The sequence below is a fragment of the Oenanthe melanoleuca genome, chromosome 4 (genome assembly GCF_029582105.1).
Source record: "Oenanthe melanoleuca isolate GR-GAL-2019-014 chromosome 4, OMel1.0, whole genome shotgun sequence".
NCBI classification, from domain to species: Eukaryota; Metazoa; Chordata; class Aves; order Passeriformes; family Muscicapidae; genus Oenanthe; species Oenanthe melanoleuca.
Window position 1 is genome coordinate 46,605,687 of NC_079337.1, and position 72,089 is coordinate 46,677,775.

The 72,089-nt window shown below is 38.1% G+C and overlaps 1 protein-coding gene across 1 annotated transcript; it reads right to left on the reverse strand.

Moving 5' to 3' along the window:
- Positions 1-13,852: 13,852 nt before the first annotated feature.
- Positions 13,853-52,193, reverse strand: GRXCR1 (glutaredoxin and cysteine rich domain containing 1). The gene is made up of 4 exons (XM_056489808.1): positions 51,662-52,193; positions 23,903-24,142; positions 16,446-16,511; positions 13,853-14,146 (listed from the first exon to the last, which is right to left on the reverse strand). Exons 1-4 carry the CDS (start codon positions 52,130-52,132, stop codon positions 13,967-13,969), a joined length of 957 nt encoding a protein of 318 aa, XP_056345783.1. The 5' UTR covers positions 52,133-52,193; the 3' UTR covers positions 13,853-13,966.
- Positions 52,194-72,089: the final 19,896 nt, after the last annotated feature.

The window sequence follows — 72,089 nt, forward strand, 5'->3', positions numbered from 1 at the left end:
TCTTTCCCTGTTACATCATGGTACACAGATTTAGCCCTCAAGAAGCAAGAGCAGCTTTGGGAAAAGCAATGACAATTTTGCCACCACAATAAAAGAGAGCTGGAAGATAAGCTTACAGAGCTGAATTGCCTGGGACAGAAACAACTGGGACTGCAGAAAACACTCTTGAACAACCAGGAAACCATTTCTTGCAGATTTTTTTCTCTTGTGCATTTTTTATTGTCAGAAAAGACAAAACTATGACAAAAGTGTACTGTAACACTGTGTAAGAACACGGCCATTGTATCACTAGATGTCTCAATGTGACCACAAATTTTGCCCAACATGTGAACAATAAAGTAATTAAGGAGCTTTCTAACCATTTTGAATTGCTTCTGGTATCTGTAAAACTCCTGACAACAAAATGCTTTCAGGAAAGAAGTTCACTGATAATATACAACATTTCCCATGTGGACATCTACCTACTCTGCTGGGTTCTCATTTACAGCAATATTAGGAAGAACATTTCCCTCTGCTGTCCTCCAGGTGCTGTTTCCATCAAAGTTGTGGTATCATTGTTTTCTTGTATATTGTTGGCAATATTTCTTCTAGTCCCTGCAGTTCATTGCTAGCACTACAAGCCCTGTATTTCATACTTCCAGAAAAAGCTGTTGTGATGTGAAAGTTCCTAGCACAAACCATACAAAGGAGTTTTTGTCTGTATCTCCACCTACACACAAATTTGTGTTTTCCAAGTGAGGAAAATCAAACATGAAGCACTCACAAGAAATGGTGCAGATTTAAAAGAGGCATTAATCTCCATCCTGTCAAAGTTCTTTCCTAACTTTTGTCCACCTTAAGAATTCACGAACAGTGATGACAAAGCGAAGGGGAGCAATTCAGATCTCTTACATCTTCACGTTGGACCTCTCTGAAAATCAAGACATCTGTCAAGCTAAAGGCATTCAACAGCTCTGTTAATAGGCCTGGATTTGCCAAAAGGAGTAGGGAAGGGCAGCCTCAGCTTTGAGCTTTTAGAATTCATTTGATGGAGGGGGGGTATTATTTTTCACTTTCTTCAAGCCTCTAAACTTATGTGATACATTCCAAATAATCACTTTAGTTCTAAAATGAAATCTCTTTTTTTGGAATTGGGATATGATCTCCTTTTTACTGTGAAAAATCAATCTCTTGTATTGCCCTGTTAGTAAAAATCCTGTCTGATTGTTATTCTTTTTTAGCTCAAGATGAGAAAAAGCAGACTTTGCTTGTAATACCTAATTCACAATGTTCCAAGGACTTAGCAATAAACAAATTATTAATTTAAAAGTTATTTATTTTCATTCCCTGATTCTTACTATGTTATCTCTGCAGATGGAAAACCAGCCAAATCCCCAATAAACTATGAAACATTATTTTTGATTTCTAGGTCTGTAAAAAATGTGTGCCAAAGCTGACAAGGTACCTTGAAAATCGAGACCAGCATTAGTTTTGGAGTTTTTTGACAGTCAATATTTTATTTGCCTTCCAGAGACATCATGACTTGCTGACATGATGGCTCCAACTTGTGTCATATTGCAGAGGCTACATAGTTCCTCTGTGTCACATTTCAGATTGACATATTGGGTAATGTAATAGGCCAGGGCCTGCTGTAAATTCAGGTGCTATGGCCTTGGAAGAGGTGTGAAGATTTCAGCAGAAAGTATTTTCTTCCAAGAAAATACATATAAATATTTAGGGACAAGTGATGCTATTATTATTTGCATGGTTTTGGCATCTTAGCTATGGCACTGGATCACCAGGAACCCTCTCAAAGGGGATTTCTTCTACCTCATTAAAATTCAGCCAGTTCACTCAACTTGTGATCTCTTGTGATATATAATATGCACTTAAATCATGAGATTAGAGCAGCTGAAATTAGAGAGCAACCCCCTAAATTAAGAGAGGTGGAACCAGTATCTACTTTTCATCAGAAACTTAAAATCCAAAGGAAATCATCATTATAAAGCAGGAATGGTTTCACTGCCTGTTCGGTCCTGCTCATGATACTTCTCATTTGCAGCAATCTCCATCTTACTTACATTATGGATATGATTTAGCATGATTAGAGACATGCAGAGACAACTTTTGGCTAATCATTCTTCCTCAAAGATATCTCTACTTTCCCTAGAATTAAATATTAAATAACACTTCAACCTTTGGTTGTAATGCCAGTTACTTCAGGATTGCTTTAGAAGTCTTTCAACATCACTTGTGCTGTGCCAGAATTCCTATTGCATTCACTCCAGGAGACATGTGATCTTTGCATGATTACTGTGTGCAGGCTGTCCCTTTCCAGCAATATTTTTCAGGATTCCATGACCTTTCCCCATGAAGTAAAAATAGACCAACAAATGACTACCTCCAGATCAAATAACTTTAAAGGCATCTGGGCAACATTTCTGCCCAATCTGTTTCACCTACAGCTATTACTGTGCACAGTCTCAAATCCTTTCTCTTGTTAAAGAACTCAGTGCCACCGAAAATCTATTCTAGGACTGCATTTCCAAGTTCAGCTGCTGTAAATCTCCTACAGTTATACAAAGTTTGCAGCAGAAGGTACATTGCTAAAAATTCTAAGCTTGCTAGAAACTCAATAAAAGGCTGCATGGCATATCTTAAAGGTGTATCATATTTTTTTCCTCATTACAAATCTCACAGTCTCTGTCTATTCTAGTTTGCCTAACAGACTACTTCTAGTTTAGGGCTACTCTACTCAGTGCTTTTCCTCTCCAGAAAAAAAAAAAAAATGCATAAAGTTATATTGAGGAGAGAGGACATGGTTTCTTGTGTACCTATTATGAATTTCTTTGTACTGGATGGTGATTTGTTCCAATATCACAGGACAGAAATAAAAAACTAACCAAACAGTAACATTATAATTTCACAGCAGGAACATTTGCAGTTTATATTATAATGCAACTCAACTTCATTGTTTTTAGTATAGGCAACAGGAGACCGTTGTGTCACCAGAGATGTGACACATTTTTTAGTGCAATTGCACATCAAAGCTACTTAAATGCCAATTTGGAGAATGCTCTTAGTTTCAATGAGCATTTATCATGATCACTGATACTGGACTGAGGCAGCAATTTCCATGTGTTATAAGGCTGTGATAAATTTAATCAGGTTAATTTTCCCTGTTGTTAAAAAAATTAATTCTTTCTAATGGAAAGAAAAAAACTGTCCTCATTTACACAAGGAGAGAGTGATGCCAGCAATGCATTGCACTAAAGGAACTTTTTCACAATTCAAATTATTAGGAATTTAAATGTTACATAATATAACTTTGATACAGGACACAAAAGTTTTGGTTATTTAATTACATTAGGTGGATTACTGACACCATAGAAATTAGAAATCAGTGTTACTTAAAGGAAACTGGCCAAGAAGCCAATGCCAAAGCCAACTTTCACCATGTACTTCAGAGGGACATTATTTAGAGTAACAAGATGAACTTGGATTGTCTCATAGCTGCCTTCCAGAAGAAAAAAATAGTCCAGCAAACAACCAATTAGCAAGACTCATAATTTCATACAATTCCCTACCCAAGGAGTAATGAGTCTGATGCCATCCTGCCCTAGCACAGACCAGAAACGTTACCACTTCTTTGCATTTTTTTCTCAAAAAGGGCAAACCCAGGTCCCTGTGAAAAACTCAAAGTTCTTTGTCTTAAAAGAAAGAAAATTACTGAAGAATATCCATAATAGGAAGAAAACTTAAGAAGTTAGCAGGCACAGTAAAATGTAGTAAGGAGCCTCCCAGAGCTTTAGTGAGGTCTGTGTAAGACACTGTTAGGTTGTGCCACTGGGAATATAGTGAAAGACAAAGCACTCTGTTTGTCACTGAGATGAAATACACAGGGGCAAGAGGAAGGAAAGGTTGGGAAGAGCCTGTCCTTTGTGAAGTGACTGAAAAGCTGGAAAACTACCAGACAAAAATATGGAAAATGTTTGAAATGGCATGATTTTTTTATTACTCTTAAATGACTGATGTGAACTTATGCATTTGTAGGGGGACTTTTGTTTGTGGTTATTTTAAAGATATATGAGAAAAAATAATTGAATACGCAGCTTATGTTTGTTCTGAGAAAGCATTTTTTTTTTTAAATTTTACTTAACAGGATAAATTTCACTAATTTAAGAGCTTAGTTGGTATAATCTCTTTCATCTGTAAAAACTGGCATTTAAACATTTCATGGAGAGCATTAGAGTTATATTGCTGAACATGGGACTTTGTGGGAAGGATTGTCCTACAGTGTCCATGCATGCATGTGGTCCAGGATAAATCACTCTGACAGTTCTTGCAGCATATAAAGTAATTAGTACATATTTTACTTAATAAGTATAAACACTGCTATTGACTAAATATATCTTTTGTATAGATAAAAATGTTCCTCTGAACATTTCTTTCTGAAATTTTACTGAGAAAAGGGAACTGAAGATATGAAAACTTTCATTCTAAACAGAATACTTCAGATTGTATTTTATTTTCTTTTTATTTTCAGGTGTGAATGGAAGTGTTTGTTTCTTATTTGAAGTTCTTTTATGACCTTTTATCTTTAAGGTCTATACACACTTACTAGTAGAATTTCTAAGCTTAAATAGTAAAATGCTAAAAGAAGGTACTTCAAAACTGGAGCAAAAAATCAGGGAGATCATGTTTGGGCTGGATAACACAACAGGTAGTTTAGTTTATTTTGTGAAACACAGAAACCTTACCTAAGATCTATCATGTGTTCCTAGTTATGGCACAGATTTTGGCCAATTCACGGAGCCATATTAGGAGAGATGCCAGTATGGCTCCAGCATCCAGAACTCAGAGTGGGATGCAGAAGGTGTGGTTGCACACAGGGCATGACACAACACCCAAAATCTCTGCTGAAGTGCTGCAGCCTCACACAGGACTAAAAGTGCTAATGGAGAATGGGAATTAGTCTGCTCCAGTAGAGTCTAGAGCAACTCATTGTGCCAGAAAAAGGTTCTTCCACTTTGGGCCCACTTCTGAGAATTTTGCAATAAAAATGAGAATGGGATGTTGCATTGTAAGAGCAGCAAAACAAATTGTTGAGTACAATGACACAAAGGTTCAAGTTATTTTCCTCAGAAACAAAGGAATTAAAATGAGGCTTTACTTTTCTGAGTTTTGGTTTTGACTATGTGAGGGCTTAGGCCATAGCTGAAGTCACCTGTGGTAAGTATAATGCTTACAGTTTTTCATAATCTTCCTTTAAATGAAAGCAAACATTAAGAGCAGATTGCACATATAACAAGTTCTAGAACAAAAGTGCATTGGAGTAGGAAGCTAAAATGTAGTTAGGTAATAAATCTTCATTTGGTTTATTTCATTTAATAGCAAAACACATAAACCATTTCATCCCTGAAGTGTGGTAGATATTTTTCTTTCCAGTTAATATGTGTGTCATCATTCAGTTCTTTCCCTTGCAATCAAGGTAATAGCTTCATCGATAAGATGCATTTATTAGTATTTGGTCAACACAAAAAGCAGTGAAAAATTCTCACAGTTCTGTGTGGAATGATAAAATATTGGCAGTCAGCTTCAATTGCAACTTACAGGAGAAGAAAATCTATCACAAGAGCAGTGCTCAAAATTGAAAAAAAATTCCAAAAAATTGTGATAGTCTCTATTTTTTTTGAAATGTAAATCTGAGTAAGTCTGATCCTTTTGTACTGTCTCAGAAAAACACTCAGGATATAATGGCTGCTGAAGATATTAATAGTTATTTCATGTCATATAATCAATTACTGATAAATATAAACATTTACCAGAACTTCCTACTAGCATGTCACTGTTGACATCTATCCCTAATAATCAAAGATGACATGGAGAACCTGCTACTTCGTGTTAGGAATAAATTTGCAACAAAAAGATAATTTTTTATGCACTTTGCAACACATTTGAATTTTATACACGATCAGATTTTAAGTGTTAAAGCAGAAGTTATATCTATGTTTAACATTTAATTATTTGTAGGTATCTAATAACATCAATAAAGGAAGGAAAGAAGGAAAGTTAGAGACTTAGCTTTACAGGTATAAAGCTTTTGGAAAACCTTTATACTGAAGAAAGAGAAATACTTCAAAGAACCTTTTTTTAGGGATAGAAGACTTAGTGTATTCCAATTTCTGCCATCTACATGAATCTGGGCATCAATAAAAATTGTTTTGGTCTGGAGATTTAGATTCTATGCCTCTGAGGCAAGCTGGGATGTTAAAACAGGGATGTTAAATCTGATTTACCATTCAGAATTGTTGTGCTGATCTTCTCTGCTCATGAAATACTTTCAGATTCACAACCAACTAGTCCTTTATCAGTTTGTAATTATTACTGTCATTATCAATATGAAATGTTGTGTTAAGAAAAAAGTGCTTCAGGGATATAGTAAAACTTGAAAAAAACAAAGCTCACTCTGAATTTAAGCTGAAAAGATGCTGCCTGCTTTGGCTTTGTGCTGTTTGTAGGTGTGTTGGATGAAGACAATTGGTTATAGCAGGTTAATAGTGCCCCTGGGGTGGCTGCCAGGAGATCTGAAGGACAAAGGTGACACCAGCTGAGGATTTAGGAGAGAAGGGAGGGGAAAACTACCTCTACTAAGCAGGATAGATAAACAGTTTGAAGGAGAGGAGATGCAGCAAGTGATCTGGGATCAAATTCTAAAACCAAGCAAGATCTTGTGGAAAATAATTCACAGTACAGCAAAGACAGAAGATAGGAAATGTCCAAGAGAAGACAACAGGATTTTTGAGTAGGCCCTAAGGCTATAAGTCATACAGTAAGCAGATATTCCAAGTTGTCTGAAGGTAAGGATAAAGTGTGGCATGACAAATTGGGCATTATTGAACATTAGATGCCTTGCAAGAAGCATAAGCTGCAACAGGAAAGACTTATTGCCATCATAGACTTGATAAAGAAGTGCAGAATATAAGCAGAAAAATATTCCAAGGTTTTCAAAAAAAATATTCAAGGGTTTTCAAACCATATTGCTCATGAAGGGTGTCTTAGAAGATGAGATATGGTGGTTATAAAGAAAGGAGATGGTTTAATTGTTAACTTTTCTTTGATACAGGATGTGTACATTTAGTTCAGAACACAAGAAAATACTGGAAAACCTAGGATTATTATTTTCCAAACTGGCAAAAGAACATGTGATGTGGAAAAAGGCAGCACAGCACTGCCTGTCTCAGAGCACTGTGTGCACTGTTGGGGATATCACAAGAGTACAACATCAAATAGCAAGGAGCTCCACTGGGAAACCCTGCATTCCCCAGAAAACACACTAATGCATCTCTCTAAAACACTGAGGAGGAGGATTGCAGACTAAACTTTCTGACAGGTTTGTCTGCTAATTTTGCTTTGGTTATTCTGGCTTTTTCTGAGAGAGGGCCTAAGTGATGGAGGGAATAATAATGATAATAATATTCTACTTATGTTTAAAAGGATGGTTCTGATGTTGATAATGTTCTAGTAAATTTTACTCTGTGATTATGCTGGAAAGGAAAACTTAGCATCAGCTATTACCATCAAGCTGTAATGAGAGGCAGCATGATTCTCTTATAATGTTAACAGCAATGATTGCAATATCTCAAATGTAAGAGTAATGATGATGACTGTTTATTATCTTTGTGCTTATACTTAAAAAAATAAAAGTTTTTACTGAGTCCTTTAATTTTGCAGGCTGCAGTATTGATCTGATGCTCTCTCTGTCTGGTTAGATCCCTGAGGCAGTATAAACCATTCACTGCCTGTGCAGCTCTATTGATGCACAAGGATTAGCTGCATCATCCCACAGGTCTGGAGGATTTCTGCTGGAGTACAACATCCCTGTCCTACTCTGCCCTATTCCCACATGTGGTATGATGGGGAAAATTATTTTGCAAATGAAATTTGGGGGAAAGACATTGTCTGGATGTTCTTCAAAGTCTCATATGTTGGCTCAAATCAGGGGCAGAGTCCCCAATAAATAGTATAATGTTGGTAATGGGAGTTAGCTCAGAGAGGATTAACATTTAGATGATGTTTTGTATATTTGTCATCCTCACTCATTTATAATTTACCTGACTTGAAATCAGAGTGAATTTTGCCCATATCTGACAGGCAAGAATGCATTCACTGGATTAAATATTCATAAAGCAAAATAGCCACTTTTAAGTGGTAAGCTGATGAGTGCTCACATTTATGTGGTGATGTTTGATTAATTTTTATTGATCATTATTTGCCTACTTTGAACAAACCACAATCAATAATGAAAATAGCAATTTGTAGTAAACTCCTCTGATTGGTCATGTAACTATTGCTTGTTTTATCTTGTCACAACAGGCTTTTTCTCCAAATCAAAATATAACTCTGTCAGCTGCCAAAGAGCATTACCCTGCAACATATTTCTTTTATATAAAAGTCCAAATTTCAGGCCACTAAAAGCAAATTATTTTTGTTGAAATAAATTTCTTATTATTCTGTCTTTTAAATAAACCTTTGTTTTCAATAGGGTGATTTTTCCATCAGCAGCAAAAATATAAGACCTCAAAGAGAGAATGGCAGTATATGTCTTATTGAATTTTGGTTTTTCTTGAATGGAAAACTTATTGGTTTTCATAAATCTTTTGACTCATTTGAAACCAATTTTTCAAAGTGGAGTTGATAAGCTAGAAGCTTAAACTGCAAGCGTTTTTTCACAGTCATTTCCTTCTATAGCAATTATTTCCTGATTCACTATTCCTAAAAAAATTAATGCTAGAAGAAAGAGAAATTGGATTAAACATAAAGATTTAGTTCTAATAACTTTTACTTTTCAAGTTATTGTTGGATTACAATGTCCTTTACTATCATCTCTAAATTATTTAAAGTAAGCTAAGCAACCTTAATTTTTCTCCTTTCTGAATTATTTAGGGCATAAACACTTCCTGTTGAATGCTTTTGTGGTAAAATAATGTATCTCAAGCTAAAAGAATAAAATTCATTTCAATGCAATTATACAATGGCAATAGCTAGGAACAGTACCTGAAGTGTCTTCCATCAGGTATTTCCTCATGAAAATTGTGAAACTCAAGTGAGATTCATTCCTTATTTTCATTAATGAAACTCCAAAATTCTCAAGAAATTCTTGTAACTTTTTTCACAGGACACTAAAGTCAAAAGCAGCAAGTTTTCTTAAAAAGCATGTTGACTTACAGCTGAATTAACTTGTCTTATTTCAAGACATATCAGATCCTTTTCATTCATTATTATGAGTTCACAGGTATAGGAGAAGTAAATCACAGAGTGAGTGAACAGCTTGGAGGGCTTTAGGACACACCACATTCTTACTTTTAAAGAGGTATTTTTACCATACACAGTGTAGAGTTGATTGCATAATTCTATATTTCACAGCACTTCACTTGTAAAAGGGAGATAAGCTAGATCCAGCTGACCAGGAAACTAAATCAGGAGGATGGTTCTCATTGATTGACAGGACCATGCCTGAGTTCAGAAAACTTCAGAATTAAGTATAGAGGTCAGTAAGATCTATGTCTGATGTAGTTTTTAGCTTTAAATAAAAAGCCAAGCTTTTTTTTGCAGCACTGCCTGCAGAAACTCTCACCATTACAAAGTTATATAAAATATTTTATTACAGTCGGACACATAAGACAGCCTATCTGTTTTCTTTAGAAAGAATATACCATAGAAACAAAGAGCTTGAATGGAAATCAAGTCCCAGATGCACCATTTCTTACTGAAAATATCCAGATTTTTCACCCAGAAAGTTAATGCTCATTGGTAGGTTAAAAGAGCAAACTACTCCCCAACAGAAAAAAACCAAGTATGTTTCTATATAGTGAAGCATTAAATAAAATTTACAATCCTTAGTCTTTTAGTGCAAGCAAGAAAACTGCTCTGAAATAAGCCATTACAAAGAAAAAAAGCAGGAACAGGATGAACACCTTGTTTGATATGGTCCTCACTAATTAGAGCAAGAAATTTCCTTACCCTCTGCTCCTGTGACAACAAAATTCTCTATGGGGTTAAAGAACAGTCTTATGCTCAGATATGTAGTCCACTGGAAAGAGTGCTGCAAGTTACTGTACTGAAGACTCCAAACCAATCTCTTTCTTAAGCTCATAAAGACTTTTGCAAAGAAACAGCCTAAGGATTAGGCTTTCTCTCTGATACTAGCTCTCATATATGTCAATATGCTGAGCTGTCAGGCAGAGAACATTTACTTGGATCCTTGTCATGAGGGCAGAAACAGCCTTGTCATGAGGGCAGAAACAAGAGAAGAAGGGTTTGATGCATTTAGAAATAGAAAATTTCCTGTAAAAAGATGCAGCTGGATGAGCCTTATTTGTCACAGCTGCTAACTCCTTGGAAATAAAGATGCACTACTAGTGTAAATCAGAACAGAGCTGCATACCTCATTTTATTTCAGACTGACTTAAAAGCTATATTGTTGTATTGCTGGCTGCCTGATGCATCTCTTATACTAGAAACTATCATATCCCTCAACTGGCTCCTGGGCTTGCCTTTGTAATGTTGTCATTCTGTCACACTTAGTATTTCTAGGATGGCTGGGGAGAACTGAGAAGCCAGACCCAAAACCATAGCAGAGAATGTAAACAATAGGGTAAAAATAGCTCAAAAAAAAAAAAACATTGTTTTTCACACAGGCTGTTACAAGAAAAATACAGCTGGAGAGAAAAAGCTAGTAATTCAGTTGATGAGAGAGGAAAGATCTTTTTCTAGTACACTGCAAATATGCAGTGCCTGAAGAATGCTGTGTTTGTCAGCATTAGGTGTCCTGTGGCTCCCATAAAGATCCTTGGGAGGGAAAAAAAAGATTCTGCTAAACTTGACCTTTGCTTTCATAATTTTTCCTTCTAAAAAGAAAACTAAGGAGGTTTTGCCTTATCTTTGCTCACTGGCATTAAGTGCCTCTGAAGGGTTAGAGCCTTGCCTAGGACAGTCTCTAGGTTTCATTCACAGCTCCTGGAGACAAATCAGGAAAGAAACAGGATTTAGTGCATTTGTTTCACCCTGGAGAGAAACCCTTTTCTGGTTGCCTGAATGGTAAGAAAACCAGCTTCAAACCCTTCTTCCAGGTCAATGAAGGGATTTTCAGTGAAACTGAAAATGTCTAACATAATTTGTCACAAACAGTAATTGGTGAAATGGTACTTCAGTGAGTGAATGGTGATATGAAACATCTCATCAAGCAGTATGTCTTCTCAGGGGTGAAGACTGTGGAACTACAGTGTAACAAAAACACTGGCATTTTCTTTACTAGTAATTTCCCTCAAGGATGAATTTGAGTATGCCTTCTTGAGTTCAGTATTCACTACTGTGAATGTTCTCACTCTCTAGATCCATAGCAAGTTAAAATCTAAAAAAGTTTGTTTTCGTGCTTTGGACATGATGACATTCTAATCATCAGTATTCTGATTTATGCTGCCTTTCATTCTGTATCATACCAGTCTGGGCTGCAATACTAACCAGAAATACAAGGCATAAAGCTATTAAATAAAATAAGAGTAATGTATTTTCTTTCTTTTCTTCTTACTCATGCAGTAAAAAAGCAAGCACATCTGCAATTCAGAGTTTTACAGCTGGGGTGCTGCTAAGCATTATGGATGGCCTTTATATAAATTTAATTTCTCTCATGTTATGCCAAAGATCCAGATGCTTCCTCTGAGCCCTAAGGTAGAATCTGCAGGAGCAGTAGGATTGTACAAGCACTTTCAAGCCTGCACATTCAATATGTAATAGAATATGCATCAGTCCCTTAGATTCAAATGTTGAAAGAATAACTAAGCTCAACTTGTCCAAATCTTCAGCACCAGCTACCACCCCTAGACACAGCAACTGGAAGAGAGGTGGAGGAAAGATGGTTGTCTGATTATTCAGGTGAGGAGAATAAGGCATCAGAAAAGCAAAGGTTTTCAGAGGGGGTATTTTTGCAAGCCATGTTTTGTGCAGCTGTGACAGTCATGCTTTATACCACAGCTGCGCTGTGCCCCAAAACACTGAAAGAATACCTGAGTTTTTCATCATAGAGAAATTAATGAAGGTTATATGGGAAAGAGGAAAGGGAAATGGGGTGCCCAACCAGAGTAAACAACATCTAGTAAAGCAAACCCCACTTACGTTAAACCCCATTCAGCACAACTTTACAAAGACTGAGGAAAGAAGCATAAATGGCAGGGTTCAACTCTTGTTAATGCTGTTTGGGCTGGGTGAAATGACTACCAGGGAAGACTTTTCTAGCCAACACCAATTTCAGCAAGGTGCTGAAATTTTCTGCTGCCTTTCTACTACTTGTGCCAGCACAGACTGTCAGCAGGAACACGAAGCAGATGTGCAATGTCAAACCAAGCAGTGGTAATGGCTCACTAAAGGTACCCTGTTAAAAAGTATTCTGTGGAAGTGCATGAATGGTAATGCACTTCCAAACTGGAATATATTCAGTGTGGAGAGCCCACTGTCCATTGAGACTAATCTCTGACTAATTCTCTTGTGCTTGTATTGGGAAGCCCACCAAAGTTCTCTGGCCATAGATCTGGGCCTTCCTGGGGAACAGATGCCCTGAAACAATCACATCAGGCTAGTCATCAAACCACAACTATTACTAAGCTAAAAAAGCTGAAATCTCATCCTCAATTACTCTGTATTCAATTTATAAAGCTGTCAGGTGTCCTCATTGAATTTTAAGATCTACTGTGACATATAGGATCATAAAGCTCTGAGATACTACCACAGTTATGAACATCTATTATATTAAATGTTTATGTAACTTTGCCTAACAACATCAATTTTGTAACAAAGATAAAGCAGTACTAAAAGACAAAACTGATCTTCTGTTGCCACATAGAATTCAGGACAGAATTCAGCCCTAGTGGCTTTTTAGGGAGGTGCTGTGTGGAACAGTCTTGGGCTAGTCCACATTACCAAATCTTTATTCTCACTGATTTTGAAAAGCGCTGCTCAATAATCTGAAGTTTAAGCTTAATTTTGCTGTAATTTTGAGTGCAGTACTCACAAACACATATGTTTGCTGATGATCCCATATAGGAAAAGAAAGAATTCATATAAGTTTTCCAGACTACAAATTGTTCTATAAGGAAACTAGAAAGACGTATTTTAGAGTTCACGATTGTCACATCCCGAGGTGTCTCCTTAGACCTGAGATCACCTCTGGAGGACATGCAGGTGGTCTGGAACCCAGCTCTTTCCAATGACTGCAGGTGAGAGACTGCAGGAGGCTGTTCTCAGAGGTTTTCATGGTTGTTTATTCTTCCTTATCTCAGGAATGCTTTGCCCAGCGAACAGCGGTCTGCTCGCCAGAAGTCCAAGGCAGAATCTGCCTGGCAGAGGCAGGACTTATCTTTTATAGTCTAAACTACGTACTAGGTATTTACAAATGACCCCCAATACAATACAATCTTGTTACATGGTCCAGATCTGTTCTCATCCAATCTAAAAGTGCCAGCATGTCACCAGCATGGATGACACGGAGAAGAAGGAAGAAGAGGTATCCACAGCCCCAAGTTCTCCATGTTGGCCACGTGTCCCTTATCACAAACATTCCCAAAAGTCTATTTATCTACGTTCTAACAACCTAATTTACACTCTATTTATTTTTGCAGCTTGCATTTCTTCTCTCAACGTTGGTAAATTGTTCCAAGGAGCTAAATCCAGCCCCTGAGACACCTGGGTCTCATTTGAGGGTCTTTGGGGACCCTGCCAGGGAGGTCTTAAACCAGGGAAGCCAGAGGAATACTCTGGGCTCCCACACACAATATGGTCGAAAATCGAAGATCAAAAAGCTCAAATGCTCAAGCCAGAAGTATACAACAAATGGATTTTATTGACTGTTTTGAACAAATGGAATAATTAAAAAAACCCTGTTACAAACCGGAGCAGTACCACAGAGCCGTTCCGAGCAGGCGGAGGGGCCGGCTCAGCCCGCGCAGCTCCGGCAGCGCTGCAGCCCGTTCTCGTTGCAGGCCGTGCACTTGAGCGCTTTGAAGGAGTCCGTAAAGCAGTTCCGGAACACGGACATCTTGCTCCCATGGCACGCTGAGCACGGCAGGAAACCAAAGCCCCCGCAAGAGAGGCACTCCTGGGGGTGCTGGACTCTCTGCTCAAAGAATGAAAGAGGGACAAAAATGTTACCTCGTCAACCACCACAAGGTCTAGGACAATGAGGACTCCAGGACAGGTAAAAATGCATATCCTGCTTCCCATTTGGGCAAGACCCACCACCCCAGCCCATGGCAAACCACCATGGAAGAGCAGCAAGTCTGCCTTTTCCTTTGGTCAGATCCATAAGCCATGTCATGCTGGAGTCAGTGAGTTGGGGGATTCTCTGAATCCTTCAGGGAGGAATCAAGGTGCAGGGATTGAATTAAAGCCTTTGGATGGATTGAAGTACATTAAGCCACTCACACATAAAGTGAATGTTTAAGTACAAGTAAGTTAGTAAGTTTTAGTAGTTTTTTTTTTTTTACTTTAGTAAGTAAAAGGTCTGGATTCCACAGTAGTAGCTCAAGTTCTAGTGAAGGTTGAAAACATACTGATATCTGGAATCCAGACCTTTTACCTACTAAAAGCAGTAGAGCTCCTACTAAAACTTACTAACTTGTACTTAAACATTCACTTTATGTGTGAGTGGCTTAATGTACTTCAATCCATCCAAAGGCTTTAATTCAATCCCTGCACCTTGATTCCTCCCTGAAGGATTCAGAGAATCCCCTGACTCACTGACTCCAGCATGGTCAGGGAGGCTCACTGCAGGGTCATTGGTGACCTTACACCTCAGCAGCCTGCATTTATACTTAGCTTGCATACACCACTTGGGTATTGTTTAGGTCTAGATTAAATCTAGGAGGTATTGCAATGATTGAATCCAAACTCTAGGCAGTTTATGCAGATGTTATTTTTTCTATGCTCTATATTAAGATATTATGACTTTCAACATTTGCATTCCCATACTGAACATACTATTACAGTTCAAGCTGATGATATCAAAAAGCAATTCATAGCTTCTGACAAGTAGCACTCAAGAAAGTGATGTATTCAAATGTGTGAGTGTAGAATGCTGAAGCTTTAAGCGTAAAGAAGACAGATCATCTATGTCCAACAGTTCTACCCAGAGAAAATTGCTGCAAGGAAGGCCAGAGGCCTGTCAATTGTCCCAAGTAAAACAATAAATTTATTCTATTTATTTATTGTATTAAAGACAGTAGAGCATAGAAGAAGAGACTTGAAAGATAATTCTAAGATTTACTTGCTGAAAATGTGGTTAGTTTATTTAATGATTTCCTTAAAGTTCAAATCAGAGAAAGGAAAGGTATGCCACTTCAGGTGCTTACCACCACATGTTTCAGCATTGCACTGCTAAGTAAGGACTTTGCAGGTTTATTCACAAAGAAAGAACAAAAATCCATGCAATTCCTGCAACTGTCAGTCTGAGGAATTATGTACCACTAAAAATTAGTGACATATTATTACCAGAGTAAAATACCCACAGAAAATGTAATACCTGGAGCACCATCAAGAAAAATGGAAAATATTTCTACAAACCCATTAATAATGGCATTCATCTATTGAAAACTCAGACAAACATGTAAACAAGGCATTTTTTTCTTTTTGTTCTGTAGCTCATAAACCTGCTGTTCTTCTTCACAAGGCAAACAGCTCCTATTACTATCAACTCATCCAGGGACAAACGTTGGAAATATTTTATGTAAAATTAACATTCTTTTTATCTCAGGTGTACTCCCATCTTTCATAATGTTGATTATTGTTTATTTCATTGAGCATTATTGCAAACAATCTCAAAATTTTAAGAGTATATTTTTAATCAGTACGTTCATTATTGCTTGTTAGGCTTGCAAATGTAGATACCTTCAGATGTAGTCAAGGGAACTAACAAGTTTCAAAAAAAAAGCAAAATTGTTTTAGTTCAGTTTCTTGAACAATGGCCATTTCCTCCTTGAAGAGATGGCAGTTTGTGGAACCACTTTCTACATCTCCAGCAATGAAGAAAACAGACTGCCCCTTGCAATTATAGTAAACCCATTTTTGAGGAAAAAAAACGAGGGAATGAAAAAACTAAACCAGCCAAACACATCAAAAAACATCAAAAGGTAAATAAGCAGTGGTTGTATTCAGAGAGCAATTATCAGTTTCCTGTAGTCTGACACTGTTTGTCTTATATATGCACTTTTTGTCTCAAGATTAGGACATATATTAGGCTAGGTAATAATATTTTAGGGCCTTCACCCCAAAAGAGGGTGTAAAAAAGTGTAAAACAAAAAAAGCATTTAGGATCATCAGTTTATAGCAGAAGGAAAGGAAATGGGAAAAAAGAAAATCTACTCCATTACAAGTAGTAAATATATATTCCCTATATTTATTTGCAGAAATACAATTACCTCAATTTTGGTTAAGAGATCCTGCAGTTCCCCAGATTCATTCATTAGTAAAATTTTTTCAGCACCCTATTAGGAAAAAGATGATGAAAAATGTCAGCCATGTTACCATAAACAAAAAACAAACCAAAACAAACCAAAACAAAAAACAAAAAACAAAAAACAAAAAAAAAAAAAAAAAAAAAAAAAAAAAAAAAAAAAAAAAACCACCAGAGATGATTAGAGGATTTGGTCTTGAAATTTTAAATAGTCTGAGGACAAATTTGCCTCACATTAATTATACTGCAATTAGGTCAACTTTAGTAAAGCTAGAAGGAGAGGAGAATCTAATCACAGGTCTGATAGTAATGCCTAAAGTTGGTTAGCAGGTGATGTCTCACATTGTTTTTTCTGTAAATGGTGACACAGCTTGAAAATTCTGATTGTTTTCCTTTTATTTTACAGAGTATGTTTCCTGACAGAATAAGAAATATTTCTAGTTATCAGGTCAAAAAAAATACCATTTCACAAATATACAACACATCAGAGAATGCAGCAAAATGAGGAGATTGAGTTTCAAATATTCTGGCAGCTGAGTATTGAATTAAGACATAATGTGCCTAATGTATAACACAAGGAGAAAAAGAGTAATGAAAATACTCTAAGAACAATAAAGTCAGACACAACAATAAGTAATAACTTAGTCTGACTACATTTGGCCTCTTAGGGTTGCTGTGTCCTGAACCAAAGCTCTTCTGAAGTGTTGGGAATTTTTTTTTTCCTGAAAGTAAATGCAGACAAAATTAAAGTGTCAGGGAACATATGGAACTTTTTGTTGCCTTCTCTTCTAATTAGAGCACCACATTCGAATGTCTATCCTTCACTTAGGGAACCAATTTCATTGAATACTAAGTATTGTGAAATACTTGCAGACACTTTTAACCAGGAAACTGAGGCACAGATCCACATGGCTTACTTGCTGCCAGGGGCAACTGGCCACATCTTCACCACATGGTGAGTTCATGACACTGTGCTGCCCCAGTTTGCTGGTCCCATATCCAGATTGTTCAATTCCCTCTTTGAGTTTGCTTCCAGCATTAACTAGAAGGTGTGGTGGGCCACTGGCACAGGGCTGAGGTGCAGTAGGATGCTGGCACACATCTCAGATGTGCCATTAGTTAAGCTGCCCATGGTCAGCCCCAGCTCCTCACCAGCACCTCTCCTGTTTCTGGAAAATACAGGAAAAGCTGCTGGTGAGCACAGGGAATGCATGTGTGCCTCTAAGTGTCCAACCACTCACAAAACCTTGCTGGGGACTACTGAGGCCACAAGTGTGTAGCTCAAAAGCCAATTAAGACAACCAAGTCTTTCTAAGTTCCTTTTATGACACACTTCTTGATGTTATTTTCCCTGTAGAAAGTTTTTGCTCTAGGTTTGTACAAAACAGAAGCACTTCTGACTCTGTGTTTGATGATTATCATTTTAGTTAAAAAGGAAAATGTTAATATTTTAGTGGATGTGGAAAGCCACTTTTCCAGTGGACACTACTCTTAGAGTGTTATCCTTTCAAAGAGACATTTAAAAGAAGTATGACACAAGGTAATTAGTTGTAGCTAATTAATCACAGGAGATGATAGGGGACTGATGAGCTAGCCTTACTGTGCTGACTCTTCTAGTGAAATCCATTACAGATTATGGGCAGCAGCTCCAGCACATGCATTAGGCTGCCTGTGTCCCCAGTAGAGCAGCTTTTGGCACTCTGCTGGCCCCTCTCATCTTTCCCTGCTTCCACACAGGGAGCAGGCAATGGGAGCTACTGGCACAACAGTGAGCACTGGCCAAGGCAGCCCCTGGAGTATTAGCTCAGGGTCTGAATACACTGCAGCAGCTTAAAGCAAAGCTTGTGCGCTCATCTGAAGTAGAAACATGAAGGATTTGCAACTTTATTGATGATGGATTGCAGCACTCCAAATTCCTTAAGCTAGACAAGCCCAAATTTGCCCCTTTTAGGAAAAGCTCTCTTCTCTGTTGCCATAGGGAAAAGCTTCTGTCACTTCTGCCCCATGTTACTGTGATGATGTATGATAATGCTAATTGGCTTTTACAGCACAGTAATTAAAATTTTGACAGGTTTCCTGTTATAGATTTATATTTTAAAGGATTTATATTTCTGATGGCATTCAGTCAGGAGCTATGATCCTCTCAAGTTAGAAATCTATGTTTTTTAAATTAAAACCCAAACATCAGAATGGCTATCAATGTTTTTAAGTGTTCCACTCTGTCTTCTCTGATTAATGGATGCCCCAGGTAAAATATAAATAAAAGCCTGTAGAGGTTAACCTTCATTCTGGATCTTTCAGCCTGAACACAGAGAGTCCATAATTAATAGAGTAATTAAAGCAGCTGTTAAGTAAGTCCAGTGGCTGCTTTCTGACCAGAAAGTGATACCTCTCTTTTTCTTCCTAGGTTGTGCTCAGTCCACAATTACTCAGAAAGGTATATGAAGCCTTAAACAGTCTGTCCTTCCAGAGAGTAACATCAGGAGTATGAGGGACAATGGGCATAACCTTCAGTGAGAAGTGAGTTTTCAGGGGTTTTACCCATTTTTTTTTTTAAATTTCAATTCAGAAGCCTGTGAATCATCTGTCTACTAATTTTTCTGAATCTCTATCATGCTGGAGGAGTCCAGGGGTTGTAGTCAGATGTGCCATTGGCAAGGAAATGCCACAGACTTGGCTAAATCACTCAACATTTTCTCCAGACCCTTTTAATTAATAAAATTATTTTCTCAATTATCCCTTGAGAATACCCAGAAATTAACATCATATTTCAAATATTAAATTCCTGTATATAATTCCTATTAACTATAGAACTAGGACAAGGTCCACTAAGTTTTCCACTGCCCCAAGTCTCTTGTCAATAAAGCTGTCTATTGTATCTATCTTGGATATAAACCATTACCATCTCCACAATGTAATTCTTCATCAAGGAATGAAGACAGATATATGGCTCTGCATTTGGCTTTACTAGAATACCTGCAGGTTTTGGAAAGCAGCTTCTCTTCCACATCATTCCTTATACACTGAGAAAAATCGTCCAGGTCCTGCAACATCCCTCTTGTGGACACATTTGCAGTGCAGATAAATTGCATGCCCTGTTTCCTATTTTGCTAAGCACATAAGGTCTCTTGTCAAGGCAGCACAAATGCACTCACACTTCACCATCAGAGACTCGTGTTCTCCAGGGTGAGTGCCCTGTGTGTGCCCTGTGTGTGCCCTGTGTGTGCCCTGCCTTTGCCCACAGCTCACACTCCCTCCTGCAGCACCACTCCTCTCACAGCCAGGGCCCCTGGGCACCACATACACAGAGGGTACAAATAACTGCCTGGAAATCTGCCCATAAACTGGGAACAGACTCTGCAGTGTAGTACCAGCACCAGCAATTCTGGATTTGCTATGCAAAGATGGGGAAAGTTGATGTGTAAAAAGCAATTGAACCCTGGGTTTCCTGACATGTTAAACTGCAAAATGGAGGAAGCAAGTGGGAAAAGGCTAAGTGACTGAATCCAATAATTAAATAATAGTTTTGCTGTCACAGAGCCATTCATATCCTCCTATCAAGTGAATACCAGAAGAATGTATTTAAAAAAACACAGTAAACAGCTAAATATATATGACCACTGAAAGAAAACTGTTAATTCCTGATTCACAAAAAAATATTTTACACATATATTTTCTAAAAGTCAGTTCCAAAAACACTCTCATTATTCTGTGGAAAGGATCATAACCAATGTGTCAAATAAAATAATTTTACTATAAATCTCATGCTGGTTTGGATTCATTATATCTGGGAAAACTAAACAGGAGATATTTTCTTCAGAAAAACCAGTCTTAAATTTACATATTTGAAAAAATCAAGGAGGTTTGTATGGCAAAAGAATGCTGGAATTCAATCATATATTTCAAGTAGAAAAAGAGAATACAGGTATTTTAAAAACATTATGCTGTGAGTTAACATATTTATAAAGAATGACTTATGTGCCTGTTTTATTTGCATCCCTTTTCCAGAAGAGTGGGTCTTTGCAGAACATAAACCTTTAGCAAATCTGAATGCATTTATAAGAGTAAATGAATGCTCCATATTTTTTTGTGTGTGTGGCTTTGTGTTTTTATTCTGCATTGGTATCCCAGCAGATGGCATAATTCCATCTCAGATGGAGACAACCTCAGGTGAAAAGAAAGGATTAGATCACCAGTAAAGAGCATGAAGCAGAAAGAAACAGCAATTTCCTGACAGACTGGTATTTAGACAGTATGTGTCAAGAAATACAATGGTTCAGTCCTGAAAAAAAATGAGAAGATTAAAAGCCCTGCTGTACTGCAGCATGCAATACTTTCCTTGACAGGGGCTAAATATGATTTTTTTTCTTTATTGCTTCTGCCCAAGTCATGGATTTGTTTCATTGTCCCTGTGCAGGCAATGAAAAATTCCACAGCACTGTGAATATTTATCCCCACAGCCTGCAGTGCTGAAACAACTTTGTCCATGCTTCTGAATAGCTTGGGAACAATATACTCTGTTAGATGCACTTGTGCTGGATTTTGGTGCTGTTGTTACTTTTATCTCATTAAGAATAATTTTTCACCTTTCAAAACTCAAAACTGTTTGTATTTTTTTTCAGGGTTGGGGTTTTTTTTTCCTTATGACTCATTGAAAGCTGCATAGCTCAATACAGATTCTCCTTTGTACTGCTACATGCAATGTCCTTCAGGGAGGGATTTTTTGGGAAATAAATATTCAAAGTGAAAAAAAAAAAAAGAAAAAAAGGAGAAAGAAAAGGAAATTTATTTACTGACACACCAGATTTTGGGATTTCTGTGTTTCATTTGCATATCAGAATTTAATTATTATAAAAAGCATTACAGAAATATCCACTGTTACCAATGAGACCAAATTCTTTAATTAGTTCTCAATAGCATTTTAATGAAACACAAGCCTAGCACAGGTTCCAGCCAACATACAGCCTTTGGGGTGACAATGCACTGTCTTCTGCAGGTGAATTGACAGAGCTGGGAGTGAGGGGAATCCTTCATTGCCAGACCTTCTCAACATGCGCCCCTCCTTATTTCTCTAAATAAATGAATTTCAAATTCTCTTGTGAGGATATAGTAAGACAGAGAAATAAATGCTATCAAATAGTGGGGCTTGCCACATTTCCCAAACAGAACCAGTGCACACAGGTCTCTTTCCAGGGCAAGTGAGAGGCTCATCTTGGGCTCTCCCTCCCCAGCATCCCACCAGCCACAGGTGCTCTGTTCACAGCCCAGTTAGCCCTGCTCACACTGAGCTTGGCTTCCCCATCACACTAAAGCACAGCTCACCTCAGCTGAAGCACACCTGAGTGGTGCTGCAGCAAGCAGCAGTGCCTCCCAAGATGATAACTAGTGGGGAGTGTGGAAGGCACAAACCTTGTGCAGGTGATGCACACGCTGCCATCAGCTCTCTGTGAGCACAGGAGCTGTCTCATGCACGGTTCTCTGCCTGCAAAGCTGCTTTTCCACAAATAATGGTACTCTTACATGGAATAACTTTAATTCTCTCATTAAACTAAAGTTTGTTCCAGCTAACTACAGTGTGTCTCTTCAAGTTAAGAAAAAAAAATTAAAAAGAGAAAGGAAATGAAGCAGGAAAACACAGTCCATATCTGGGGAACTTCCTGGGTTTTAGCAGTCCAAGGCTTTTATTTTTCTTGTGCTAAACCATGTAGGTGTAGTTACCTTGCTGCAATAAATGTCTCCAGATCAGAGCACTAAATCATTTCAGTTTTCTTTGCCTGTAGGAGGTAGATTTGTCTCTTCCATAGAAAGCTACCTTCCTAATTGCCTTCATATCTATATCTCTCCAAACAATCTCATACAGTACTTCGAGAGTTGTAATGAGATTTTATTAGTTTTTACTCTGTCACACCTCTTTTAGAAAACAAGTTTCTCACAATCTTCAAAAACAAACAAACAAGCAAAACAAAACAAAAAAAAACAACTGGCAGTGACTAAATGGGCCATCCATCATACCAAAATAATTGTATCCAGGCACCTCCTACAGTTAAGCAGATAATTTATTTAATCCACTTCAGTATCTTATCTGAATTCTTTTGACAAATTGGTCATATGTGGACTGAGATTTTCTTGGAGTCAAACATAACTCACTACTTACACTTTTAACATAATAATTAGATGAGCAGATCTTCATCTGAATCCTGTTGAAATTTAAACTGCTCTTGAATGCAGGACTTCTACTCCTGGCTGGCTGGAGAACTCTCCAAATCAGAGTTTTGATAAAAGCATATTCTACAATGAAGTAAAAATCACTGTTTGCTAATATTCTGCACACAGGTGGATTTACAGCTGCTCTAGGGTCTGGCAAGGCCTAGAACAGCAAATGCATTTGGTACAATGATCAGTGAAACCTAATTCGTGCAGAACACGTGGAAAGCCTGGAAGAGACGGGGGAAAAAAAGGATAAAGTGTTCATACAGGCCCAATATTTATTATCCCTGATTGTTGGTTACACTGTATTTTGTTACTTAAATGTTTTGTGAAAATGAAAGCTTTAAGTGATGCAAACACAGAAACCTCACTGTGTTTAAATACAGTTTGCCTTCACAAATCACAGTCTCACAGTTAGTTCTAATTGCTAGCTTTTCACCACTCAAGACAAATGCCTTCTCTGAGTTTTCAAACTGTTTTCCTTGTGCCACTTTCCAGATTTTATTTTTTTTTTTTGTCCATGAAAAATACATTTCAAAAGTACAGGTTCAATGAAAAGGTGATTTCAAATGTCATTAGGCTTCTAGACCTAGAATACTCCTGTACAAATTGGGATTTTAGTTTTCCATTTGTAGTTTATATCTTACTTTAGGGCAGAGTTGGGCTCTTCTCTTTTACATTTAGACTTTTTAAGAAGTAAATATTAACCAATTTTGTATATAAAATAAGTTCAGTTGATTACAGGTCCTGACACAGACTACATCATCTAAAGTTCAATGTATATTTGAAGTCTGACACAAGAGTTAGTCTCTTATTCAACACAGATATTACTAAATGACAGGTTTATGCTATGTGTGTTCATCTTCCTAGATCAATCATACATACAGGTTCTCATAAGGAAAAAAATCAATTTCTCTAGATTTTCACGGTTTCAACTACAAAGTAAGATATTTTTAAAGTAAAAGATGATATCTTAGATGTATTTTTGCCTCTTACTCCCCTCCTGGTAGTTTCTCCTTGGTTATCTTTTGCATCTTCAGATCAATCTTATCAGTGAGGATCTGTGCAGTGCATACTACAGAAAGATTTCTGTCAGCTTGTTAACATTACTGCAGCATTGCAGGCAATTTCCTAAAAATCCTGCTTCTCATTCATCAGGATTTTCATCTGCTCCTCCCAGCTGCAGAATAAAACAAAGGTTCAGGCTTTACTTACCCCAAGATAATGGCCATCAATAAACACAACAGGGAGTGAGGGAACTTCACAGACACTTCTGCACCTTTCATCTAGTTCTTTTCCATAATCACTGTTCAGAGCAATGTTTTTTTCTTCAAACTTAACTCTGTGATTTTGAAATATCTTTCTGACCAGTTCACATCTTTCAAAAGTGGTTCTCACCACACGAAGACTGGTAGTATAAATGATTATGCGGCCAAACTCTGGCACTGATGAGACCTGGAAAAAAAATAGTTCCCATTACTTGAAGCAAAGGTTTCATATTTTCCAAGTATTGAGCAATTTTATTTAAAATATTATTTAAGAAAAAAACCCCAGCATTTTAAAAACACAATCCAACATTCAACATTTTTTCAAATGTGAAGATGAAACAGGAGGAAGGAAGTTCTTGAAAACAGCAATTTAAGGCAAATCAAGTTGTTTAAGTAAGATACAACTTGGCTTTTTTGGAAAGTCTTAAATATGGTGAATCAACATATATTTTCAAGAAACTGATATATTTTAGATCCTGGTGGACTTCCAAATGTGAATAAATTGACACTGGTCCCCTGATGTCTGATTCTATTAATATAATCACTTGTGTTTGCACAAATAGAGTCTGATAGTACCCAGACTAAGACTAAACTTGTGAGCTTAGATGTTGTTGACAATATGCTTCAAGACAAGTGTCTAAACTAAGCCTGAGCATATCCATGACCAAACATTGACTTTGAACACTTTAGGTCTCCATGCTGAACTAGATTATGACTGCAGAAGGTACAGATGTGCTTGTAATTTTTAATGGAGTTCCACAAAAAATTATTCTAACATCCAAACAACAATAAAAAAGTATATTTTGTGTGTATTCAGTGTCCAATTAAAAACCTAATGCAACTATCTGGAGAAAGTTTCACACAATTCAGATTTTGCTTCTTACTCCACTTTTCAATAAGTAAAATTTATGCTATTTCTTTCCTTTCTAGATAGTGTAAATACTACAGGGATTAATTTCCCCAAGAGAGCGTGATAGATTTTCAAGAATCATTCTTCTAAACAAAGATATTATGTTCAAATATAACTGAAATCCCAGCTTTTTTAAAGGATGATAATGCATTTCCAAGCCCTCCAAATTATGCATTGTATTCAGCAAATTATATTTAATTATTTCATCAGTATTCTGGGAGACAAAACACAAGTTAGAAAATAAAAAGCAAGGATACCTCTACTACAGTGTAGTACTGCATGGAAAATGAACCTTGATGGGTGAATAGATAATTTTTTACCTATCTCATGAATTAACTATAAAAACATGGTTGTTAAATTGGGCAGATGCCATTGCAGATTTTGTAATATAATCTGTCATGATTTATCTTACTACATATACAATAATAAAAGTACTTGAAAAAGTATATTCTGCCTAAAGAGGTGTTTACAAGATTCTTCATACAGTATAGTAAAGAGTTCTCAGGAAAAATATTTGCATTTCACAGATCACTTAGAGAATGCTGGAAGGGTAACTGCCAACATATGTAGCCATGGCTTTTCTCTCTCATTCAGGAAAGGATCTGTGTTGTGATAGGTCAATATTTTTTATTTTAGAATGGATATCAGGAATTCAATTTTAGGAAGAAGTTTTATAAAAATGGGCTACTTTTCTGCAGCCCATTTTCTAGGTTGAAAATCTGTTATACTGCTACTGAAGCATTGACTCTCCTCCAGCATATTGTTCACATGTTCCAAGTGAAAAAATTAGCTCATTCTCTCCTTAAAAGACAAGTACCCTACATAAATACTGCAAAATATTTTAGTAACTACATACGGATTGCTTGAAGGAAGATGAGTTTGTTGTTTTCATAAGTAACCAAAAGAAGCTCTTAAAATATTACTTAAATAGAAATTTTCACATATTCCTCATTTCTTCCTCCTCGGAGCGTCAATACATTCTGAAGTGCAAAACTACTCAACAGAATGGAAGCTCTTGTTCCTCCATAGCTCTAATCTCTAATGCTGCTTGTTCCCAGACACCAGAGGCTGGCAGCACAGGCACAGACAGTCATTATCTAGTGAAGCATCAGGACTGTGTGTGTCCCTACAGCATATAAATAAGCTGCTGAAGAGATGGAAAAATGGAAAGTTGTAAAGTGATCTGGAAAGATATCAAGTGGAAGGGGTGCACAGAGAGTCACTTTTACGTTTATTCCTTTCTTTTTTTCCTAATGTGGCAGTGAAGAAATACCCTTGTTTGCCATGAAAAGTATCAAGGACATTAATTAAACTATTCTCCAGGCAAATTTTGATAAAAACCTTGTTTTCTGTGCTACAAATATATACAACTTTTCCTTGCAAGGACTTTTACCATAGAAAGAAATCCTTATTGTAACCAGTCTGAAAACCACATTGGTAATGAACAACCAGAGGTTTACAGTAAGAATCTATATTAATTCTTATTTTTCTAATATAGATATTTTTCAATATAAAGGCTGGGAACTGTAATATTTAATTACCAGATTACACTCTTGAAGTAAACCAGTAAACACAGTGCTTTTCCTTCCTAGGTGGGAACTGTGGCAAAAGCATAATAAGTCACAAGAAATGTAAACAAATGAAAAGAAAGACACTTTAGAAAATGAAGTTTTACAATTTTGCTTTGCAAACTTGAAATTGGAATCACCTCATGTAACTCACAAATGCATATAAAACTCAAGGTGAAATTAAACAGAAGGCTGTTCTCTGGTTAATGGGCATGACAAAACTTTAATAAAGCTGTGTAAGTTGAACAGATGAATGTACCAATGGAGCAACTTACATTAACCACTTATTTGCACTTCTTGGAGGTGGAATTCTCATTGAAGCAAGAAGGTTATGATCCCTAAGCTTTTCATATATTTTTCATATATTTTTAGATAGATAATGCATGGCTGTAGCTCCAGTACTTTTCCTACCCTTTTCCCCTAGATATTAGAACAATAGGCTAACCTTATAACACATTCCTGAAACACTGTTTAGTCTTATTATCAGGAAGAGGGCCTACAAGAAGAACATTTTGTTTCCAACCAGAATCTGAGGAGTCATAACAAGAATGGTGCAAAGAAGCCCTTGGACCAACTCCAAGGAGTTTGACCCAGGGCTGTGTTACTGGGGCAACTGAATCTCCTATTGGATGTACCCATTAGATATCCTAATTAATTAACCTTATAAAAATTGTAGAAATCCAGCCAGGTGTGCCCATCACCACTGGGACACCTGGAACCTTCCAAATAAAGGTTTGCTTTTTACTTTACTATTCTAATACTGTTGCAAGGGTTTTTTCTCTTTTGATAATAAGCAACACTTATGGATACCATTTGGCAATTATTGTGTCATATTCAGGAAATCCTGTGCACATGGGCCAAGGTTATGCTCAGAGAAAGTGCCTGTCTGGAAAGAAGGAAGGGACTTAAGTTTTCAGAGGGAAATGAAGTTGCTTCAGTAGCACTCCTCTACATCATTTACAGCTCTTAGTTTAGCAGCCCAATGTCACCATCTCCCCAAGAGTCTAAGGGCACATTCTGCTGTATTGCCTCAGCCTGAAGAGCTTGCATTTTTCTTGGGAGTGTCAAGTTGCCAGCAACAGCCAGAGGCATGACCTTCATCACTTCACAGCATAGCTGCCACTTCCAGCCTAAGAAACAGCTGCCCTTTTTTTTTCTGTCTAGAGAGAAAGAGTAATTGTTTCACCAGTTCAATCCTGTTCATGATTGAACATGAAAAAACCACGTTACTTAATTTGCACTTAACTCAGTCTTTTCCTAGACTTCTTTATCAGGTCAGCCAGGGCTTTTGTAAATTCTAGAATCATAGAATCATAGAATCATTGAATGGTTTGGATTGTAAGGGATCTTAAGGATCACCTGCTTCCAACAGCCCTGCCAGGAGCATGTTCACCTCCTGCTAGACCAGTTCAAAGCCCTGTCCATCCTGGTCCTGATGTACAACTGGGAGAAATCCAGCCCTCTGCCATCCCACTGGCATCCATTTGACATGGCTGCAACTAAATATAATCCTTAACTGGGCAAATCTTGAGGGATATCATCCATGAGGCTAAATTTGTGTTCTCATTATCAAGTGGCACCACAAGAGAAAAGAAGAAATTGATGGTGAAAAAGAAAAGGCAAGATGATGAGCAAGCAGATGAGCAATAAAATGAAAGGATGCTGGGGACTGAAAAACAGCTGAAAATACAAAAATAACCAAAACCAGATGATAAACCAAACCCTAAAATATCAGGATACTGAGAGAGCAAGAGTAGTAGAAACTAAATGTATAAACAAAAACATGAAAAATATGACCCCCTCCCCCCAAAAAAGAGACAGTCAGTAACACAAAACAAAGTAAATGATAAAACAGAGAGAAGGTCACTGAAATAAGATATCCCAAGCCTTTTTTAAAAGAAATCCCAGTAGTCAATATAACTGTACAGCAAATATATTACAGAATATGTGAATATCCAAGTTGTTTGAAAATTCTGGATTGTCTTTAAAAAAAAACCAAACACCTGTTGTATATCACTAGAGCTTCAGAAATATGAAATATTTGAGAACCACACTTCTAAAACTGTTTTCTCTATAACAGTTGCCTCAACAATAATAACAGACCTCTCAGTGGCTCTGAAAAAACAGTACAACGGTCAGGAGTTTCCTTGGTTCTTCTGAAAGCCAGATAAACACCACAAATCTCTCACAAATATCTCTGATTCAGACTTTCCCACTATATCTTATCCCTGAATTTTGGGCCCAGCTGCAGCAGCAGAAATGTCCATGTTTTTCTATTGGTCTCATGGTTACCTGCCAGTCTGAGCAGATATTTCACTTCTGTTTGTGTGGGGAATTTATAAATTTAACTATTGAATAACAATACTAAATTAATTCTTCAGCATATTCACCATGAATCACTCTCTAAAACACTATAGTTTTTCTTTAATATATTTTACTACAATTTTGTCTGCCTCACTGACTTTGAGTGGCTTTTTTTTGGACCAAAACCCTTAACAAGGATATTTGTGCAGCATTACTAATAGTTATTAGTAGACCAAGCCAATGCTTTTCAGCTTGTAGTGTAATGACCACTGCTATCCCTTGGGGCATAAAGTGATTGCTCCTAAAACAGTGGTGAAATTTGCTTTTTGAAAACCTTTGTGTACAACCATGCCTGCAAACAAACAGACAAGTCCATCGGTGAGAGTAATACTGTACTCATGACATTAACATTATCATTGTTATTTGGTTGCAAATGAAAACCATGAGAGCAACACTATCAAAGTTGTCACAGCATTTTTTTTAATCCTCTTTAATGTATTTTAACCCCATCAGTTGAAAAGAACAGCTATTAACATGCATATAATAGATCATTCATTTCAATGGAAGCATCACCCACAAATTTACATTTTATTAGTTTAAATAAAAAATAATAAATGAAAAAAAATTAGCTGGTACAGTACTTTGATAAAAGCTGAAATGCTTTATCATGTATGACATTTTTAAAGGTTTTTACTATGTTCAGGTATAACACTCAGCATGTTGTTCATGCAGTACTGAATTGTTTGTGTGACCTAAATCAAGGGCTGATATACCCTTCTCTGTCTCGCAATATCATCTTTCAGCATCTCAGAGTGTTCTGCTGAATTATGCACCCCTTGGCTCTGTAATTAGATACTATCAGGCTGGCAGAAGTATCTGCTTCACTTGCTAGGCTGAGGCAGGAATCTAGAGCACATTACTAACCCTGTGCCAGAGATGCTTCAGTGAGTAAATGCAACACACATCATCTGACAAAAATGTTGAGCAGAAGAAAACAAACATACATATGCATTTATATATATATATATATATATATATATATATATATATGTCTAAAATCTTTGAATTAAGCTGCTTACTTCCTAATTGGAATAGCATCATTTATAGCTTGAATTTGTGTCAATAACTGCATGGCAAGAAGAATTGTGATTTAACAATAACCTGATCACAGTCTGGTTGGAACTTTCTGTTCTCATTTTACACTCAGAAAATGAAGAGAGGGAAAGAATAACTATGAGTTTCTTGTTGAAGAAGTTCTGCAGGGAAAGTACCAAAATTTAAGCATTTAATTTCCACAAGATTTAAAAGCTTTTACTAGCTTTTGAATTTTAAAAGACTTCTAAAATATATACTAAAAGTAGTGAATACTTTCTGGAGGATAATTTGATAAAAGTCAAAAGCTATGACCAAAGTGCTTCAATTTTTTTCTACTTGATTCTCCGTAAGAACATACTTTTTCAAAAATGAATATCATTTTATGAAAAACATGCTTTCCATCAAGTTGCTGTTTATACAAAAACATGCAACATTTAATGAGATGGCTGCAGATTGAAGGTCTATGTTCAAGAAAAACCCAAAATATTTGCCATCATAACCACACAGAACAGTGCTAATGGTGCTGTGCACCAGTCCATTCTGTTTGTTGATTGCCTGGTTCAAATAGAAGTTTTAATACCATTTTTCAGGAAGAATTGATTTGGTAGATTTCATTAACCAAAGTAGAATGTTTTTCTTTGGCAAGTAAGATCTGTTTACACATACTGGAGCTGTTTCAAGCAGTCCCCAACCTTGGTGTGCATTCTTCATATGAAATCCCATTCCTATCCACTTCACTGTTTCCAGTCCAACCTCACACAACAAAGCACAGTGCACATGTAAATTTGAATCTACATCTCTCTTAAGTACTTTGCTACATTAGGACTTCAGTCCTGTTTGCATTTCCTTCAAGGACCCAGCACTACATCAATATCCTATTAAATGGAGGAAGCCATACATATTAGAAAAGCTCAATAGATTGAAGTCTGGCTTTTGCAACACAGCACTCAAACACCCAAGTCAAAGCATGTACTGGCCTTCTCTTAAAATAACACTAAACCTTTTCTTATACAGTTTTGGCAGTTGCAGGGACTATAAACTGTAGGACTTGTCATCTTTGACCCCTTAGGGCAGTGGAATGATATCGCCAGTAGCCACCCCATGACTATCAGCAAGATGAGAAGGTCCACTGACATCAATTTACAAGTGAGAGCCTAGATAGGAGACTCCCAAACAAATACTAGCTTTGTTAAAAAAAAAAAAAAAAAAAAGTGATCAGGTCACTGTTTTTCTCAGCTCTTAAAATAGCACAAATACTTGTGTGGCTTTTGTCAGGCTGTGTGCTGTAACTCACCTCACCCACAAACAGCAGCCCTAGGAATGCACCAAAATTCCAAAAGCTGTGTAGGAGCCCAGGCTGCTCTTCCTGTCATAACACAGGACATGAGACATCTCTTCTGTTCCTATTTGTATTTCATAGGGCTGGGTAACTCCTAGGAGCTGGGCACAGTTACAGAGAAGGGCAGTGATCCAGCAACAACCTGAATTCTTTGATCTAACTCCTGCACTATTCTTGTCTCTCTTATCTACAAACACAACATATACTGCTGATTGTAAAATAGCACAGTTTTACCTCCTGAAGGTTGACATCCTCAAAATTGTTCAGTGTGAAATAGATGCAGAATGCAATTATACCTCCAATATTGGTAAAGCATATTTATATATGTCTGAAATTCATTTCTATTTTTCAGACTGTACATCAATGTTGGGGATGTCAGAAGAAAAATAACAAAAATAATAATAATACTGCATGTGGTATTTATACTGTTCCTTTTATCCTAAAATCACCTGGCAGTATACTAAAATATGAAAAACCATCTATCCTCTGACACCACGTGTATGTGTTGTTACCCTTTCTGTTCCTCCAATATTACAATATAACATCATGTCTCTTTTCCTGCCACTGCAGGCTTTTCCACATATCTTCAGCACAGACTGTTGTTCAAGGGATAGCAAAGTGTTTTCATTTCAAAGCAGAAAAAATACTTGTAATACCACAGCAAAGGAGCACAGGGCATGACCTGGCCTCTCCCTGCTCTTTATAATGAATGCTTCAGCTAAGGGCGGGCTCAGAGGGTACAGAGACCACAGCAGAGCTCACCTCCCAGTGTCCTTACTGCTGCTCATCCAGCACTCACTCACAGCCAGGTTGCAGCCTGCTCACAGGTGACCTGAGCCCTGACAAGAGACAGGTTATCTCCCCAGGGCTCATGGGCTCTGCCAGACCCTGTTTCCTCTGCCTCTGTAGCCTCCAGAGCCAAAGTGTGCCATACACACCTAGCTCTGACTCTGGGGTAAAAGCAGCTCCTGTTCAACAGGTCACAGCAATGCTGTCAAGTCAGCCAGGAGAAATTTTTTTTCAAATAAATGAAAATTATGTTCAAATTAGTTGAAAGGAGATTGCTATCTGCCCACATCTAATTGGATTTTATTTATCAAGTGCTGAAAGTTCTATCAGTATTTTCTTATTAATGTATTTATGCCATTCAGCATATGATAGGATAAAATGAAACATTTGAAAATCAGAAGCAAATCTGTCATTAACTCTAACCTAGTCTGCACTTCTCCTGGGAAGAAACACTGTAATATAATGCTTGCTTCTCTTTTGCTTCCTCAGTTCTTATTTGTCTCTCACCTCATATTTACCAACTTGACATTTCCAAGAAATTCTTCTCAAAAAAAAAAAAAGAGAGAGTATCTGGGAAGACTCTTGGAAATGTTCCTCTGGTTGGTAAGAAAGAAGAAGCTTTTCTTTGTTCTGCAAGGAAACTCCTCACAAAGGCTGAAGGGGAAAGGCAGGAGCTGCTGAAAATAGTTTTGCTTTTAGAAGTTTATGAGGCACTAGAAGCCAAAACAAGGAAGGTCCAACAACCTCCTTTCACACTGTGCAGTTCTTTGAACCATTGGCTGTATTCAGCAGAAGCCAGACAAGATGTTCCTAGACTGTCCTGTGACATTTATATTAAGTCCCTTCAGGTAGAGCCTCCTGTGAGGGGAAGAGGCTAATAGAGGCTATTATTTGGATAATAGGCTATTATTTGAATATCCCTTAATTGTTGCAGAGATCTGTGTGATTCAATTTGCTGATGTCCTCTTCCCCTCTCATTAGCCTTATAAAGGCACCAAGTAAAACATAATATTATGGAGCACAAAAAAAATATCAATACAATATTAGAGCCGGCCACAAGGTCCCACAGGTAATATTTTTGCCTGTAAAAAATTGGACTGCCAATAACTTTGAAATTTCCACTACCAAAGAAAATCATAAAATGGTTTTGGTTGTAAGCAGACCTTTAAGCCTACCTAGTTGCAGCCCCCATGTTATGGGCAGGGTCACCTTCCACTGAATCAGGTCACTCAAAGCCTCATCCAGCCTGGCCTTGAACATTTCCAGGGATGCCCACAACTTTTCTGGGCAACCAGTTCATAACCCCCAAAGTAAGAATTTCTTCCTAATATCTAATCTACACCTACCCTTTTTCTGTTGGAAGCTATTCCCCCTAGTTCTAGCTCTACATCTTTATGACTCCTTTCACATCAGAAAAATCTAACACAAAATTCAGTATAGCACAATTTTCTCAACAGCATTAACCAGAGAAACTATTTCAGAATATTTTCATCAACCATAACAATCACCATGCAAAATATTATGCAAAACTTTTCTAAGGACAGAGAGGTCCAGTTCTTTGCCATTTACAGCAGGAACCTCCCAGTGCAATATTAAGGCAGAAGTCAGAAAATATCTAAGCCAAGTTTCAGCAAGGCATATGATAACATTCCCCTTCATTTTCAAAGTGTTCTGTGGGATGTCACACCAAAATTGACAACTGAAACCTCATATACAACCTTTCAGACTTATTATGATCTCTCCTACAAAATATGTCTCTGTAGCCAAATATTTCCTGGATTAAGTAGCATTTTAAATCAGGAATTGGGTGTTGTCCCATTACTTTGCTTCCTTTGAGTTTATCAATCATTGTAAGCCATAGAAGGAATTTGTCTAGGATGATTATTTTATATCTATTTGTTTGGCTTACAATACACATACTTTTTGAGGCCTTAAACCAATTCTAATTGGTAACCAAGATTCAGCCCTGTAAAAGTAAATGTGACAGAGCCAGTGCTCTGTCATTCACAAGGCATCACTAAATAAAGTGAATGAAACAGCAGTATTTCCTAGAATACACTAGGCAAAGGGAATGTATTTGCCATTAAGAAGGTTGACTGGAGGTATACTTCATAAAATTATTTTCTATTTCTTGAAGCACAATTCTTGGAATACACATTAGTGATTATTCACCTCGATAAAGTTCCAATGAAGCTAGGATATGCATTTTACCAAATACAGTGTTTTTTTATCAGGTAAGCAAAATGGGCTCAGACCATGTGGGAAGTACACTGGCTTTTTCTGACATTGATCTTCATTTTCACTGAGAGCTTGAGTGTTTCTCAGCCTTCAGTGACAGGGGCACGACACATTCCAGCCTTATTTTTTCATCTATTAGTTTAGTAACTATTTTGTCATCTCTGAAACAAGCTCATTGGGAGAGAGTAAAGTTAATTATTGATCTGGTGCTGTTCATCAAACAGCCTGTTCTTATCTTATCCTCTTCTTCCCTCATCCATTCATTTAAGAGTAACAAGATTTGCTATACAAGAGAAAAGGTGCTGGGATTATTTCATTTAGAAACTCAGTATTTTCAAAATGGCTCCTTTGAGACTGGAAACAACACTAGACCATCTAACCTTTTCTTTCCAGCAAAACAAGCTCAGTGGGAAAATGCTGCTGTTTCTGATAAGTACTTTTTGCTTTTCATTGTTGTTTTACAGTATATTTAATATGAGAATACTTAATATCTACTTTAACCTATACAGAACACAACATTGCCCAGAGAAGTTGTGAATACCTCACAAGTGGTCAAGGCAGGGTTAAATGGAGACTCTGGGCAACCTCATCCAGCAAGTGGCATCCCTGCCCATGGCAAGGGAGCTGGATCCAGATAATCTTTAAGGTCACTTCCAACATAAACCATTCTGTAATTCTGTAATTCCACATTGTGCAAACTGCAGTCAGCACTTGTCCTAAAAATGAACTTGCTTTGGCATGGGGTTATGCCATATTTCCCCTCTGTGCCTACTCAGTATTGCAAGGTTGATTGTACCATGCTGTAACCTGGCATCCAACCAGGGAAACATTTGTTTTCCACAGGTGCAGTGCTAGTAGGAGATTTATAAGCTAGTGTTCCTGATGTTTGATTATCTGCTATGTTTGATAAATGGCTTTCAGCTGAACATTCTGAGTGGCAATATAAACATTTTTTTCTTTGTTTGATGTAATCATTGGATCAGGAAATTGAAACTCATACTTCTGCACAATTGTGTTACAGTGTTATATATTAACTCTCTGATTTGCTTCTTGGGTCTTTGACTGCATAAAATAAATGCTCATTGGAAGTGCTTATTAAATTTTATTACCACCTCTTAAAAGCTAGACTGTGCCAGTCAGAAACAGATGAAGAGCAAAATTTAGGAAAATTAAATGCACAAATTTTGAAAAACTTTAAATTACCTTGTGGTCAGAACTGAATTTCTGGGAAGAATTACACTACAGTTTGTTCTTTTAGCTAAAAAAAGTTATAAAGAAAATTCACCATAAGATGAGGTTAAAATATGGGTATTTTTAAGCTGTAATCAGAAGAATGAAAAAAGGATTAAATCAATGTTGGTCACCAACAAGTGTGGTTGAAGTACAGTGTTAAAAAACCTCCTATGTACTCCCATTCAACTGTCTTTGCCAAAACTTCTGAATTCAAGTTGTAATTGAAAACTCATTTCCCTCATCCCTTTTTCTTTCTTTACTTCAAAGATCTGACCAGACTGCAGAGTAAGCTTCCATTTCCCCCTAGAAATCCTGATTGCTCTTCATCTTTCCTCTATGTCAAAGTCATTAATTTTAAAATAAGTTTTAAAATGCACACCCAGTTTTGCCAGGCCTCCAGGAGTGATTTGATTTCCTCTAACACTGCCAGCACGTGGAAGCCATTTTCCTGCTGCCTCTCACTTTTGGCTTTATTCTCTCAAGTCAGAGTCCTTCACTGCCACACTTCAGCTTTCTGACAACTATCAAGGGACTGATTTAAGTGCCTTTTCATGAGACTTACAAAATTACAAGCCTGTGCTGCAGGTGGGCTGCAGGAGAGCCAAATTCCATGGTGCCAGCTCAGGAGTAGATGGCACCTCCTTGCTCTGTTCCAGTAGGGCTGAGCACACAATGAATCAGCCAAAATGGGACAGCAGCAGCAAAATGGGACAGGTCTCACAGCACTAAGCAGATAAATGTCCCCAGATGGAGCTAGGGGCATTTGTGGTGAACACAGTTTCCTGGTTTCTGGACAACTATATTCACTGCAAGTATCACAAACATCTTGTCCTTTTGTATGGATATCATCACCATGCATTGCCATGGAGCATGCACAATGCCATCATTTCAGGTGAACTCTGCCTTTCTGGCACTTTCTGTTGATTGCAGTTTATGTCTAAAATGTGCTGAATTCAAAGTATTGCTTCTCTCTCTGGTAGGTTTGTTGAGGAATTTTCTGAGTCCAAGTGAACACACTTATCTAAGCATCTTAACAATGAAAATACAGAGCACTTAAAATTATTTTGGTTTCTCCACAGCCAACACATCAGCTTCTCAGGCTCCAAAACAATATTTCTAAAACTGGAATCACAGGTCTTCCATTTCCCTCCAGATATCTCTATGAATTCATATACCAGAGAGCTTTCTCCAGCATCTCACAGGCAAATTCGATTTTCTCCACAAGCATTTGATTTATCTCCTCTACAATATCAGTGTTTCTATTTTATTTCCCTCCTGCCAATCCTCTGTATTCACAGTCATAGACCTTGTGTAATCATTGCTCAAGATTTTCTGGAAACTAATTACTTTAACTCAGTATCTCCCAATGAGGAGAGGAGAGGAGAGGAGAGGAGAGGAGAGGAGAGGAGAGGAGAGGAGAGGAGAGGAGAGGAGAGGAGAGGAGAGGAGAGGAGAGGAGAGGAGAGGAGAGGAGAGGAGAGGAGAGGAGAGGAGAGGAGAGGAGAGGAGAGGAGAGGAGAGGAGAGGAGAGGAGAGGAGAGGAGAGGAGAGGAGAGGAGAGGAGAGGAGAGGAGAGGAGAGGAGAGGAGAGGAGAGGAGGACCTTTGCTTCCATGCTCACAGAACAGCAGCATAGCAGTTTATGCAATGTGCCCTGGACATTGAGTAAGATACAGGCATTTTAAAGTGGCTGGAAATTGGGAAGACAAACTAAATGTGAGAGTAAAAATCTTTCACACCTTATCATTCCTGTATGTTTTCTATGTCTATTAACAGATAACACAGAGGACAGGCAAACTGGAAGGTCACTGTTATTTCAGTGTAGCTTGCAAACAGAAACTAATTAATGTAAAAGAGGGGGGAAAAGTCTACAGCATGTCACCTAAGGAAATCAGTAAATTAAAAATGTATGGCTTGAGCTGCATAGCATCTGCCTGCCTGAAGCTGTGCCTGTAAATAGTGTGGAAGACCACAGAATTGAAACAATGGATCCCAGATGGGTCATGAGAAGAATGTTAGTATTAATTACACAATTATAAAAAAATTACAGTCCCCAGAAATCTGAGAATAAGTCTCCATTCTTAGAAGATTTGTCCTAGATTGCATCATTTAATTTCCTACTGCTTAAGAGTTGAGTTACCACTTGATGATAACAGTTATATGTAGGAGTATGAAAATAATTATTATTCAACTGCTGATCTAGCAACAGGAACAAATAGACTGAGTGAAATGAAATTTGAACTTTGATAAAATAAAACTTTTTCTCAAGTTTAAAAAACATTGTTCAACTTTTTTCTTTTTCTTTTTTTTTTCCTTCTTTTTTCTATTTTCAGGTTCTACTCAAAACAAGAGAGGCTGGAAATAAAAGGAGGGAGAATGTAGGTCCACTTGAAAGTGTTCTGATTAGTACTTAGTGTTTGGTCACTTGACCAAAATGAACTTTTACACATCTCTAGGCCTGCTTATATTTGGATGTATGTATGAAATATTTGAATAAATTACTAGCTATTTTTGTGGCATAGTTATTTTTCGTACTGTCAATTGACATTTTAAGTTATTTTGGGGATTTCCCTCTAATAACGTAAGAAATATTTTTCAAATATTCTTGCTTCTCTTGGAAGTGAATTTTTAATCCTACTACATACTCAGACTTTGGCAGTAATTCTGCTGTTTACTTATGTATCAATTCCCATGATGACACTGTGAATTTCTAAAAAAAGAAAGAAAATGCATTTGTCTGAAACAGCAGTTGTGGAGCTCAAATCCTATTTTCTCTTGTCATGAGCAGATTTTCATTTTGCTTGTTATTTATCACACTGTTCTAGGTGTTTGAATCTATGTTGTCTATTTGGGGACAATCATTGGCCACCTCGTGTCCTCTTTGAGAGTATTCTGTAAGTAAGGATGGCTTTAGTCAGAAGTGAGCTAGAACAGGACTTGCTGAGGATAGAGAGATAAGGATGAAAATGTTTGATATCTCAGAACATGTGGAAAAGTTAGCAGACAGCATGGCTCTGAGTAAGCCCTGGTTTGTGAACCCTGACCCCATCTGTCTGTAAGCACTGCTACTTCCCTCAATAGAACATTTCATACTGCAGAGACACAGATTTGTGCAACCAGCAGCAAATGGCTTTCATGAAAATTACAATGTCTGCTCTGGCCCATTTATTTTTAACTTGGCAGCAGCTTTGGAATACCCTGTATAGTGTTTTCTGGCAGGCAGATGAAGTTTAAAAGAAGATTTCTATCCCTTCTCTCTTTCTCCTTCACCAATTCCCTATTCTTTCTAAAATATTCTTTTGTTGTCCTTATGTAGAGACTGGTAAATATTAATAATAACATAATAGTAACACATACATACAGGAATCTCTGACTCATTTTACATTTAAACATTGCCAGGTGCAGTTAATGCATGCAGTGATCCCTTTATAGTTCCCAAATGTTAGTTTGGTTAATTAACAGGCATTAGAGGTCTTTGAAAACTATTCTAGTCTGTTGGGCTTCTTACAAATGCCATTTATCATATATCTGACTGGACAATAGAACAGTTAGCTGGTGAGATCCTGCTCATGATATTACATGGCTCTTTTTTCTTTGTCAGCTATGCTTTGTGTGGTAAGTGGGCCTGATTTCCCAAGTCTTACTTTCAGTGTACCAGATATACTTTCAGTATATCATAGGAAACAACACAATAGTCCACTACCTATTTATATTTGCAGCAGTGCTGCAACTGGTGATTTTCCTAGTGCTAGAGGATCAGCAACTGAAAACTGCTATTAAGGAATGCCCTAATCAGTAACACTTAGCTCAGTCAAAAATATATTGCATATTCATTGAAAAATGTTTCAGACTTTCATGGATTAATTACAGCCTAGAGTCAGTCTTTCATATACAACAGAACTGTTCACTCAAAAAACAACTAAAGAAGGAAAAAGCATAAATCAAGTGTCATTCTCAACTGCAATCATCAGCAGAGAATACTTAAAAATTGCTAACATTCTTCACAATTTACCTTCCTAAGCAATAAAACAAGAGGAAAAGGTTAAACAAATTCTGGTTTTGATTTGGGTTACACCCTGGAGTTTCAAGCTCAGCCAACAACAAGCTTTTAGTTAAAAGTTATTTTATCTTTTATTGTATTCCTACAAATGGAAGCTGAAAGGAGATACATTAAAATCCTGAAACTCCCAGGGGATGGTGAGCAAATCAGGGAAACCACACCTCTCTCTCAGTTTTCAGTTCCAAACACCCCACATATAATGTACCTTTTCTTTCCTGACACTTTATGCAACTTGAAGTGTAGCTGAGCTGTCACTTGCACCACACTGAAGTTAAGGAAAGGACAACTATTTGTCAGGTGGGCACAGAGCATTATCTCACCTGGGGTCACAAAGCACTCTGCAGCTGATTTCTGAATGAATTCTGCACGGGTCTTTGAGTGAGGCAGAGACCAAAGTTATGGTGTGATTAGTGCACCAAAGTGCTGATTCAATCCTTACCTCCCAGAAAGCCCTATGACTCAATACATGCAAGGGATGCAAAGGAGTATTTTTGTACTTACAGCACTACTGTGTCCTGCAGTAGCACTGAGTGATGAAGGACCTTGTTTCCCCTCTATATTACTTAACCTAATTGGAACTATGCTCTCAGCTATCTCATTACTTAATAATACCTAGAAATTTGGTACCTTCATCTTCAAACCCTGAGCAGTTAATTATTACTTATATACTCAATTATCCATTTTTTAAATTAAAGATCCATCTACACTGCACACTTAAAGTTCTTTGTTTCTTTTTTAAGCAATAGATTTTTTTAAATGGCAAACAGCATGAGATTATTATGCAGATACAACTCCTAGACAGCATACATAAAACAGCTCTGCCCTAGAATAGCCCATGCTGTGGCTGCTGGCCTTGATGTATGAAAGGGGACAGATGACTCATCCACCAGTTCTTTGTGAGCAAAATACAAGACAGCTTAATGGAACAGAATTATAGACTTCATTGCTGGAAAGACTATAAGGTGTAAGCTTTTGTTTTCTTTTGGTTTTTAACCATATAGGTATGATATCTGAAAATCAGAATATAGCACTTTGTATGCTTTATACAAGCTCCTAAACCTGTTAGTGAAAAGAGCTACCAAGTTAGTTATTCTGTATATATCACACCAGCAGCTGGACTAATGTTTTTATCAAAGCCATTGTAAGCAACTTTACGTTCTAGTCTGATTCAGGATTTTGGTCAGAGGTGTATTTTTTAAGTAAAATGTTCTTATAATCATACTTTTCATATAATAATGTTCCTACAGTGGGGCTAGAATCTATACCATGTTATAGAATTAAATGTGCTCTGTTCCAGGAATAAGACTACAAATAAAGAAGCTGAGTTTATTAAATCATTTGTCTGCTTTTCTTTTGGAATAACATTTCAATGGTTTCTTTGCATGGATATTATTTAATACCATGCAGCAAGAAAAATCAATAACAACATGTATTCTAATTTCATATCATGTCTTCAAAAAATGCTGAAACTCCATACTTGATTACATTTCTGCCAGCTGAATAATCTTCTTCCAAAATGAGATTTAAGACAGCATAAAAAACAGATCAGAAACTTAACTAGACTGCTCTCCATTTTTGAAACCTCTTGACCTTATGAAACCACCTGTCTGAAGGAACTGCATGATTCAAGACTTCTCCCAGACAGGAGCAGCTAAAAAACCCCTATAGTATTAATTATCTGCATTCAGCTTAAAAATTGGCCAGTAAAAGTGTCCTTCCACCCCACATCTTCCACACAGTGTGAAAGAGTATCATCCACCAGCAGACAGGTTTGCCAAACGCTTGACCACACAGCAGATACAACAGTTGCCATGGCAATATTTTCCAGTTAGATGAAGAGAATATATTTCCTGAACAAGTCCTTTAGAAATTGAGCTTTTTAAATCCTTATGACACTTTTAAGTTTCAACTTGAAGGGTCTGAGTAGGTGCACATATTTTTGAATCATTGTGGGATTTGGAAGACCAACCAGATTTACCCACTGCATATGATTCTATAGAATCATAGAATTCTACAGAATCATAGAATTCATTTGCAGGATGCTTTCAACTAGACCAGGTTATACAGAGACTTATCCAGCCTGGCCTTGAGCACTTTCAGGGGATGGGCATCCACAACTTCCCTGGGCAAGCTCTTCTAATGCCTCACTACCCCACAGTAAAGAATCTTTTCCTAATATCTAATCTACTGCCTTTGAATTTGAAGAATTCCCCCCTGTCTGTCTCTGCATGCTCTTGTATGAGCCTTGCCCCATCTTTCCTCTAAGTTCCCTTCAAGTACAGGAAGTCCACAATCAGATTACCCCAAAGCCTCTCTTTTCTGGGCTGGACAAACCAAATTCTCTCAACCCTTCCTCATTAGAGAGTCTGATCAACTTGGTGGCCCTCCTCTGGACTTGCTCCAACAGGTCCATTTCCCTCCTGTGTTGAGAATCCCCAATTTGGATGCAGCACTACAGGTAGGGTCTCACCAGAGACCTCATCAGCCAACACCTGGAAATGGAAGTTCTCAAGATGCAGATTATGACCTGTGAGAGGTGGAAAGAAGCAATAATGCTTAAAGCTCTCATTTTTCACTGTGTCTGTCAGCCTGCCTCTTAGGACATTCTCCACTTGAACAACAATGAAATGTTTCACAGTTGCCTGCAGGGCTAGGAGAAGGGGTGCTTTGCATTTAGATGTAGTAAACAAATAGCAAGACATGAGCAGCTGGGCAGAAAAATAGTGTTTTCTTTAAAAAGCTGTAAGTTCTTTAGAGACTGAGTTCCTTCTGTCTTACAGAATTTTCAAGGAGAAACAAGTTTTTCTTAAATAACAATGTATGAGTCCTTACAATTCCTAATAGTTTTAAAGCTTGTTAGATAATTAGCCATCAGTAGTATTCAAAACAAGGGTGACTTCCAAAGAAACTGTTCCTTGCCTTTGTACCAGCATTGGCTGATTTGTCAGTGCAGCTCACAACACTGCATGGTTTTATAAACGTGTGCAAATATTGGCCAGTAAGGTTTTTTATATTTCTTTTTGAGAAGTGAAGAAAGAATGAGTCTCTGTGTGGTTTTACTGCAATATAGAGGATATGCTCGTCTGACATTGATGGATGATGTCTCTAGATAAAGTTCCAAAGCAAAATGGTACTAAGGTTGTTAAAATGCTTTCCACAATTCATACTAGCAATGAATGATGGTTTTTCTCTCTTCTCTCTTGCCATGTGTGAAATGAGTCTCCACCTCAGAGACTCCAGCTGCTCATCTGTGACCATTTCTGTTGCTTTCTATGATTGAGGCTATAAAGAGTCCTGCTGTGGCAGCTCCTCCACAATATAACCACTGCATCAAGCAAAACCACAAGATTGCCTGTTTGGATGGGGAGCTGTAACTTTACAGATTCTTTTCAAAATCAACAGGCTGAGGATGCTGTCCTATCTATTATTCCTCTTACAAGCTTTGGAAAAATTCATTGAGGTTTGATTTTAATGTTTTGTACTACTTTGCAATGGATGTTGCAGCAATAAGAAAGGTGTTCATGAATGAAAGCCATACCCTTTTCCCTCTGGTTGCCAATTCCAATCTAAAGAATGTTTTATTATATTTCAGTTACAAAATTATGATTCCACCAGACATGGCAGTTACAGGCTAAAGTTCTAGCCAAGAAAAAAAATTGTCTTTTTGACCATTTCTTTCTGGCAAGTTGTTTATCATGTACCTTGTTTTGGTGCAGTATGTATTAAACTGCCAACCCTTGTAGACAAATATCATAGCAAGCTGTTGACAGACTGGAGCACTCTAGCAACACAATACCTGTGGCACATATAAATTTATATTTCCTAGCTTAGTGTATTTTCAAATCCTAGTTCAGAACTGTAACAGTTTGGAGATCTCTAAACTCAATAATGCAATTTGAATGCACTTGTTAGAATTTTTTTTTTTTTAATTTAATAAAGAAGCGGTTTTTCATCTTCATTATTACCATATTTTTGCAATTGCACAGCTGTGAACTCTGGTGACAAATTGGCCCAATGTAGCCAAATATTTGCTTCCGTGTTTGTGAAGTTTTAAGTAAAACATACTTAACCTAAGACATTCAAGTGTAGTGAGAGCTGCAGAATATTTGGCTGCAGAGTAATCTATTTGTACACAAAATTAAGGGTCAGTGACCAAGTTTGATACTAGGAATTAAGCACATAGGTAATTTATTTAATCTTTATGTGTTCTTCAAGATTTGTATTTGCTGTGTTGAAAGCATGCAAAGATTCAGGGTCAATGAATGAGCAGGCATCCTGTCATGTTAAAAAGAAAGTGAATAGCCCCAAATTTTCTTGATAGTCCTAGTTATAAGAATACTTCAAAACACATTTTCTCCTTATTTTCCTGCTGAGCTACCAAGGTGAGCTTCAGAGACAGCAAAAGACAAGAGTTATTGCTGCTAATCAATGATTAAGACTAATCAGTTAATCTTTTTCATCTCAGTTGTAAGAGGCCAATTCAGGGAAAAAAAATTCTTTGCTAGCATCCTAAGATCTTTTTGATAGGCTTTTTGGGTAACATGATCTTTTTTCAAGTTAGTTTGAGGTAAGATGAAGCATTTTCCATGTTAATTCAAAGGCTGAGCACCATATTGAGCAGTCCCACAAAGGGACATTATGTAAGAGTCCCAGAGCAGTACATAGAGTCAGACCCAGTGCTCATCTTGTATTCCAGGTCATCTACCAGACAGATAATTAAAAGTAAGAGTCTGGAAAGCATATATAGAATTTTCTACTAATATTATTTCATTTTATGACTATTTTCAGCTCAGAGAATTTCCTGAGGCCAATGTGACTTAGGAAACCCACTTAGTACAACCAGGAAGCATTTTCTTCCATTTGGCATTTGCACTCATTCTTTCAAAAAGAAAGCAAACTTATTTTTAGATTTAAAGAGAGAGGATGAAACAAGGCAGCAGAACAAAATTATTTGCAATTTCTCATGTCTTGATTACCCGATTCAATCTCCTCTCTTCCCTTCTATCTCTTTTCCCTAACAAGCAAGTCACATGCTGCAAGTTTTTGTAGGATACCTTTATGCTTGAGGAATGTGATCATTATAGTGCTTAAGAGATAAAAGGAGGGAGGGAGGGAGGGAGGGAGGGAGGCAGGAAGGAAGGAAGGAAGGAAGGAAGGAAGGAAGGAAGGAAGGAAGGAAGGAAGGAAGGAAGGAAGGAAGGAAGGAAGGAAGGAAGGAAGGAAGGAAGGAAGGAAGGCATGATGCTGAAGAACGCAGCAGTATTTGGAATGGCAAGTTGAGAATCAGCAAGCCTGTTTTCTACTCCTGCTCCAACAACTGTTTTTTTGCTATCTTGTGACTGTCTATTTCAAAGTACATGTCCCACCACTGCCTCCTGCAGACACAATTTATCACAAAGCAGCATCTGCTTATGCGCAGTTTGAGTAGGAGCTGATCCACCAGGAATGCTCATGGAACACCTACTGCATGAAGCCATGCAGGTGGGACAGACAATTGAGCCCTTATTTTATGGATTCCATAGGACACAAGTAGGAAGTAACTGTCAGGTGCTGTCAATCCTGACATGCTAAGGCAAAGCATTGGTGAAATTTTCATTAAGGAAAGGCTCTTGGTGCCTTTGAGGCAAGGTGGTACCAAGAGAGATCTGGAGAGTCTTAGTTTTGGAGCTGCATGTCTAATTCCTTCCTCAGAGGCCTGTGAGTTTTTTGAATCCATACTTAAAGTCTTGATTCTCTCTAGTACTACATATTCTGTATTTACATATTTACTGCAGGAACACCATTCCTTCTTTGCTATGCTCTGTCCCATGTAAGGGACAAGGCCAGTGTCTCAAGAACGCTGACCTTATTTATGGATCCTTTTCTTCATCATTTTTGACAAGGACCAACACACATCGGGGCAAGAATAATTTTGTGGTCATGCAGTGCACTGGAAGGTTAGACAGATGTCTGGTACGTGTTGGTCAGACTGCCAGCATAAAAGCCTACAATTTATTTTTTCTTCAGTTATTGATTCAGTCTTAAAAATGTGATATATTTAACCACAGTTTTGTTGGTCAGCTTCCCAACGTTGAGTGTATTGAGAACTCAAGACATCACATATCTAAACATTTTGGAAATGAGACAACCAAGTCTTAAATCACTTTCAGAGGTTTAGATAGTTAAAAATCTATTTACTGATCCTATTGAGTATATGTCAAATGTGTCTTTCAAGTACAACAGAAGCAAATCATAAAATGTCCTGAATAGTCTAGTAACAGACTTATCTGACCTCAGTGCTTTACAGCTGATTTCTACAACATGGGAACAATAGAAAACCAATACCCTAAGTACTGACCAAATCCAGGTTCCAGTTAAGAGCTCATAGACCTGACCATCTCTCTTTTTAATTCAGTGTGTCTCTTCAGACATCCACTCTGGAAACCACTTTTAATAACTGTGACATGATCAACAGCATCAGTTGAATCACTGTCCCATGCAGTGTGGTCACAGATCAAAGCCCTTCTGAAGGTACAAAACAAGTGGTGAAGCAATGCTGTGCCCATTCCAGTAGTGATCCACTTGTTCTTCTAACTCTGAATTTTCTGTAACAAGCAAAAACCTGCTTTTCATAATCCCTTGATCCTCCATGTCATTGCAATTTTTCCTGTTCTCCAGCGGATTTCCATGCAACACTGTTCAATAATTCATTTTCCAGACTTGCTAACACTAGGAAAATACACTGGAAGTTTGTAACTCAGATACCTGCAGCTCACTGGTACTTATCTCTGGCCATATAAGGCACGTTACTACATCAAATGTTCTATACAAGCAATCCAGTCCATTGTTTTCTTTTGTAAGCTATGTCCATTTGAGAGTCAGAATAGTGTGAATGGAGGAGAATATGAAGGTTAAGTTCAAGAGAGTTTTTGCAATCTTTATCCAGTCCTAGAAGAGGATTTTGAATTCAAACAGTCCAATGATTTCTGGAATGTCAGCACTGATCATCAGCTGATCATTGAGAAAGAGACTTCTCTTTATCAAGTTTTCAAGTCTGATCAAGACTTTTCCAGTGAAAGTTCGAATTTATTTTTCTCATGTCCAAGACTTTTGGGGATTGTAGTGATATCCTCCAGAGGCTGCAGTGACATACAGCATCCACCCTAAAAACCTTTGCTTGTACTACTACACAGGAACCATTCCTTAACATCACTTTGCAGCCTCTGACTTCTTTTTTTTTTCTTTTTTTTTTTTGCTGCTGTATTCCACTTTATTTTGTTTGTGGTACTATCTAACCCTATCAGTTTGTAAGCTCTGCATGTCCTGCTGTGCATTCACTTTTCCAGGTCACCTACAAGTAAAGGAAGATGAAAGTGCTCTTAACCACCCCAAATCTCTCTTCTTAACAAACTTCCACATGATTCTTTATTCTTTCCCGCCTTTCTCTCTAAACATTAATAAGCTCATTCTTCATCAGGCTGAATAATGACTTGCACTTCACAACCTTAAATGTGAGCTCTACCTGAGAAACTGTGCTTGGAAACACTGAAAAGGCTGAGTGTGTTATGGCTGACTCTTCACCCATGTCCTCTCAATGCTCACAAAGGCATCAATCAGATTTGCTAACCAGACCTGCTCTTTTGCAATAGACGTCAGCAAGCCTTGCCTGAGAAGGGAGTTCTGTGGCTAATTTAGCAGAACCTGACCTTTCAGAGGAGGCTGGAAGGCCAGTGGAGTGTGTAAGTATGGGAATGGAGGAAAAATACCCATGCTGAAATATAGAAAATTAGGAAGGACCTGTGTGAAACCTTTGGCTGAGCTCCGTTACATTGCATATTGGGATGGAAACCCAGTTTGGCCTAAAATGACCACTGCACTACCTAGTAATATATTAGACAACTCAAGGATTTTTGTTCTATATGACTTGGCCACAGCCATAGGAATGGCTTAGTCATAAAAATTGGTTGTGAAGAGAATTATATTTATTTCAAGGAAAAAAGAACTATTTCTCTACTACTTTTTACAGAAAGTTAAAAGAAATATACATATCTGTTTGCATTTAAATAGTATTTTAATATAAGAATGCAAAATTCCTGGCAGTACACTGAAATAAAACCACAGTTATTTCAGATATGCAGAGAAGGGGCTTATGCTTCTGACACAATTGGCAAGTCATGTACTCAGCTTCAGACCTGCCAACGCTGCCAGTTTTGGAGACTCAGCAGGAGAAAATTTATACCAAGGAGGTTCATGAGCGGGGAGGCTGGGAGCTCCAGCTCCCTCCTGCTTTTCAGGATTTTCAGTAGTGTGTGTTCCTCACAATGAACTCTTCCCAGCTGTCTGACACCTGTATTTCCAGCACTGTGGGAGGCTGCCCCCAGGCCCGGGCTGGGTGCTAGTGGAGGCTGGTGACACCTGTGACTGTCCCTGCCCTCCACAGATGACCAGAGTGGCCTCCCTCCCACCTTCCCCTCCCAGAGTGGTTGTTATGTCAACACCCATCACACCCCTCCCCACACTCCCTCACCCTGCCAGGATGTGGTTGCCATGTGAACAGTCTCTTTGTGGCATCCACCCCGGGAGGAAAAGGCTGGAGGGGTTGCCATGGAAACTATGCTGTCCTGAAGCATCCATAGAGCTGGTCCCTTCCCCACCTTTCTTCCCTGGATGTGTCCTGCTCTATCCCAAATCCCATCCCCACGGCTGTGTTGGTGTTGCTGCCACAGCTGCTCCCACTCAGCTGGCAGCAGCTTCACCAGGGGGTGCAAGGATGACTAAAGGGGGACCTCCCACTGTCACAGCACAGCTCCATTTGGGGACACAGACAGACCTGACAGGGTGATGTGCAGGACTCAGCTCCCCAGGGAACAGTGGAAATGAGAGGTCATGGACTGAACAGGTGAGGGAAGTGCTGAGACTGTGGGAAGACATAGCAGGGACACACATCTACTAGATATCCGTTCTCAGACCAGGCTTGTATCATATCAACAGCAACCAAAAAGACCTTTTCATCTAGAAGTACTTCCTGCATTACATCACTCTCTTAAAATTGAAAAAAGCTCCAGAAGGTGTGATTTTTTTTCAGATAAGTTTATTGTGGGAAGAAAGTGTCTGAACCAATTCTGTAGAAAGGCTGTAGTAAGAAAGTGTGAAAAAAAAAAATCACAAATCCAAATATTTCCATAGAACATTAAAATACATTAGTGCTTTTAGCACAGGTATTTGAACAGTCAAAATCAAAGGTCTTGACTACACAACATAGCAAAGCCCAGTTAATGAATCCCTGCTTATCCCTAAAATGTCTGAGCAAAGTGATTTCACTTAAAGGGCCTCTCCTCTATCACAAGGAGCCTTTAGGGATTTGGGAAAAGTTCATATTAAAGGAGTTTGCAGATATACATGCAGATATTACATGCTGATGCTGCAGTAAAAAAATACCCCCTACTTTCAGGGTCGCAGGACACTCACACACACTCAGTATTTGGCTTTTTACATTCACATTTTAGTTAGAAAGTGATCTAATAAATACGAAACAAGAAACGTTTGCATACAAGAATTTATCAGTGCTTAGAATACAGTCAAGAGTTCATGTGCATAGTCTGAGATCAAAAATACTAACTTGACACTAACTTGTGAATTCATCCCATACAAGTTCCTGATGCTGAATCATCAAAGGAGCAGAGATTGGCTCTCCTCAGGGAGGGGCACTCTTCTCTTAACTCTTGTTACACATTTGCTGCTGCTTATCTAAGATAAATATGTGACTGGAGATGACCTCACATAATCAAGGGGGTAACATAGAAAAATGCCCAGATCAAGAGATTTTGTGTTGTGCCTGCTAACAAATACATCTTTCTATCTTACTTAGTAAGCTAAATCTTTGAAAGAAGAATTCTTGTTGTTCTCTAACTGGGATTACAGCTCAATTAATTGTCTGAGACATGCTTACAAAAAAATAGAAATCATCCTCTAATCACATTCTAAAGGCCATTATTTCATTTGTAATTAGATGTATTTCAATCATATTTCTCATTAGGATCGAGCAGTTTCAAATCCATCTCAAAGCTAATCTTTGTGTTTTGCTCTCCTCTGTGCTCCCCATGTGGCATACAGAATTGGCTGAGTATGACATAAAAGATATGCAAACCATCCTTCTTCTTCACTAGACTCAGAAGTCTATCTCTGGGGAAATGGGAAATGTAGAAACTCCAAATCATTATATTCTCTGTATTGCTGAATATATGTCTTCGATCCAGCAGGTGCTTAATGTAGGAATATATAGGTTTTTCTGGAAACCACTCATCTAGACCAGCCTAGGAAGAAGCTTCTATGTTATACATAGATTTTCCTCATCCACTGTGAAAACTTGCCTTTTCTTTTGGGCTTTGCAAGCCCTGTAACAGAGAGTTCTCCACCGTAATTACATGCTGTATGAAAAATTGCTTGGCTTTTTTTCATCTGATAATTTAATTTTTCTCCTTTCTTTCACAGTAAAATATTGACAATAAGAAAAAGCCTTACCAGCTTTTAAACCAGTTATTATTTTTCAGTTTTTAATAAAGGAATTCTGTGGTAGACTTGTATACATGTAATTTTCTGAAGTTATAAGATGGATATGCCTCCTTTCAGTAAAATACTTTCTTGTGGCAAAACACCTCATGGAAATATCATTGGTCCCACCATTAACTCTGCCAGGAATACAAGAAGCTTTGCAATTAAAGTACATTGATTTCAGCCCATTGACCTTTCCTGAAGAACTTCTAACCTAAAACTGGGAGTAGACAAAGCAGGGACACTAATTAAGGTGCATATGTCTTAAATTTGGTCTGTTTATTTAGCTGATTCAAATTTCTTTGTTTAGTGCTACTAATGTAGTAGAAGACAGCTTTTAGAAGGGTATGAGGCTAGTGGGGTGAAATTTGGCACTCTGTGGAGGGAAATAGCGTAGAACAGTGGAATTGGAGAAGTGCCCAAACATGCCTCAGTAAGTATTAACTGAATAAATAATTCAAATCTACTTTAAAAAGTGAGTTTGTTACAAATTTTATCAAAATAAGGAATTAAGGAGAAACCCTTCCACGAGCAGCTTAAAAGAAAGCAAATTACTTGAGCACTGTGGGATATGACATAAAAAACAAAGATGAACAGGAAATTCTTCCCTGAAACTTCAACTTCTACAGGAACATTGACAAAAAGACTGTTAATTTAGGTACAATATAGAGGACAAATTCATATCCAGCAGCAAGAGAATGTTAATCTATTGCCATTTATTAATGTAATATGAAATTACCTCATTTCGAAGTAATTTCAAAATGCAAAAAGAGTCATTACTAATATCAAATTCCCCATGATTTAAAACTGTATAAAAGTTTTAAAATAATGCCCTGAAACCATCACAGGATAATTTAACTGAAAAGCATAATTCTGGTTCTAAGAACTTCAGAAAGAGTCTGGTTGCATACTTGTTGCTATCTGTGTGAATATTAATGATTGAAAGGCTTGAATAGCATTTACAGATAAATTATATATATGAGATAAATATTTTAGAACTTTTATCTTGATTTTTCTGAAGGCCTGTGTTTCTTTGACTAAGGCATTAGTGTGGCATATACTGTTTCAAATACAGATATTCTGCCCCTTCTACAAAATAGACAGAAAACAGCCATTAATAAAAGAGACCTCGGACTAAGATTTCATTCCCCTGAAATTTTCATGTGGGAAAACCGTCATTGCTGCCACCCTGCACCTAGTTTGATCTTCTCTGCAGATTAAACAGAATGGAATTTGCAAGTATACATATTTACTAGTAGATAACATCCTAAACTCATTAGAATTACTATAATAGGAGTGGAAACATGACCCATCCTTGTACAGGAGACCTGTATAGATCTTCAGCAAAACCCCAGTTAAATTCTCTTTTAAATTTCTTTTTTAATCCAGATTTGGGAAGGACAACATATGTAGCTCTACTCAGCAAACATTAGGCCAGTTTTGAAAAGCAAAGTTCACAGTCAATATGGAGTGTGGAGCTGTTTTATACTAGAAGGACCGATGAGCCCCTCTTGTGCAAGTGGACAGCAGTGGGAATGAGACAGAATATTGAGAAATCCTAAATAGAGCAGTTTGAGCAAAGGGAAGAATAATGTGTGGCGTTAAAAGGGACAGGAGAGGCAGCAGATCTGCATCACCCACCTGAAATACTTTTGCCAAATTGTCAAAAAGGGCTTGTCCAGCGCTGACTTTATGCTTGACTCCCCTGACTGTGCCGTTTTTGCTGAGGATGTTGACTCTCTTCGTGCCGAACCCCTTCTCCTTGGCGGCCCTGACCAGGATGAGCAGGTCGTCCTGCTCGCTGTCGTTCTCGTCGCCCTCGGAGCCGGCATGGCCGCCGTGCTGCCCGTCCAGCTCGCTCAGCCGGCTGGCCTGCTCGGTCTCGGAGCTGCTGGCGCACTCCGAGTCCAGCGAGTCGTCGGCGTACACCTCCCTCAGCACGCGGCCGCTGTGCGACGACGCCACGCGGAAGCGCACCTTGCGCAGCAGCCGCTCGCCGTCCGCCGCGGCCTGGCCCTGCAGCGCGGCCGGGCCCTGCAGCGCGGCCGGGCCCTGCAGCACGGCCTCCTCCACGGACAGCAGCAGCTTGCACGGCTCCAGCGAGCTGCCCATGGCCGCTGCCAGCGGGTCACACTCGCCGCCGGCGCTGCCTTCTGCCCGCGCAAACCAAAGGGCTCCCAGCGGCCGCTGCCGCCCCGCAGTTAATAATGGATGCGTTTGTGCTATGGTTACCCTTAAACTAAAACCTGGAAAGCGATCCCAGGAATTAAATATTAACGAGACATTGTGTACTTTTTAGCACTCAGGAAGAAAGCAAGGAAGGGAGGAACTATATTCATTGATTAAAAAAAAAAAGAAGGGAAGGGAAGGGAAGGGAAGGGAAGGGAAGGGAAGGGAAGGGAAGGGAAGGGAAGGGAAGGGAAGGGAAGGGAAGGGAAGGGAAGGGAAGGGAAGGGAAGGGAAGGGAAGGGAAGGGAAGGGAAGGGAAGGGAAGGGAAGGGAAGGGAAGGGAAGGGAAGGGAAGGGAAGGGTGTTGGGGGTGAGGGCAGTCCCCAACACCACTTTTTAGGGTTCTACTGATATTAGGGCTATGGTGACAAAATAAAGACAAGTGATGCAACGACCTCGACTTGCAACATAAAAATACTTTAATAGAGAAAACAAATGTGGGATGAGGCCCAAAAACTGGACAGCAACCCAACGAGGAGTCAAAGGTCGAAGACCAAGATGGAGGGAGGTGTCCAGGGTATAAATGTTGGGCAGGAAAGGGGCTGGAGTCGAGGTTAGGGCCAATGGGTATAGGGGAAAGTGGTGCAGAGGTGGAGTGAGGAGAGGCAGGGTCCAGTGGGGTAAGGTGCATCAAATGAAGGCCAATGGGGATACAACGAAGGAAGAATATTCTAGGGGCTGGGAGTGGTGACAACACTGGAAAATGAGGGTCAGGAATATTTATAAGTCATTAACATGGGCAATCCCACAACTCCTGGATACAGCAACTGGGATTGCCACAACTCCCACAGACGCCTGCCAAGGCCTAGGGTTGGGGTACAGGCCTTGCTCCATAATGGTTCCCTGGCCTGTGGCACAGGCCAGGCTGACTCCCACAGAAGTGAAGGGAAGGGGAATTTTGAAAATACTCGAAGGCACAAGGTATGGCCTTTGGGGTCTCTTATACAGGGCCAAGAGTTGGACTTTGATGATCTTTACAGGTCATTTTCAACTCATAATATTCTCTGATTTTGTGATGCTGTAATAAACCAAATTACTGCAATTACACAGGTTTATATAAAAGCAGTTTAATTTGCTAAAAAAGGCAAAGAGGAAGAGTTTTCCACAAGATCTATAAAGTATAAATTCAAAACTGTTTATGTTCGTTGCACCTGGGGGGAAAATGAAAAACTTCAGCGCCTGAATCAATGATGAGCACACTTTTTTCATCAAAACACTTAACTTGCCTACCACCCAAACCTCCTTCTCCAAAGTCTGCATTTTGCACAGCCTTACACAGATCCAGCAGGGAGCTCGGACTCGATGGCTTTCAGTGCTGACCTGCTCACAAACTGGCAGAGCAGTGGAGAAGCAATTAGCCAGAATTTGTGGCACAGAGTAACACAATGTTATTAAATAAAACTGAGCCGTAGCTAGTACCACACAACAACCACAGCGTATGTTCTGGGAATCTGAACAAGGAGTAGGAGAAAGCTAATTAATTGAGGTAACAAGGATAAACAATAGATAGGGTAACATGGATTCATCCACAGGGAATCACATTCCCTTATCCAAGCAAATCACAAGTAGTGGTTGACACAGTGTTTAACACCCAGCTCTAGATATAAAAATAACCAACCCACACTTGAGGTTTCTGTCTATGTCTACTCAATATCATGTAGTAGCACCTTAAACCCCCAAGCTGCCTCTGAGTTTGCATGAAGATTCCTCCTTACAGTGCTATTTCTGAGTTTTCTTCATTTAAAGAAAAATGCAGCATTGAGAACTCAATCCCCTTCTCTCTTTCCTGGCAAACATTCCCTAGATACTCTCTACAGCTTCATTTTCCCTCTAGACTCATGAATACTGAATTGCTTCCTGAAGACCTGTCCCGAGACAGAAAGTCCTGAGACTTTCTGGTCAAGATTTCAGAAATGCAGGTTCAAATCTTATTTCCCATCCACAGAATGGAAGCAAAATTGTTAGTGTCATTTCACAGCACCAGTGTTTGCCACACTTCTTTCTAAATAAGATGATTCGATGTATTATTAACTACTATAGTCAATGCAGAAAAATAGGTAAAAATAACAAGTTACAAGAGTTAAAATACATTGTGACATCTTTCAAAGGAGAGAAACATCTAGTATCAAAGTCTGTACTAATATTGAATACAGTTATATGAATCTTCATGAAATTCATTTGAGGAGGAGGATGCTGAATCACACTGATTGTGTCATAGCCACTTACCCACAAGAGTTTTGACAAGAAATATAGTCCATTATTACCAAAATATGACTCAGAACAAAGAACATTCTGTAGAAGAACAATTACAAAGTTTATTTTATGGAATTACCCAAACAGGGCTGCAAGATACCTGGAGAAATTATTTAGCCTGCTACCTATGCCAAAGTTAACTCTATGGTAGTATTCCCATGATTATTTGAGTGGCTTGGATACTTGCAGTAATTAACTTTGTTCAGTTTAATTTTTATTTAAATAATACAACCCAAATGTTTTTTCAATTAATTGCCACACATTAAAAAATCTGAGCTTCTGTAACAGAAATATTTTGCATAAAAATTTTGTAATATTTTTATCTTCTCCAATTGGCACTATATATCCTTTAACAGAAACCGTTTTACTGCTGTGGCAGGCAATGAGGAGGCTTATAATGTCTGGAGTGAAAAGAATTTGATGCTACCTAAGTCACTTAAAAAGTTAATGTAGTGTTGAATAAAAGCAGAATTAAACAGTACCACATTTTTAAAATACTCCAAACACTGTTCACATCTTGTTCTCTATTAGTAGGAATTAGCTCATTGTTTAGTTTTTATGGCATTACCATTATTCACTGGGAAATATGTTTATATCTGTTTCTGACAAGTAAGAAACTGTATGTACAATTTTCCCTGGAAATAAAATAAAATAAATAATTAAATTAAAAAGCAAAGTGGAGTGTGCCTCTTGACCTAAAAAGGTTGTATTAACGACATATGACATTTGAGAGTTCAAAAACCTGAGATGCACATATTTGTACCATCTGCCTGAGTTCTCTGCATGTTCTCAACAAAGCAGAAAGGATAAAACTTGACTAAACATCCCTGTTCCTCCTGTAGACTAAAACTGAGTTAAAGGCTTAAACTAAGTCCATTTGTGCAGTTTGATTCTGCACCCTACCGACATTGTATTTCTGTTTATCATATTTAGCTTTCTTATACACACTTCTTTTCATTCAAAGGCTTATCTCATTTAATGAGCAGTATTTATTTAAAACTAATGTGGCAGGGGTTTGCAGTAGTGAGATATTTCTTGTCCATAATTATTACTCTTCATTAATCATTTGGCTATTGTTAGATTTTTGTTTCTGCTTGGTTTGGTTCTAATGTTCTGCCACTGATTAATTTGAGGCCAAGGGTCCAGAAACCGTAAAGTCAAAGCACACAGGAAATAAAGTGTCTCTAGAGAGATCTCACCTGAATAGAGAGGCACTCTGTAAGAAAGAAGAGCAAATATTTATAAATAATCTATTTCATCCATTGCTTTTTATGTGACTTTGTTTCATTTCACAAAGACCTGGACCAACCCATTACCCTGATGCTGTGACAAATAATATGGCTGCCAATAAAATTCACAGATTTTATCATGTTCAATATATCACTGAGTTGAAAGGAACAAAGAAGATGGTGCTTCTGCTAATTGTTGACTTCTGATCCTTCTTCTTGACATAGAACTAAGATGTCAGTACTGGATGAAAACCAGGGGACTGATGGCAAACTGAAAGACAAACATCTACTCTGAGACTGACATCTGAGAATTCACACTCCAGGAAAGAAGGTACCTGCAGAGGCAACTCACCACATCTTTCATCCATGACAAAGTAGGCAAGTCTAGATAATAAACTTAGCGTCAATATTTACCTCTTAAATCACTGATATTAGGTCAAGTGAGGCAAAGCCTTTAATACTTTTATAATGAAAAAACTAAGCTAAAGTAGCAATTACATTATGCCAAGTGAGACTGCTACAGCAGTGTCAGGAAGGAAAAGAGCAGAAGAGAATAGAAGGAAATTCTAATCTCATTTATAATTCTGATGTAATTTCTTTAATATGTAGGCAAATCTTGCTGTCAGAGTTCATCATACATATGCATACATCAATTTCTACAGCTCACACAAGTAGAGAATCTGTCCTAGGTGTTTCATTTCACTAAGTCTGGAGCACTACCAGCTTCACCTCAGGAAAGAACCACAAATCAATAACATTAAACTGTGGCAAAATGTTTGAAAGGGTATCTAGAAATGTATTAAGAAGCAAAGATTCTTTGCACTTTGCTGAAAAAGTATAGTGTGCTGTTTGAAATCACTATAAAAATGTACCTTGTGACATTCCCATGGATCACAGAATAAAAGGTATAAAAAAAAAATAGAATTCCTAGCATTCAAATAGCAGCAAAATGGAACCTGAATCACGAAATGAGACTTCAGGAGAAAAAATGTCAAAAAAAGAAATGAAATGGGCTGAAATCAGCAACCGCCTCCTTCATTTCTGAACACACGACCATTTTAATAGACCAGTTTACCCTGTGACAAAGCATTATCTGCTCTGTTTGATGCACAATTTGTTCAGGGCCACTTTGTGTGATGGATTTGCAGGTTACTAAGTATATATAGCCAATCTGTAGGCTGAATTGATACCATCCACACTGGTGTCATTCATCATTAGACAGATGGTATGAATTTGCAGTGACATGTCTTGTGATACTGACTTTTTTTTTTCACTCTACGAAAGACTGTTTGCAACTGTCTCCAACTCTATTACACTGGTAGTAATCAGAAGCATATTCTCTAATCTCTAATTCTTAATACAAAATTAGCAGAGTAATCATCAGGACACAGATATTCAAAAGACCTGGATTCATCTCTTGTTGTTGGGGAGCAGATGTTTTGGTTTGTAAAAGCATGTGTTAGCTGAATTTATTTTGCTACAAGTAAGTAAGGTTTGTGAATAGCATGCTCTCACTTTAGAGATTACAAAAGATTATTTGAACAGTGAATGCTAACCAAATTGTTTATATCTGAGACAGATTTAGTGCATTTCCCACTTGTTTGGAGAAGGAATATTCCCATTTGCTAAGTCAGCAAAACATCTGTCTACTTTTCTGCACATCCAGAATAACTTTTTAATTGTAGTAAAGTTCATGAGGACACTCAGAGCATGTTCAGGTCCCCATCAGGGAACTCTTGCATCTGGCAATTGTTTGTCAGGTGTAGCAGCTGCTAAATGGAAATACAGACAAAAACAAGCCAAGCATACTGTTGCTATTGTAATGCCTAATTATTCACATGACAAGTGCTTTACACACTCATTTCATTTTATTTGTAGATTTCATTTAACTTCTATTAAACAACTGTCAACATTTTTGTGTCTATATTTCTGTTTACATTACTGAATTGGGTGCATTTTTTGTTCATTTATATAATGAAGGAATTAAATGAATGAGGAAATCAAGGCCTGTGTGTAGCCCATAGACCTAGGAGAGACAAATAGGACATAGGACCTAGAGAGACAAATGAAAACTTTCTGCTATCTTTTTTGCTAGGGTGAGCAGAAAGCATCCATTTCCAAAATCTTTAGAGAGGAATGCTCTACATTGCATTTGGAAATACAGTCATTTAGTATCCTGAACTTGAAATTCACAGCCATTTCAGCAGTTCATCAATTTCTATTTTTCCCACAGTAGGTTTCCAAGTCAAGCTGCTGAGCTAAATACAGAAGCAGCAGTACATGAAAAGTTTCTGTCATTAACATGGTACTTCCAGGCATAATTAGTTTATTTACTCTGGACAAAGTAAAAAGTCAGCTTTTAAATATGTTAAATTTTATCTGAGTCATGCAAGGCAAAAACCAGTTTTCCTTCAGGAGGGCCTGGAAGACACTTGTAGCCTACTGACTATAGTAATAAGAATAGTGGCTGGAAATTTTGATCCATGTCAGATAGCTGATAACAAGCAGTATTTTTTATTACCTCTCTTACCTAGCTGGCATAAAAATTCATTGTTTGTAGTTCTTTCTGGTTTTTTAGTCATTTAAGTGGTCCCCATAACAGATGTGTAAACCTTAGCTGTTTCTCCAGAAGCTCTAGCCTGTAGCTCGATGCCAAAGTTTTTGGTGGACACAAATTTTACAGTTGAGATTAGAATTGAATTCCTTTGCTGAACTCCATTAAGAGCTGTGTTATATCTTCTCCTGTATTCTAGTTGAATAGGAAAAAATAATGACAAAAAAATATTTCCATTAGAGCAGCAATTTGTAGAGGAAAGAAAAACCTTGTTGTGAAAAAAATTGCTGGAAAGATAAGAAGCATCAGGGGTAAAAAAAAACAATTCAGCAGAGAACAAAAAAAGCATGTTGCAAGATGGACTCAGCTAGACTGCTCCTTCACATGATGCACAGGCCAGATATTAAAATAGACATTTATTTCCACCCACCCAAGTAACACCACCAGTTTCTGGGGCCACATTTGCAGTCAAGACATCCTGCTTGGGGGTAGGATTAAGTACAGAGTCTGCACTTCTCCAGCAATCCACCTCCTTGCTGACAGGCAAGTCCCAAGGAAGGAGATCTGGATGCCAGAATCCAGCACAGAACACATCTGAGTGTCAGCTAAAGGGTGTGGAGCAACCATTAAAAAAAAAAAAGCAGCCCAAAATGTTGTTTTCTGTCTAATAATTCCAATGGCTCTGCCCAAACTCCTCTGAGCTTGGATTCACTGTAATTTACACTGGAAACTATAGGTTGGCTGGTGTTGAGAAAGAAAAAAATTTGGCTTAGAAGAAAATAATAGAGGAATTATCTTCTAAGATTACATTAATTGTAAAATATTTGTACTTTGTCCTTGTAAGTTCTGCTTAAATTTCCTAAATGTGAAAATGTCTTCCCATAAGTTTTGGCTAGCATATGATACCTTTGTTTGAAATCTGACCTAAAATCTGATAGCACTTCTCCATCATATATCCCAATCCAAGTACCAAAGCTTTGGAAGAACCTACTACAGGAAGCACTGATACACTAGGAAGAATATCCCCTCCTGTATCCATACTGCATTTATCATTGTTTCAATGACTAAGGAACAACCAGGGACTTTAAAAAGAGATATACTCTTTGCTTGTAAAAAAAGTGACTAATGACAGTTTTCAAGTATTGCAAACAGTCCCTCTTCATTGCAAACAAAGATGAAAAAATCACCATGAAAACTTCAGAGAGACATTTCCATTCCCAGAGCTCCACATGAAACAGTTTCAGCATCAGCAGAGATTCCTGAGCCCTGCCCTGAAATTCCTCATATCTATTTCTCTCAGCTCCCACCAGAGATAGAGGCCATCTTTCTGAGTTTGGCTGGTTGAAAAACATAAATAAGACAAGTATAAGGAGTAAAAGGACCTGGCATTCTGTTCCATTGGAAAGAACTAACACTCTAGTGAAATTCGGTTTAGTGCTGCTCTTTCTCATGTGATTCATAACCATTTATTAAGTAACACAAATACACTTTCCAGGCTTTCCATGTTTGTGTATAGCTTGTCTGGGCAGTATCATCTAAATAAGATTTCAAATTCTACCAAACTTCTGCCATCTCTTGACTCATAAATATGTGCACATATGAGATACAAAATCCTTACAGCTCTTTTTATGAAGTTGGTATGTTAGGCCTACATGTTGTTTTCAACATTTTGGACAAACCCCAAGGAGACCATTGAATGCTGCACAGGTAAATTTTGAAGGTGGTGGCCTTTCCCACACCCATTGTTTTGTTCTGTTAAACAGTTCCTGAGTCCTACTGCTGAGCTCTAAACTTCATTATTGAGTAGCCTTATTTAAACATATCTCCCAAATATTCCTTGGAGGCAAGAAATATTTAATTATGTAGTTTTAATTTAATTACTCAGAGATTCTTATAAAGAAATTAAAAGGACTTATTAGTACTGTGAGCAGGCTTATGTTTTCTTAAATTTTATTCTTAGGTTATAGAAATGTTTTTAGATTGGTTTTTATATTCAAATGGTCTTTTTTTTGATGGGCAAAAGTTATTTTGGGGGTCTCACTCGGAGGGAAGCAATGCAAACAAACAACATGTAAGCTGTAAGACCCCTTTGTGGGTCAGATTTATTCTTCTGTGGTAATTACTGCTTGCAGACTTGGAGAGACTGGGCTGTTAATGTTTAATGACTCAAACAATCGACCATTTAACAGCTCAGATGCAGAGGTGCACACCTTGGCTGGAGGCTGCAGCTGGTTTTGAACAAGGTAAGGGAAAGGCTGCCAAGAGGCAAATCCTGTGAGGTGGGATAGTGCTTTTCATCTTGCCAGTGTGCTCCCTCCCATTTCAGAATGGCTGAAAACTCCCATAGATGGATATATACAGACACCCAAACACACATACATACAAACATAGATATGTACAAACATACAAACACACATACTGTGGGAAAACTCCACTCAGGAGAGTGCCAGGACATTCCACACAGCCCAAAGGTGTTGATTCCTGCTGATGGGCTGTAATGAGCTATGACTGATGGGAGCATCTGATGGATGAATGAGCAACTTCACTGATGGGAGAGGCTGTAATGACTTAGAAGGTGCCTAAACCATCAAAGACTCCTGAAGTGCCCCATGATCCAAAGTAACATCCAGTGTGGGACACCCCACCCCAGGGGAGGTACCTGGGCATTCCCACCTGAACCTGAGTGAATATAAACCCAGTGGACTCCGTGTTTCTTCACCTTCCCCCACCCCATCAAGACAGACACCAGCATTTTGACAATACTGGGGCACTCACCACTAAGACCAGAAGGGGAGAAACAGAACAGGATCCACAGGATCCACAGTCTGTCTTTTCCTATTTCTTTCTCCCTCTCCCTCTCTACCTCACATTTACTGTTAAATTAAAATTCATACTTTGCTATATGGTCTCATTTGCACCTTAATTTGGGCAGAGACAACTCTAATAATTTTAATAACTGGATCTTAAGTTGGAAAATTCTTCTGCTGAGTATGCAAATATCTACCATAACCCTCGATCTGACAAAGCACATATCTTCCACTCCTCCCTCAAACATTCCACTGTGTACTGCTTTTGACATTTATTCTTGAGCCAAAAACATGACTACTAGTCATTTGTGGCTTTCAGGGGAGAAAAAAATACATTCAGCGCTTTCTTCTTATCATTTTCTTCTTCCCAGAAGACCACATCATTATTGTGATAGTAGACAGCAGATACTCTAGCAATGGCAATATGTAATAATGTAGTTTAGGTCTCATTTCATACCCAGAAATAAAAGTGATGAAAATAAGATAAAGGACTTTCATTTAGTTCTGTTGTTACTAGCTGATGTCACCTCTTATATTCTTGCTTCAGGTTTCTTTCATCCAAAACTTGATAAATCTCTCTATGTTTGTTCTCCACGTCTTCATTTTTTTCAGCTGAGACCAGAAAAATTTTGTGAAGTTGGGTTTTTTCTAAATGCTGTTATTGAACATAACATGACATTGACTTCTATAAAAAGATTATTTGCATACACTGTGGTTCCCCATACAGCCATCAGCTGGCAAGAAATGTCATCCAATCCCTGAATTGCTGTGCTGTTTTTAGCTTAAGGTGGGTATCATTTTTTTTTTTGTGCCAGAAATATTTATGTATATACAGATATATTCAATCCTAGATGGTGTTTCATGCAGGATATCAGAAGACTGATGTCTCTTACGTGCCTCTGGGGAGAGTTTAACAGCCATGATTCCCAAAGGTAAATCCTTATGACATCTGGAGGCAGAAGAACCATTCATGGACACAGAAGAGGTGAGACTGGTTTGACTTTTCCACCTGAGAGTGAACCATAACTGAATCTAGAGGCAAACAGGGTAAGACCAGAGAGAAGGTATTGGTCTGTTCAATGGCTGAGGCAATTGCAAGAGGGATGAATCATTAAGTCACTTAGGCTCTGTTTCCTCAGCAAACAAATGGGGAATCACCTCAGTCTGACTCAGAGAAACCCTTTTTGTGAGCAGGGAAACAATATCAGCAAATGCTTGTCTGGGCTGACTGATGGAACTGCTCTGAAGCTGGGTGAGATCACTGCCTGATACCCACAGAAACGCAGAGGTGGTCAGTGCAGATGAGCAGCCTGGGCAGAGATTCACCCACTGGCACAGGGATGCCAGGCTCTGCCAGAGCCAGGCTCCGGGTGATGCTGGCACACTGCAGCCCCAGGCAGCTGCAGGGGGGCTGGAGAGGCACTGACAGCAGAGTAGGGAGGCTTTCCTTCTCTGATTGCCAACAGAGAAACAGGTACCTTTTGATCTACACAAGAAGGAAAAGCTTGGAAGGACAGATTACTTTATTTTTTTTCTGGCACTGACTGTTTCAAAACCATTGGGAACAAGTGATGCAATGAGAGCCAGCTTTTTCCCCACACTTGAATGCACTGCTGCTATCATAAATCTAGTTATTTATGTTTCCCATTTGCAGTCACCTCCCTGGGCCATTCATTTGCTATTTAAAAAAAAGAGATGCCAAACATTGTCCAACAGGGTATGCACATACCATAGCACCAGGGAAAAAATTAAAATATAAAGCCTTCCCCCTTAGCTACTCTTAATCTCTTTAGACTGCTCTTTAGAACTGGGAAACACTGACACATTGACTGAGTACCCAGCATCCTGATATTTAATAGTTTGCTTTGTACAATATAATGAATCATGTATCTTCAGTAACATATTCTTTTGTTGTTGTTATGATAACAATAACAGTAGTAGTAGTAATAATAATAATAATTATTATTATTATTATTATTATTATTATTATTATTACTACTACTACTACTACTAATATTTCAGTCTTACCAACTATAGCTTCCATACTCCACTCTTACCTTATTTTCTTTTCATTGCAACTTGGATTTTGAGCACTTCAGCTGAGTTAATTCAATTTACAGGCTCATTAACCAGGCTGCAAATGAAAACAGAAGACAGTGTATCTCCACAGGAATTCATAATGGTCTCTCTTAAAATCTCAGGAGCTTCTGCTGCAGCATCAGTCTGATTTCTTATACTTACAACCCAAATTTGGATCCAATAGGTGAAAAAGAGTCAAAGAAACTGAAGGAAAATTGTAATTATTTTTCCTCCACTAAATACTGAGTTGCATGTGATTTTCTCTATAGGCTTCCTGGTCAAATTTTTACAAATAATGATTGACTTGCCAAAAGGTTTGTATTCTAAATCTCTCTCCTTTTTTTTTTTTTTCTTTTATTTTTAATCTTAAGGCTGTTTCAAAACAAAAGAAATCATTTTTATCTCTCTGAATCTTTGTATTTCTAGTTCTCCCTTGGCTTGTCACTGCTGAGAGACAGTGACAGCATTTAACACTGTTTCCAGAAGTTTTGTCTGGGGGCTGTATCCTTACCTGCCTGTACAAGCTTTTCCAATGTCCCCAGCCCCACAGCATTACTCTGATCTCATTGCTATTCCACCTTTTAGCCAGGAGATTCTTTTTGTGACAATGAGATTCCTTTCTTTATAAGTGGCTTTCTGATTAGAATACCTTTCGGATGGGCTTTTTGTTTTGTATTGAATTGTTCTGGTTGTATTAGTTGGACTCAAACTGTTAACTTGCTATTTCTTATTTCTTTGCTCCATGGAGCTGAATTATATCAGTTCCCAAAGGATGCAGCCTTTAGCTGAACACACATATAAAAATGACTTTCTTTTGTGATGTGTATTCATCAGAGATAAATTCAAATGCACACTCTCATTTTATTAGGTTTTTACATTTGAAGTAAGCATTCTCAATAGCACAATTTCAAACCAAATTTTTGGTGAGGTTTTGTGGCAGTCCTAATTCTAAGCAAGCTTAGCAGGAACTCAAACTGCCTCCTCACCCCCTATCAATGATGCTGAGCTCAAGATACTGACTGAGCTGCAGCACATTTAATTTTAAAGTTTGCCCTTAGTCTCCAGTCACCCACACAAGTCTCAAACAAACCCTGTTCACAGGCAGTGGCCTTTATGCCTGGCAGGTGAATGCTGGTGACTAAATGTCACCTCGTTGAATGCAAAGACTCTTTCATTGTCCAGAATGTCCCTGGAACACTGAGCAGCATAATGACTCCTGATAAAAGAGGCACCTGGGATGTCTGATACTGCAGTGAATTTTCACAGACATGCCCTGTCACTGAATGCCTTTATTGTGGTCTCCAGAGGCATGCATTTATTGGATCCAAAAATCTCCTTTCTCTGGGGCTTCAATTCCAGCCAAGTAATTTGTGACATTTGTCCTCACAAATCTTTCTGTATCTTACATTTTGAGGGAGAGTTTCTCATTTCTCCTGCAGCAGGCTTTGTGTGTTTTCAACAAAAATAACCCAGATGAAAGCTAAATCATCTGGGCAGGTGAAGACTCCTTCTCAAAAAGTGAAACATTTTGGTGGTTTATCTCTAGCACAGAGATCAGATTATTTAAGGATGATCTGGTGAGTGACACAAATGACTCCTAGTTATCAATGTCATTTCCTAGATGTTCCAAACTACGGAGTCGGGTCCCCAAAAATTTGAATACTGGTAAATATTGAGCAATGTTAAAAGGTGCATATTTCTTTTCTCTTTGATCCTGAACTCATTTGTTATTTTCAAACCTTTCCTTGCAAAAACATTGAGAACCATCACATTTTTTTCAGAGAAGCTAAGATCTCCATGCAATCCTTTTACTTCAGCAGTTACACAGTTGCCCATGACCATGTCCAGTCAGGTTTTGAGCAATGACATTTTTCAATCTTGTGCTGAAGGTCACCAATGATTGTGATACAACAAAATTGCCAAAGATTGCCAAAACTAAGTATCTTTGGATGAGTTGCAAAAGGGAGCATACAGCACCTTGTGTCTCTCTTGAGCCTCTTCCATAAAGTCTGTTGTGAAAGGATAGGCCAGCAAATGATACAGACATTAACTCACCCAGCAAAAGTCACTCTCTTCAGTGAGATCTCAACACTTGGCATCTGATAATCCACCAGCCACCTGCTTACAAGGATTTCTACTGCCAGTTCTTGCCAGGTCCACATTACCACAGTGGATAAGCACCTAACCTTATTTTAGAATATCTTCACAATGTGATGCAAAAGCATTCACCAGCCATCCATACTGTTTAATCAGGGAACAGCTGGATAGCAAGTTACCTACCACCCCCTGCTGTGGAAGGACTCCAGATGAGGAGGGACCTCAGGGTGAAATTCTTTGCAGAAGCTGGATACAGAACTATCTATAGTTCATATGTCCTTTATTGTCCTACCTGGCATTTTGGTGATAGCAGTTTAATATTTAATTACAGCCCAGGTGAACATAGACCTTTCTCAGAGGGATGCTCACGTTGCCTGCTGCAGGGGTAGGGGAGGCTTGTGAAGGTTGTGTGAACACAATACTCATGCCAGCAGCTAATGGAAGAAGCACTCTGATCTTTGAAGTAAACACAGATTCTGTGCCATTCCCCTGGCCCTCAGTGGTACTCAGGCATTCAGTCCTCCTGGACAGACCTAAATCTCATAATAGGAGATGGAGTTTCTGAGTAGCTCAAAGACTGCCCAGTATCTGTGGTACCATATGGCATTTTCCTGAACCAGCCCACTATTACTGCTCTGATGGCTGGACCAGCCTTTCATGATGAAAAAGCTGAACTCTAGACCACCTGTCAAATTTTATTTCTGTTGTTTCCATCCCTCTTTCCTTTAAAATATCACAGGCACCCGGTAAGGCACAGGGTTAAAGCCTCACTGAGTCAGGAGAGGGTCAAGGGTTGAAGTGAGGGCTTTTTGTGCTCTCTCCCTTCTGCAGCTTGGCAGTGGAGGGCAACACAGAGTACAGCAGGGAATCAAGCTATTATTTGCATGAGCAAATGGGATAAAGTTCCTGTCAGAAACACTGACAGGAAAAAAGGGCAGGCTTCTTTGGCTTTGGAATCTCAGTTACAGTTTTAAAAATGTGTTTGCCTTAAGGTTTTGTTAAAATACTACTTTTTAAAAAATAATATTTTTCAAATCTGGAGGGAAAAAACAATTCTCACAGAATGCCTTTCCATGCTTTTATGAAATCTGTATTGCCATTATTTGTTCATGTAATACAGATTGATTTCTTTCCTGACAAACAAGGATGTCAATTTTAACACATATTATGTCCCTGATTATACAAGGAGTGCTGTAAGCAAACACCATATCTTTAGATCTTTAGAAATTTGTACACTTTTGGCTGTGTATATTTATCTTTCCTAGGACTTATTAACTACCATTTGATATTATTTATAGTTCTGAGAAAGTATTCATTCTGGGATAAAAGCATATAGTGCGATGGTATAACTTACAAGAATACCTTGATTGTATTCCTGAAAATACATATGTGTTGTAAAATGCTAAATGTATCACTTTTATAAATAATTGATTGGTATAAACATGAAGTTTAAACCCCAGTTTTGGTTTTATGTGACTGCAGCTGGGGTAAATGTACACACTTGCACACTCACTGGAATGAAATGCATGAATGTGTCTTGTTATTTTTCTTTTCAAAAGAAAACTAAGATTTTTTTGTCTCTGTTGATGCATAGTTGCAGCCCTTACTTCAAAAGACTAGCCAGCATATGAGATGATAGATTTCAAGAGCTCATAGGTTTCCTTGGTGCACAGTAATTGAATTCAGTGCCATCAGCTGGAGTCGAGTCTCACTTCACCTTAGAGTAAATTAATAATACTGATGTTCTTTCATTTTTAACAAACACCTATTGATGTATTTCACATGTGCATCACAACCTCCTTGCCAAGTGTTGTTCAATACCATGAGCTATTTGCATGTGTGTTTCAGTGTCAAATTTGAAGTCCTCTTATCTCATCTTCCTTTCTCTGTCCAAACTTCCCTCAGCTTGAAACATTTTTCTCTAACTTTCAGGCACTATTAACAAGAAAATCAAGCAGAGTGAGAAAGATATTAATTGGTATCATAATTTCCATTTGTTTCATATGCAATGATTTCATTAGAAGCAAATATTTTATTATAGCAAATTCTCTGAAAGCCTTTTAATCAAATTCCTGGCAAATAGAGTAGTCAGAGGAGAGACATTTGCATATTAAGCAAAGTTTCCACAGTCCTTTTTTTTCTCCACTGCTCTGATCCCCTCCTTATCTGCTTCCCCACCACTCAAGCCTTGCTGCTTTGCCTGTTTCTTTCTGATCTCTTTTGTTGATCCTTCCTTGGAATCTTTACACTACTTTTCATAGTAAAATAAAATTATTATTTAGAATGTCTAGCTTGTAAGCTTTCAGCAATATACATATTTATTTTCAGTAAGTCCTGATTTATCAGCTGTATAAAAGAAATGCATTGTTCCTCTGACTGGAATAAGATAGATCACAGCCAAGTCATTTTCCACCAAATTTTCAAACTATGCAATTTGCTGTTTCATGATCAATAGATGGTGTAATGCAAGAAGTGATTTCATACCTCTCTGGGTCCTGTAATAAAATAGTTTTATTATACCAGAATTATATTCATTATCCTCAAACTAACTGTAGAGCTTCATGTGTTATCTTGGGAAACATAGGTATTCATATGGAATTGGCTGATACTTTAACAGGGCTTTTTTTTACAGTTTGACCTGAGAAAGTTATCTGTCTTCAGTGTCCCTAAGAACCTAGTATTTAAGGGGAAAAGTGTAATATTTCATTTGATCTGGGCATTTCAATTACTGTTTCCTTTGCTGAAATAAAGAACAAAACAAAAGTTACACGGGAATAAGAAAATAAATTACATTTACAAATGAAGCTTGAACTGAGGCAATGATTGCAATGCCCATTGATTAAACTAATTTAATGTCTAAATATTCAAACAATCTGACAAGGCAGAGAATCATTTTGTACTTAAAGACCAACACTGCAAAGTAAGAATTGGTATTTACATCTTTTCTGGTTTACATTTGTTTTCCTCTGGACACTGTTGCTTTATGCATCTAAGTCACACTCTCTAAATTACAGGATTGAAATGCGTAATATTGAAATAATGATTAAACATTTACTGATTTAGCAATACACTGCTAAGAAAGTAATTGCCTAATAATATAATTAAATAATAGGCATATAATTATTACTGATTTAGCTGCATAATTTTGGAAAATTATTCCATACAATTTTAAAGCTATCATCACTCAAGTGTTATGAAACACACACAACTACTGTTGAATTAGAGCTCTATCACCCTCTTTCCTCTCACCACGACTTAGTACATGGATGCAAGTCCCTCTATCTTTACCATATCCCACACCAAGTCTTTCAGACACAGAAATTGTGAAAGCACTGTGGGTTTTCTAGGAGAGCTCCCTCCATCCCAGAAGATGGGCCAAGACCTCAGCTTACAGTCAGCTTCACTGTAGATACCTTTGCCCTTGGCAACAGAAGATTCATCCTCCTCCTGAGTTCCTCACCTGATATCACTCCTTATTCCAATTTATTCTATTTCCACAACCATCTTTTTGCCACTCTTACATCTCCTTTCCATTGCCCAACTCTTCCTTATGAGCCAGAGGTGGACCAGATCTTTTGCTTGAAGGCACATTTGGCTCCTCTTCACATTTGAGTATAGTGGGCCTGTCTTGTAGCCCCTAGATAGTGTAGGTTCTGTCCTATGGGTGCTAGAAGTGGCCAGCTTCCATCCTTTCCCTTCTCCAGAGGTTGCACTTACCTTAGGACCAGGTGTAGACACCGTGCACCCTTTTATCCCTCTTATCCTCACCTGACAGCAGCAGGCACCCTTAAGTTTCTCAGAGGTTCCACAGCCATTGGCACTGACCCTGGATCTTGTCCCCAGAAGCCCAGAGGCTCCCTGAGAGAATTAGAACATCTGCAGCTGCTCTGCTGGTTGTGCCCATTAGAGTCCCAGAGCAGGAATCACTGAAACCCTGCAGAATAGCTAAAAGAAGAGTCCAAACAGCTTGGACTAGCTCAGAGAAAACCAAGCCCCATGAAGCTTTGTAGAAGTGAAATATCAGTAAGATAACTGGAAATATCTAGAAAAGCCTAAGCAATCTCTGGGTAGGTAAGCTCTGAATTTGGAGGCAAAACATTTGCTGTTATGTTTTTTTATGGCTGTTTTCTTAGACCAACCACACTCCCAATCTAAATTTAAATTCTGAATATATACCAAATATACTAAATTAAAAGGCTTTTTCTTATGACCATGTGCTTGCAATCCTATGGTACTGGTAACAGAAGTAGGGCACAAAAGCCTTTGCCCAAAGCCTGACCTATTTATTGCATTGACCTGATGCTTCAGTTGATACACACTGACATTATGGACAGCCAGAAATTTTGGACTATGGCATGTGTCTCTCTGACACACCATCACAAAGACCTTTCTTTGTGGCCTTATATTTTGTTGCATCCCTTGACAGCAAAGTTTTAGTTTGATACTTACTAAATGTGCAGACCTGGAGCTCAACTAGTTATCTGCCTCTCAGGTTGTATAATGAAATATTTTGCAGATGCTTAATTTAACTGATTATTAAAAGATAAAAGAAAGCAGTCATGAGATCAGGCACAGATCTACAAAAAATCTTGTCTGTAAGACAGAGTTGCCTCAAATGTCAATACCATTAAGCTTTGTAATGCCTTTGATTCCCAATGATTGCATGTACACTGCTATGTGGAGCACCCTGTAGGCTGGCAGTCCAAATGATGTTTATCTGCATTGCTGCAGTGCAGGATGTCCCCATGGTCTGCAAAGTTTTTAGGCTAAACAGAAATCCTGGGTATAGACTGTGCTTAAAGTGTCTCTTAGAGCTTTCTCTCCCTATGGACAGAATAAATTATCTTTCTATCTGACCTATTCTTGGGATACATGTGACAGACAATACTGAAACTGCAGGTATGGTGCAGATTAAACATTTTGAGTCAAGATGCCCAGCAGCAGAGTACAGAGTATTAGAGTTTTCTTACTTTTTTTTTTTTTTTTTTTTTTTTTTTTTGTAGTTCATTCATTGGATATTTGCACAGATGGGAGAAATTTAAACAATATAGTCTGAAGAATGTAAATATGCTCAGGGCAAACACAAACCTGTGGAGACCTATAAAGGGAAATCACTACATTCTCAGCCTCCATTTTATTCATGTTTTGTTTACTATACTAACATGGAGAGGCAGAGGTGATGAGGCATTTGCTCAGGAATTATTCAGCACCATCTGCCATCTTGAGGTAATTAGTCTGCACTGTATCTCCTTTGGAAACCATAGCAACTCTACAATAATTTAATTGTGTTCTCTGATGATGGCATAATAAATAATAAGTGTCACTGCTATAATATACTAATTAATGCATTTTCAACTACCCAGCTGCTGTATACAAATGTCCTGACTATTATGGGTTTCTTGCTAAAAGTGTTGGCAAAACAGAAAAAGAAAAGGATACAAAAAGTGTAATTTTGCATGACCTCACTCCTAGATAAATTCAAGGAAGAAATGGTACATTATTTAATTGATTAAGAATTTCAGGAATCAGTCAGTCAACATGGTATATGGAAATACATCAAATTTGTCAAATCTAATTGCATTTCTTAAGAGCCTAAGCTTTGATGATTAAAAATAACTAAGCAGATGTAATCCACACAGCTCTGTAAGGTATTTGATGTACTGCAATGTGACAAAATGTGACTAGAAATCAGTATCACACAGTATCAATAAAGTCCATACTAAAAAGATCAAGAAAGGGCTAACAAATGGGCAAGGGGGCATGACAGGGTTTATGTGGAAGCCAAACCTCAAAATCACAGTTCAGTTTACATCTAGAAAGAGTGAATACAACCTGTTTGGCTAAACATGAATCAGAAAAGTAGTAAATCTGAAAAATATCTCTGAGTAACACTAAATTCAGAAATTCATGTATATTTTTGGGAAAAGAATACAGGCTAGTGGATCCAGAAGCAATAAACCTGGTGTTAAAACATGGTTAACAAAGTTCAGGTGCATGCTTGTATACATTGCACGCTTGTTTCCAATGCAGGCAAGAGTGAAAGAAATTATTCACAATTGGAGAAAATACTCAAGCAGAAAAATGTGGCCATGCTGCAGCCCTGGCCATGGCATCAGCCAGTGTTTGCTTGTCAGGCTAGCAGTGGGAAGTCATACAATCACAGCAGCACAGTGCAAACGTGCCCAGCTGAAAGACAAGGGTTGTTTGCTCCATGTGTCATCTGTTCCTCGATTGCTTCCAGAACCTGTGCTTGTACTCCAGCATAAGGCTGCCCTGCAGAGTGAGTAAAGGCCAGCTTGCTCTAAACTGGCCCAGGGATCTCTTCCAGGCCCAATGTCATTTATTTAGACATGACAATTTTTGTCCAGCTCAATGCAGACACCAGGAAGTATGAGAAACTGAAGTCAAACACATATTAATGTCCTAAAATCAAGTTGAGTACTTTTCAGGAGCTTCCAGATTACTGGGCTTAATCCAGGAGATGGTTGTATTACAATGGCCTATGATATAAAGAGGATGTGACAAGAAATGATCACATGGCCCCAGTCAATGAGCACTGACCAAAGATTTTAAAAAAATATACAGTCACCTCATTCCCAGACTGTGTTTACCACCATTACATTGCCACACTGTGAAAAAACAGCAGGGTGATCCTCCAGTCCTGGAACAGTACAAAATTGGGAAATACTGTGTTTTCATTAAGACTCCATTTAACCAGTCAGACACATTTTAAAATCAGATATTTTTCAGTAAAAACCAAATTCCTTAATAAAGGAAATTTCTGGGGGAAAAAAGTAGAATTTATCCAACTGAATGTTACT

Excerpts from the sequence above, each read along its gene's own strand:
- GRXCR1 (XM_056489808.1), bottom strand. The coding sequence starts at position 52,132 with ATGGGCAGCTCGCTGGAGCCGTGCAAGCTGCTGCTGTCCGTGGAGGAG. Across the intron at positions 24,143-51,661 it reads ATTTGGCAAAAGTATTTCAG|GTCTCATCAGTGCCAGAGTT; the intron begins GTGGGTGATGCA and ends TTTTTTTTCCAG. Across the intron at positions 16,512-23,902 it reads TTGATGGCCATTATCTTGGG|GGTGCTGAAAAAATTTTACT; the intron begins GTAAGTAAAGCC and ends TTTTCCTAATAG.